At 40.8% G+C, this 60,948-nt stretch overlaps 1 protein-coding gene across 2 annotated transcripts; it reads left to right on the forward strand.

Annotated features, from left to right (window-relative positions):
- The first annotated feature begins 22,098 nt into the window (after positions 1–22,098).
- YWHAQ (tyrosine 3-monooxygenase/tryptophan 5-monooxygenase activation protein theta) lies at positions 22,099–59,548 on the forward strand. 2 transcript variants are annotated; one of them, XM_004436457.3, is made up of 6 exons: positions 22,099–22,211; positions 22,579–22,934; positions 53,133–53,256; positions 55,818–55,981; positions 56,628–56,723; positions 58,463–59,548. In XM_004436457.3, the coding sequence occupies exons 2-6, from the start codon at positions 22,641–22,643 to the stop codon at positions 58,520–58,522; spliced, it is 738 nt and encodes a 245-aa protein (XP_004436514.1). In that variant the 5' UTR covers positions 22,099–22,211; positions 22,579–22,640; the 3' UTR covers positions 58,523–59,548. The 2 variants fall into 2 exon arrangements, with proteins under 2 accessions (XP_004436514.1, XP_087293311.1); XM_087437185.1 differs by lacking the exon at positions 22,099–22,211 and adding an exon at positions 22,314–22,336.
- Positions 59,549–60,948: the final 1,400 nt, after the last annotated feature.

A 60,948-nucleotide genomic window follows, 5' to 3' on the forward strand; every position in this document is an offset into this window, starting at 1 on the left:
TCAGTTCAACCTTCTCGAGCCTTCTGTGTGTCAAGCCACATACTGGACCTGGGGATATGGAGAAGAGGGCACCATCTCTCTGTCAGGTCAGGGTTCTTTGATTGTAAGCAACAGAAGCGACCTCTGGCTGCAGGGTAACTCACAGCATTGATGGAAAAGCTGAAGAACCCAGCTTCAGAGAGGATAGAAACCCAAGGAGCCGTAGGACAGGCTGTTCAAAACCCCTGTGCTTCAGTCATTTTCAGTCTTTCAGTCACCTCACTCAAATCCAAACCTGGGGAAGGGGATTCTAACTGATTTGGCTTGAGAGGGCCAGGGCCCTTTGAGTCACAGTTCCACCAAACAAAACCAAGAGGCTGTCCCAGAAGAGAGACTGGAGGCAGAGCAGGTGAACAGCATCGTCTATTTTACATCCCAGTAAGTAGCACCTGCCTTCAAGGAGCTTGACCCAGTGGGAAAGCTAGACCTGCAGGTGTAAAATTGCACTAGAGTGTGAAAAGTGAAACTAACACACAGTGCGGGAACAAGGAGCACAGTGGCTTCACAACGGGGGCGTCAGTCAGAAGTGTGCTTAGTGGCACTTCAATAAAGAAGTTCTTAAGAGGGAAAGTCACTGAGCACCCGCTCTGGATCAGACGCAGGTTAGTCTCTCTGGGTTCTGTCCAGGTGAGGGGGCTGGGCTGAGCTCAGCGGCGGGGAAGGGCTCGGTGTCAGGTGTGAGGCTTGCTTCACACTCACACATCCCAGAGGCTTGTTTACAGTCAGCCTGGTAGGTGAACTGAGGTCAGCCCTGTGGTTCTCACTTCAGAGTCTGAGATAATCTGTAAATCGTTTTCTCCTGGTTTCCTTTCCCTGCAGAAGCAATTTATAAAAAAAGTTTATTTTTGCAAGAGAGGTGGCTCAAAACTTGATAATTGATTTTGTTTTGTTTAAAAGTTGTTTTGTTGTCAAACTTTTAGAACTGTGGAGGGGACCACGCCCCACCCCAGGGTTGCAGACTGTGGAGGAGACTGCATGCTGTATCAGTGGCGTTCGGTGGCAATAAGCATTGTGAAATAAAGGAGAAAAGTGGGGCAGAGGAGAGGAGAAGAGAAAGAAAGTGAAAGGGTAAGAAAAGGAAGGAGGGAGGGCAGATGACTCTCAATCCACACTTGCAGGGCGTTTCTCTCTGGCTGCTGACGCTACTCCCCAGCCTGGGCTGGCTGGGCTGTCCTCGGGTCCCCAGGACCCCCACTGTGTGCCCTCTCGCTGCTATTCAGAAGACTGGCTCTTGAAGGAGTCCTCAGCATCTCTGCTCAGGCTGGCAGGGAGCTGGGCCCTGGAGGGACAGCAGCACACAAAGATGGCTAGGAGAGCTGCAGCTCTGCACAGCACCCCAGGACTTGGAGCTGGTGCCCAGGAAAGGAGCCCAGGGAAGCTGCTGGCCCAATGCAGTTGGTGGCTGCTCTGCTTGCAGTTGTGGGACACACTTCAGAACTCACCCTCAAATTTACACCCCTCATACTAGGGCCGAGGGAAAAGAGACACAGGAAGATGGGTGGAATGAGGACTGGCTGGATGGACGATCATGTTTTAATTAACAAAGCCCTTTTGTCTTCATTATGTTGTTCAGTCTCATTGGGACTTTTGTTTCCCCATTTCACTTACGTACAAACGGAGGCTCAGAGAGGCTTGTTCAAGGTCAATCCCGGTATCACATGGGGAGCATCATACTACAGTTATACATGGTCACATACATGACCATACATACTGAGGGTCAAAGCCCAGTCTGTATCTCACGTGGTCCTCTCCCCAGCCCGATGAGATGGATGCTGTTGCCCTTACTTCACCAGAGAATTAGGTAAATGGCCCAAGGTCACACAGCTAGTGAGTGACAGGCCTGGGATTCCACTCGATTTATGTGGGAAGTTTCCTCCCACACAGATAGCACACCCCATTTAGATAACAATACAGATAATCTGTATGAAAAGTCTGTTCTGTTTTGTTCTTGTGCTCACTCCTTAGTCTGTAGGACTCTGAAAAACAAAGCATTTCACAGATACCCAACACAAGCAATGAAAACATCTCCCATTGTCTTTTCAGTGACGTGCTCCTAAGAGAAAAACTGAGATGCCAACAAAGATTGGCCCCAAGCACAGAATCTATATGAAGGAACAAATGCTTAAAAAAAAACAGGCTTCGTAAGCAGAATGCAAAATTACACGTTCACTGTGCTTACAACTGAGTATAAAATGTGCATGCATATAGACAAAGGCTGCAAGGGAAATGCAAGCATTAAATCAGTTCTATAGCAAAGGGATGGCTTATTTTTCTTTCTTAAAAATGTAATGTTTTTATCATATTTGTGTGATAACAAAAAGACTTTGACATTGTGTGTAGAGATTCATAATGTGAAATACAAAAGATCTTCACGCAGTAGGATAAACCCAAGACGCAGCTGCTGAAGTCCCTGGGAGTATTGCTGCTTGGTTGACCATGTTTGACCTTGACCAGTCCTCGTTATGGTCACCATAGAGATAGACAGGAAGAGAGAGGGAGGGAGCCCCCTTTCCACTGGGCAGTTTTACTGATTGCTTGTTACTGTAACATTTAGAATGCAGATTGTTCCCCACATCTCCATTTTTGTAGCGCCTTGTCATCATGTCAGAATCAATTAAATTCTGCAGGGTTCACTCAGCACCTACTATGTGCTGGGCCTGGAGGTACAAAGAAGAGAAGGACAGGGTTTCTGCCGTGTGAGAGCTCACACCCAGCTCAATTCTTGGCAGTTTTTGGAGCCTGTGGAGGGTGAAGCCATGTGGTCTTCATATACCCCTCCTCCCTCCCTCACCCCCAAAAGGAAAGGCCTCCAGAGTTAGAGGCCCTCTCCCTGCATCTCATCCATTGCGCCTAGCACCCAAACAACACCTGGCACTTGGTAGGCACTCAATATGTATTTATCGAACAAATCTCACCACTACCTTGAAATTAATGTGCGCTGACTGGCTGCATGACCTTGGGCAAGTCTCCTGGATGCCCCCTGTGCATCATTCTCAAGACGGCTAGGTTATGAGACTGCTGGGAACAGGCTAGTGTCTTAACCTTGTACTGCCAAGCCCAGCATGTGAATTGCTGTTCGGGGGGCTTGGCCGAGGCCTGTAGAGTTGACTCAACTTGACTCATCCCTGGAGGAGGCTCTTCTCCTTGGCAGGTTTCTGTGATACTGTCCTACCTGCTTAGCCCCTTACAAGTTACACAGTGAACTGTTCAGAGAAGCCATTGCAGGGGCTGCGCCATGAATCCAAATTGCCTCTGACTTGCCTCCATCCCCTGAACCCGTGTTTGATCTCAGAACTTGCATCCCTCCTGGATGGACCAAAGAGTGAAGAGAGGGCTGGCTCAGGGTCCCAGGGAAAGCCATCCTCCCAGGACGTTGTCAGGTGGCAGCTGGCCATCAGGAAGCCTCTTGCAGAAGGATATGTTGATTATTTATTCCGGTCTCTCTCTCTGTCTCTTAGAAGACAAATAGAAAATTTCAGACCCAAACTACTTCAAAATTTAAAAATAATAGAGCCCAGAACGCACCTTCTAAGTCCTCTCCAAATCTTGCTGAGTAATTCTCCAGGCTTTTTTTTTTTTTTTTTTGGCCACTAGATGCAGAGAACTATTAGGAAATGAGATGTGTATATTTTATTCTTATCCCTGGACTGCATCATCAGCTTCTGGAGAACAGAGACTGTGTTTTACTTACTACATTCCTGGCATAGGACCTAGCACTATCCATAGCATAGGTGCTCAGTGTTTGCTGAATGTATTGAGCACCCACAATGAATTCTACACTGTGCAGAATGGAAGAGCGGATAGATGGATGAGTGGATGGATGGATGGATGGATGAATGGGTGGATGGGTGGATGGATAGGTTGTTGAATAGGTGGATGGATGGGTAGGCGGGTGGATAGGTGGATAGATAGTAAGACACTGTCAGGAAACAGATGTACAAATTGGGAAATTGGACAAGAGTTTAATCAAGAACTATTTACAAAGCAGCGAGCAAGGCTGAGGGAAATCAACAAGATATGGATGCAGTTCCAGGGCAAAGGGAAAAAAGTGATTACCAGAACCCAGAGTGAGGAGCTAACAGGAGAGCAAGCTGTGGCTTCCAGTAGAGGGAAGCAGCCAAACCAGGGAGCAGGCAAGAGACCTTGACCTCAGCTCCTCCTGATGTGTTATGGATTGAATTATCTCCCCCAAAAAGATATGTTGAAATCTAACCTAAAGTAGCTCAGAATGTGATCTTATTTGGAAATAGGGTCGTTGCAGATATAATTAAGTAAAATGAGGTCATACTGGAGTAAGACAGGCCCTTAATCCAATATGACTGGTGTCCTTATAAGAGAGCAGAATGCCATGTGAAGACAAAAACACACGGGGAGAAGATGGCCATGTGTTGACAGAGGCAGAGATGAGAATGATGCATCTATAAGCCAAGGAGCATCTAGTGGCAAAAAAAGAAAAAAAAACCTGGAGAATTACTCAGCAGCAGCCCTGGGAGGTCAGTCCATTTGAGAGATAAGGAAGTTTAGGTTTGGAAGGAGTAGCTAAGTTCACCCAGGCAGTAGGTGGCAAAGCCAGAGCTAGAAATTCCTGTTGGCACAATCTACACCCCATTGCCCCCCAGCGTGGCACCCTGGGAACCAGGCCAGGTGTAGAAAGATGGAATCCTCTCTCCATGCCATGCCATGGGCATGCCAAGTACAGGGTGAGGCCTGGCACCAAGAGGCTGCCATCTGCAGCACCTGTCTGACCTCCTAGACATCTGGTGTCTCCATAAGTGTGACAGGTCAGGAGGGTCTTCCGTAAAGGCCACACCAATGCTGTGCAGGCCTCCAGCCCAGGCCTCCCAATGGTGTCTCCAGTCACTGTTGGACCTGGTGGGGGAGGAAATCCAGTGTGTATTTTACATTTACAGTGCATCTCAATTTGGACTAGCCACATCTCAAGTGTTCAGTAGCCACATGTGGTTAGCGGCTACCATATCAGACAGTGCTAGTCTACACCCATTTCAAAAACAGAGGTTCAGAAAAGGGAGGCAACCTTCTCAAAGTCACATAGCTAGTAACTGGTCGAGTTGAGATATGCATTTTGTCTGCCTGACACCAAACCTGGGCATTGCCCACTACCCCACACAACTAGGGCGCCTAAGAGTACACATCTGTGACCAATTCCAAGCATCCTACATAGGCTGGGCAGAGGCGCTTCCCACTGACTTCCAGTTAAGAAGATGGCACTTGAGTTGGAGTGGGAGTAGGGAGGAATGAACCACAGGCAGGAAGATGCAGTCACAATCTTGGGCTGCAAGGAGGACTTGTATTAAAGCAGTCAAGGAGGCTCTAAGGAATAAAGCTGTCACTTGGGACCACTCACCCAGGCAAGGCCTTCTCACAGACTCTGGCCAAGCATCAGCCACTGTCTGCCTCTTCCTTCTGTCTCTGCAAACCCACCCAGTTGCAGGGCCCTGTACTTTCCAGAAAAGCACATAGCTTCTAATCTCCCAATATTTGCTGTCTCTGCAAACCAATAAGGTTGAAGCCGGCAACAAATGCTGATAGGATCGATGGCATCTGAGGGTGACTTTGAAAAAGAACAGGAGTAGGCCTGAAAGAGCTCACTCAGTGACAATGAAGTCAGTGGGAGAATTGGGAAAGGGATCAATACTCTGCAGGTAGATCGTGTGCATACTGACACCATTATTGAGCAACTGACAGGCCAGCCTGAGAAGTGGGCTTCTAAGGGAGCCTGGAAGGGAACTCAGTGCTTTCAAGCACTTTTTTTTCAAACTAAGAATTATGCTTTTACTGTGGAAGTCTGTTCAACGAGTCATGTGTTCCACTGATTTTCTGAACTTCAGATGAGATTCTGGATTTCATTGCTCTGAGTGTCATCTCATAACCCATTTCAGCTCCTAAATGAATAAGAAGCCATTTCAGCTCCAAAGGGCTTGCTTTGCACACACACTGCAAGGGACTGGGACCAAGTACTGGGAAATTTGGAGATCTGGGTTCTAGTCTTGGTTCTGCCACTAACTAATTGGGAGCTCTCAGATATCACATTAACTAGTCTGAATCCAGTTTCCTCATCTATAAAATGGGTCTAGACTGTGTGGTGTCTAAGATGTCCCCGTTACTTAATGACAGATGTGAATGAGGATTGCCGAGATCAGAAGACAAGTATCTTGCACATAGAAAGAGCTCAATAAATGATCGTGAATTAAATGAACGTAACATGTAACTTATAGATCCCTCTGCAAATATGAAATCTGTTTATACCCTTTCATTTTCTCACCCCTGCCTCCCTCTTTGGCCCCGTCTCTCCTCTCCCTGCCCTGTACTTGAAGCTCCTGATGTTATCACCTGCATGTTACTTTTCCACTTATGACTCTGTGTCTTTGCATATGTTGTTCCCCCTGCCTGGATTCCCTTCCACCCTGCACCAGCTGGGCTGACGCTTATTCATTCTTTAAAACCCAGGTTAGATGTCATTTCCTCTGGGAAGTCCTCCCCTACCCCCGCTTCCTCCACATTACGTGGGAATTTCCTTTCCCAGAGAGCATTCACCTCTTCCTCTTTGGGGCTGCTGCAGCATCTTGCGCAAACTTTTTCCTCCTGTACTTACTGTATAGTACTGCAACAGGTTTTTGTCCTGTCCCCACAGACCTGGGAGCTCCCCAACGGCAGGGGCTCCTTGCTCCTCTCTGTGGCCTCAGCCAGGGACAGTGCTCAGGAAAGTGGGTGCAGTCCTGACAGGCCCTGCAGCATCTATTTTTCTGAGGAGGCCCAAGGACAAGGACGTGCCAGATACCCTCTCTGAGAAAATCCCTTCCTCCTCCCTTAATCTCTGAGGCTGGTCCCCTGAAGGGTCTGGGCTTTCCTGTGTCCAGGAAACCCTCCCTCCCCAAACACTGCCCCTGAGATGGGAGCCTGCACTTAGTTCTGTTCTCCCCGCCTCTAAACACTACCTGAGGCTATGGCTGGGCAAGGTGGAGCAGGTGAGGAGCCCTCTTAGCAGCCAGGAAGCACGGAGACCACCCTCCAGTCCCCGGCTGTGCCCACCGCTTCCCTTCTTCCTCCATTGCTGCCACCGTCCACTACAGGAGCAGAGCACCCAGGGCCCTGGGGGAACAGAATTGTAGATGGTTCCCTTCCACTCCTTCCTCTCTGTCCTTCTAGCTCTCTTTCTCCTTTAAGCAAACATTTGTGGACACACTACCATGTGGTCCAGTTATTCAGCTAGGTACTTGGGACTGAGAAACAAACACCACGGCCTACCTTTGGAGAGCTGGCAGGAAGGAAACCCACAATTGCAACGCAGGGCGAGACATGCAGTGCTGAGGTCCACCAAGATAGGAGCGTGTAATAGGGAGTGATCAGCAGGGTGGCTGTGCCTGGCCCAAGGCCGAGGCTGAGGAGGTGGGGGTCTCAGAGACAACCTGCTCTATCAGGGCTGCCTTGGCAGTGTCTCTTCTCGGGATGTCTCTTCCTGAACTTTGCAAAGGTGCCATGTGGACGAGTGGTGGCCCCAGGCTCTGGGCAGTTTGGAAAAGAATGGGGGCAAGTTTGAAAGAGAAGAGCCTTGTTCTTAGAGGATGAGTAGATCCTGGTCAGCAACGAAGGAAACAGGACATTCTGAGTGGAGGGAAGAGCAAGTATGTGGGGGATGAGGGGGCGCAGAGGAGGGAGGCTGGGAGCAGGAGGACAGCCAGAAGTGACGGTAGCAGTAGGCAAGGACAGGACTGGGGGCTCAATGCCAAACCTTGGGTTTGGGTTTATCCTAGTGTGATGGAAAGCCATCAGAGAGGTTTAAGTGAGGGAATGGCACCATCCTCTCCTCTCTCGGTTTCTCTTTCTAATCTTTTCTTAAATTTTTATTTATTTATTTATTTATTTCCCCCAAAGCCCCAGTAGATAGTTGTATGTCATAGCTGCACAGCCTTCTAGTTGCTGTATGTGGGACACGACCTCAGCATGGCTGGAGAAGCAGTGCGTCAGTGTGCGCCCGGGATCTGAACCCGGGCCGCCAGTAGCGGAGCGCGTGCACTTAACTGCTAAGCCATGGGGCCAGCCCTCTTTCTAATCTTTTCTGCCACAACCTCTCAGCTCTCTGCAGGTAGAGCCATTGCTTCTCATGGACACCACTCAAGTGCCATTGTATAAGTCCTCAACTTCCTTCTGTCACAGGAGCTAAGGATTAGCTCACAGCAGCAGCTGACCTTGCTCTCCTAAAGCAACTGTCACTCACAACTTCCGCTGATGTGCACCCATCAATGCAGCTCTCTAGTGCATTGGATCCAAAACCTACTGCCCAGGAGTGATATCCAAAATATTTAACCACTCAGCATGGCAGGGTCCCACCAGCTGCAGAGCTGGACCCCTTATCCCCACCCCCAGGGCTGGGCCAGGGGTACTAACTCTTTTGTTGCTAGAAAGGGGCGTGGGGAGTCTATGGGGTCCCAGAGAGGAGCTGGAGCAGTAGAGGCACATTCATGAGGCTTGGAGGCAGCAACTGTTTACTCATAGGAGCAGACACATTTCAATATGTTAATAACCCACACCATTGTCCTGGGGCACATATAGCCTGACATTGGCCCCATGTGCCTGCCCGTGACCTCACGGTTCCAAGGTGGAGACCTGGACTAGATGCTCGCTAATGCTCCTTCCAGCAATGGACAGTGAGGGCCCGTGTCTGAGTGAAGCAGAGCTCAAGTTAAACTCAGCAAAAGCAGAACTGGAAGGAACTTTTGTCAGAAATATTCTTCCTTGCTAACCAATAGAACAGCTCTCTGTACTCAAAATCCTGGCCAATGATGAAACTCTCCTTAAAAGAACTCTGGAAGGTATAATGGTTTTCCTGCCTGAACTTTTCATGAAAGCTGTCAGGGGCCTAGAATCTTGCACCAGAAACTATAGACACATACTTGCTGTCAGCAGAAACTAGGAAACCGGTTACAAAGTGAAGGTCATGTGTGAAAAGGGCCTCTGGTGAAGTGTCAGTTCCTCTGATGCCTGCTGATCCCACACACCCATCCATCAGTTGGCTACATTGGGATCAAGGAGGACACAATGAGCACGCACATGCCTGTTCACGGGCAGCCCCAAATGGGTTCTCGCTTGCTTAAAGCAAGGAATCAGATGTGGCCGTGACTAAGTTGAACGAGTTTCTGAGTTTAATTGTCTGGAATGAATAATTTTTGCTATAAAAGATTCCTGACAATCATGTTTATTAAATACCTACTATGTACTGGGACAGAGACAAACACAGCCCCTGTCCTCATGTTGGGGAAATACCACAGCACATATTTAATAAATCGCTTTTCAAAGACACTGAAAGATGTAAGGACCTGAAGAGGAAACTATATAGGGCGATATAGAACTTCAAGCCTCACTGTCAAAATACCATCAGAATCTATGATGCTTAATTTCATGAGCAATTTTTTAAAAGCACCTTAAAGATTTTCCATCAACAAATATTTGATTCTCTAATCAATGGGTCAATAGGTACATGCCTACCCTGTGAATTTTGCCTGCAAAATAAATGATTTAAAACTACACACCCTACACACCTTGAAGAAGAATGCGTGGGTTCTCCCTCAGCAGGGAGAGCCCAGCCCGGTGGGAACAGGCAAAGCTCGAGCCATTTCCTATTTGTGTGAGTTTCCAAGCTGCCTCCAACCCGCGCCCCATTCACTCTAGCACCTGCTGGTCTCTTCTCAATGAATAGAGTCCACACTGGTCCATGCTTTGTCCCGGATGCTGCCCTGCACCTACTCACACACCATCAGCCCACTCAGAGCTCAGGGTATCCCGCTGGTTGCTGCAGCCTGGCTGCCCACAGAGATATGCTATTATCCATAGCTCTAGACAAGATCCTATGCCCAGAACACTCCTTTCAAAAGCGTACCCAAGGAGAGCTCCAAGGGGCAAGGAAGGCAGAGAGAGGTGCTGGTGTGCAGGCTCTGAAGGAGAGCAGGCAGCAGAGCTGCACAGGTTGCTGGCTGTGGTCCAAGAGAGAGGAGAGAGCGGAGGGCCTCACTCCTCCACCTCCTGTGCTCCCAGACCCAGCAGGAGATTTGGGCATCATGGGGGCAGGAAAGGAAACATCTCAGCTGCTAAGGAAGACTTGGGCAGGGTGATTTGGGACCAGAGCAAGCTGAGAAAAGAAACAAGAAGGGGGAGAATGAGACTGGCAGAAACATCATGCTGCAGGAAAGCTGAGGCCAAGTCTTCAGGGAGGGAGGGAGACCCCGCAGAGAGAGGGTGACCCCTTCCTTCTTCAGAACAACAAGGAATGGACAATTCCATCTCCCTCCAAGAACAACTGCAAAGCACAGGGTTCCAGCACTAAATGGGTCCTTGTAGGTGATGATGATGATCATCATCATGACCACAACAATAGCCAGCATGAACTGAGCACTTACTGTGGGTCAGACACTCTTCTTGTGCTTTACACAAATCAGCTCATTTAATCCTCACAACAGTCACTTTACTAAACAGGACTCAGAGATGCAGAGAGGTTAAGTAACTTGCCCAGGGCCACAAGACTGGTGAATGGCAGAACTGGGCAGGTCTTCAGAGATCCACTGCAGACCCTATGTTTTGTCAGCTGTCTTTTGAACACAAGCTTCAGATAATTTTTCCTAGCACAGAAACTGTTCTGAATTGCCATTGTACATTTAATGACCATAAACTACTCTTGTAAATTATTTCTCCTTTATAAAATTGATCAAAGGGTGCCATGATCAAATCTGTCCCAAAGTCATCTTGCACATCCTACAGTAACGATGTGGGGATGTAATTCACCATCTAGATAGGTTGTGATCTTGACATATTTGTGAGCCAATAGGGTCAGAGGATTATTTAAAAATCAATTTTATAGGATCATAAATCTTCTCTCTTCCTCACACAAGAAGGGGCATGGGGATCACTATAGAGAAAATAGAAAAAGACACCTTGGAGTAATCTTGGGTGGTTCTCGACTGCTACATGTAATCAATATCTCTGAAAGGTCTCTCATGCCTTCCCCTCCCATCCACCACCATCACCATCACTTTGATTCATCTTTTTCTAGAGTTTTCTGCAACCGCTTCCTACCTCAAGTCTTCTAACCCATTCTTCATATCGTAGGCAGAGGGATTCTTCAAGAAAATCCCATCATGTCATTCTCTTTCTTAAAAGTATCTGATGAAAGAGACAGAAAGTACATGGTGGTTGCCAGAGCTGGGTGGCAGTGGGGAAGGGGGAGTTGTTGTTTAATGGGCACAGCGTTTGTTTCAGAAGATTAAAAAGTTCTGGAGATGGATGGTGGTGACCAGTGCATAACAATGTAAATGTACTTAGTGCCACCAAACTGTACACTTAAAAATGGTTGAAATGGTAAATTTTATGTTATGTATATTTTATCACAATAAGAAATAATAAATATAATAACCAATATTACTAATAATTTTATAAATAATTAATAATTATATTATTTTAATGTTAAAAATAATAAAGAGTATCTGATGGTTCCTAATCCTCTCAGGATACAATACTCATTCCTCAGAAAGACATTCAAGGCTCCTCAGAATGTGGTCCCAATCTTCGTTAGCAACCTTATCTCCCACTTTCTTGCCTGGGCTACACATGTACCATGTCCTGCCCCTTCTGTTAGGGGCACCTAACAAGCACACCACACTTTCTCATGACTCCTTGCCTCTGTCTATGCTGTTCCCTCTCTCTAGAGTGCACTTCTTCCCCTCCCCTCAACGGCCAAGAACATCTTAATCTTTAAGACCCATTTAAACCAGCTCACCTCCTCTGGGAAGCCTTCTCACCTCCACACACCTGGCACCAGATATGACCTTCTTCTCTAAGGCACAGGCCCTGTCTTTGTCCCCTCAGACTCCCCAAGGCCTCAATAAATGTTTGTTAACTGTTTAATGAATAAGATTTTTGTCTCCATCCTGGGGGAGCTTTACAAGACATACATAAATGAAGTAATTCATTTCTAAACAGGATGATGCAATCTAGAGGTGGAATAGCATTTTCAACGAGAGAGAGATCTTTGTGGGTCTGGGAGGTCAAGTTTGAGCGGGGGCAAGGCTTTCAGGTAGAGGTGTCAATGATAGCAAAGCCATCCCTCTCTTTTCCGGAAAAAGAAAAATGAGATCCAGGCTGAGGCTTTCTCCAGGCTCCAACTTTCACGTGCCCTCCACGGCCTTTGCTTTTCTCCATCATGCAGACCAGACGCCCAAGTATAACTGCAGGGAATGTGGGCTATTTGGGGGCTGCCCAGCATCTGAAGCCCCTTCCTTTTTGAGGAATTTCCCACTTTACGAGTCTTAGTGGGAGGCAGAGCCCATCTTCCTCTCTGGAAGGTGTATAATCCAGATACCTACTTCCCCAGCTTGTCTCGTAGGGCAATGTGGCACATGATTCAGGCTTGGCCAGACACCCCACTCAGGATTTTGAATCTAGAGTGAGGGAGCCAAAGAAGGAAGGATTATGGAGAATCCTTCTGCGGGCAGCTGCAAGGCTGCCTAGGATTTCAATAAGGATGGACCCAATGCAGGGACCATGGTCCAGTGTCTGGTGCCCATGGAGTCAGTGCAGTAGGGACTGATGTCTGGGGTCCAGTGGCAGAAGCAACAGGGATCTTTGTGGGGAGGTCTGCAGTGTGATTTTGGCCGTGGTTCTGGCCGCACAACTTGCCCAGTGCCCACCCATTTTAGGATCCTGGTCACCAGCCTTCCTCACAATCAGTAAGAAGTAATGGTCTTACACTCAAGTCAATTAGAGTCAGGACTCTTGCAACTAAGGACTCTGATGTAGTGATTAACCTTGACCAAGCTGGGTCCTTGGTCTTCAAGAAGGGGAAGAGAAACATGCATTTTATGAGCACCAACTAGCTAAGGTGGCTAAACGTAGTTTTTTCATGGAGGCTCTGAGGACCCTGGAGGCACAGTGATGATCTTGTCTGGGCTGGCCAGACCCTGTGAGAGGGTAGGGGCTGCCAAATCTCCGCCTCCTCTTCATCACGACCAAGCTGAGCTTCAGCATCAGTCCCCCAATCCCCAGCCCTTCAGGGGCTGCCTGTGTATGGCTGCAACTTTCCTTCAAAGACCCAAGACCGCCTACTTTGGCCTGGTGAGCTAAGTTCTCATTTCACCAACTTCCTGTATGTTTTGTTTTTTTTTTTTAATCTCTCTTATTTGGTCTCCTGTTCTAAATCCATTGGCTCAAGAAAGAACAAGTTGCTGCCGCCTTTTCTCCTTTATTTCGGGAAGCTTGTGCGACAGCTGTAGCAGCTGCTGCTACTGCATTCTGTTTGGAAACGTTTCAGCAATCTGCCCACCGCATGATCCTTCAAAGTGATGCTGGGTTCATCAGTCTGGCTGGCGGCATCTCTGAGTTTCAGAACCAGGAACGGGGAGAGTGTCTGGGAATCGCTTGCTCATTAACATTGATTAGAGCAATCGCTGTCTCCAGGCACCTCATGGCATATTAATAGCTGAGCAGAGTGGCACCATCTCCTTTCTTCCAGGGGTGGCTTTTGTTGGAACAAGCTTTCATGTATTTTGTTTAGATTTTTGATGCCTCCAAATTTCTTACCTGGGCTTTTCCTGGCTTTAAATCCAGAAGAGAAATTGTCCAAAGAAATCAGGGTGCTATTCATATTCCAAAGGGTTCTTTCCTCTGCAAAAGGTTGCTTCACTGGTTCTCTTAATTGCCAGACCTTCTGGTGGAGTTGGGAGTTTGTTTACAAAGCTGGACTGGACTGAGGGGAAGGAAGGCCATCAGGGGCTGCCTGGAGCTTCCAGCCTCTCCCAGCTAGAGTCACGGGTGCCTCCAGCTGGGGGCTGGACCCCAGCCAGAGCCTGAAGCCTTCCTGAGCAGCAGCCTCATTTCACCCTGTCCTGGGGCCACTGTGTGCTTGCCTGTGACTCCTCCTTCCACCCTTCATTAATTTGCTCATTCAGTCATCCATTTCTTAGCACCCAGTGTATCCTGCAAGTCCTCTGCTAGGCACTGGGACTACCCAAGCAAATCACAGAGACACAGCCCTGCCTTCCCACTGCCTTCAGCCCAGCGGGTAAGCAGACCCAGGAGAAGTGAGGTCGCATGCTTCCTGCTGGGGAGCACAGGACAAAGGGAACTCACCTTGCTGGGATGGGAGAGGAACCCAAGGACAGCCCCAAGAGGAAGTGTCATTTCTGCTGAGACTCAGGAGATGAGAAGTTAACCAGGTGAAGATGTAAGGAAAGAGGGGACAGTAGGAGCAAAGCTCAGAAGGGGCCGAAGCACAGGAGAGGGAGGGGAGAGCCAAGAGATAAGACAGGAGAGGAGTTGGGGTGAGATCACTGGGGGGCTGTGAGTGACCATAAGGATTTTGAGTTCATTCTATTTATCTAACCAACACATAAATAGCACTGTGCAAAGCACTGTACCAATATTAACTCATTGAATGCTCATAACAACCCTACGAGGTAGGTATTATTATCATCATCATCCCCATTTTACAAGTGGGGAAACTGAGAGACAGAAAAGTTAGGTAACCTGCCCAGGATCACATATCTGGTGAGTAGTGGATCCAGGATTCCACCCCATGTTATCTGGCTTCTGAGTCCAACCAATATGTTGAGCTGCAGCTAAATGAAGCGGAAGAGTTTTAAGCAGGAATGTAATGCAAAGGTGAGACTTGCATTTTTTACAAGATCATCCCTGCTGAAGGGCGGGGGTGGGGGGGGTGGGGTGTTAATGTAAACAATCCCCCCTCCCCCGGCGTGGCCTGCACTTGTGAAGCTCCATATGTCGCTGAGCTGGTTACGGCAGAAGGAGGCGAAGAGACAGAAGAGATTCCACCTGTGGACTAAGGATGCTAGCTCTCCTCGGGTGGTCTGCATTCATGTTCTGTCAACATGTTGTCCAGAGCTACCTTCTTGGGGTTCAGCCCTGTCCAAAGCTGACTCTCGCACAAGGAGAAGTAACTGCGGCCTTCCTGCCCTTCCAGAGGCTTCCACTGGGGCGGCGGAAAGGATGGAAATGCAGACCATCATCATCTTGGTAGCTCTCCCTCTTCCCTCTGGTGACCCCTTTTTCTCCGTAGCCTTCTGATGCCTGGCATCTTCTGCAGTCGCTCCAGCCCACACTCATGTCTCCCTTCCCTCAACTCCCATAGCACTTATTGTGAGGGCCACACAATCAATTCCTGTGTGCATTGTTCTCTCATTGCTCTGTGTTCAGTCATCCGTTCAACTATCCTGAATTGTCTGCAGATGAGTCATAATTTGGGAGATGGTTGAAGATTTGTTGCTTTATGTACAAAAACCTAAAAAAAACCCAACACTCTGTTAAAAAATACATATGTAAATATACGCGTGTGTGTATGTATGTGTATATATATATAACTGTATATAGCATATAACTGTGCATAGTATATAACTGACTTCTTCAACAACAACAACAAATGAGACCATAATGAACGTGTTTTGTGATGATTAAGGCTCATTGCTATGCGCCTAAGCCCTGCCTGAGACATAGCCACTAAATGGTGCTAACCTCTTGGGCTCCTTCATTAGGTTTTTGTAGGTTTGTTGTTTCCATCTATCAACCGATTGCCTTGCATTGACCTTAGAAATAGACCAGATCCCAGGTCAGCCCATGGGGACAGTCCTGAGGTGGCCCCAAAGCCCAGCTCCTCCTCTACTCTAAATCATCTTGTGAGAAGGTGGAGTGGATTTCAGAGGGACCCCATGAGTAATTCTACTCCTTCCTTCTAAACAGCCACTTCTAGACTGCTGTGGGTTTATCAGGCAGCTGAGCATCTAAGAACTTAAAAGAAGGGGAGACCTTCCTAGCTCTTCCCTGAGCTTGGAAATGGTTTGGTGCCCCACTCTCTGTCAGGCTCCTTGTAAGCACAGATTGTGTCTTAATCATTTTTGTAAGTCCAGCCCCTAGGACAGTGTCTGGCACACACAGACCCTTAAGTATCTTGTTGAATGAACTAACAGCCTGAGTTAGGGGTTGGGAGCGCTCCTTTGAGCATACTGTGTATGAACATTAGCACAGGAACTTGAGGACGTTTTTCTGAGTGTTCAGGGACCTTCCGTGCTAACTTCAAGGTTCTTTGCACGCTCTTCATAGCAGATGCAATCCTGTGTTTATGGAATACCTGCGGAACACATAGCTCTGCTTTGTGTGCTTTCCTTTGTGAATTTACTACAGTTCTCGTGATTTTGTATGTGGTTGAGCACAAAGTAAGCATGCAATGCAAACAATTGCTGGTACTGGAAATGTCCCCCTTGATGGCCTGGATTCACTCTCAAAACAAACCCTAATTGAATGCCTTCCATGAGCCAGTCAGAGTCACCAGGGACACAGAGAGCAGATGAAACTCTGCCCACTGAAAGGTCACAGTCTAACAGGGGAGCTGGGAGAGGAGGAGAGACACAGACGTAATTAATTAAAGGAAACAGACAAGGGATGAGGAGGTACTGTCTCTCTGCAGATATGGTGAGAGTAAGAACAGAGACTTCCATATGAATATAAAATCAGTAGCTGACTCACCAGTAGATACATACTTAGCCACCACCAGCCTCAAATAACTAAACACTGTTCCCAGGCCAGCAAGCATTGGAGCTTCCATCTTCCCTTGCAGGTAGCAGAGTCCTGTTTATTGTAGCAGAAGATTGAAATCAGACAGATCTGTTTTTGAATCTTAACTCTATAGCTTAACAGTTTAGACAAGTAATTTAACCTCCCTGAGCTTCAGTTTATTCAACTGTACAGTGGGGATCATAATACCTAACTTTAGTTGAGAAGGCGCTAGGGATACAAGATCAAAAAAAAGAAAAGCCCTTACCCTCAGGAAGTTCACAGTCTGGCAGGGGAGAGAGGAGAGACTATGTCACAGACATACACTTAAAGCTATTAAAAGATAACATGTCATTTGTTGAACGAAAATATTAGTCAAGGTTCTCCAGAGCAACAGAATAGGAGATATATATGTGTGTATATATTTATATATATATATATAAAGATATTTATTATAAGGAATTAGCAAGTCCAAAATTTGCAGGGTGGGCCTGAAGGCTAGAGACCCAGGAGAACCAATGTTTCCATTTGAGTCTGAAGGCTGTCTGTTGTAGATACAGGAAGAGCTGATGTTGCAGATGAAGTCCAAAGGCCTTCTGTTAGAGAATTCTCTCTTGCTCAGGGGAGACCAGTCTTTTTGTTCTTTTCAGGCCTTCAACTGATTGGATGTGGCCCATCCACATTATGGATGGCAATCTGCTTACTCAAAGTCCACCAATTTAAATATTAATCTCTCCCAAAAACACCCTCACAGAAACACCCAGAATAATGTTTGATCAAATACCTGTGCACCATGTGGCCCAGCCAAGCTGACACACAAAATCAACCATCACACTGAACAAAGAATGCAATCTCATGCATGTAAAACCACATACATATGTCCAAATGAAAAAAGATATATCTAGAAGGACCACTAAAATGCTAACAGAGGTCACCTCTTAGAGGCAGGCTCTCAGATTCTTTTTACTCTCCCTTGTATATTTATGTATTGTTTCATTTTTTTGTATAATGAGTGCTATTACATTTTTTATTAACATTATCATCATGACTATCATCATTACAAAAGCAAGCATTTTTTATTATTTTTTTTTATTTTATTTTTTATTTTTTTAAATTTTTTGTTTATTGCAATAACACTGGTTTATAATATTGTAAAAATTTCAGGTGTACATCATTGTACTTCTATTTCTGCATAGATTACATCATGTTCACCACCAAAATACTAATTACAACCCATCACCACACACATGTACCGAATTATCCCTTTCACCCTCCTCCCTCCCCCCTTCCCCTCTGGTAACCACCAATCCAATCTCTGTCCCTATGTGTTTGTTTATTGTTGTTATTATCTACTACTTAATGAAGGAAATCATACGGTATTTGACCTTCTCCCTTTGACTTATTTCACTTTGCATTATACCCTCAATGTCCATCCATGTTGTCACAAATGGCTGGATTTCATCGTTTCTTATGGCTGAGTAGTATTCCATTGTGTATATATACCACATCTTCTTTATCCATTCGTCCCTTGATGGGCACTTAGGTTGCTTCCAAGTCTTGTGTTGGAGAGGATGTGGAGAGAAGGGAACTCTCATACACTGCTGGTGGGAATGCAAACTGGTGTAGCCACTATGGAAAACAGTATGGAGATTTCTCAAAAAATCAAGGATAGAACTACCATATGATCCAGCTATTCCACTGTTGGGTATTTATCCGAAGAACTTGAAAACACCAATTTGCAAAGGTACATGCACCCCTGTGTTCATTGCAGCGTTATTCACAATAGCCAAGCATTTTTTAAAATACTCTATTGCCTGGCACATAGGAAATGCTGGAGAAATGTCGGAAAGCTGGAGCCCTTCCCCAAGAGGCCGGCTGACCAAAAGCTGGTTCAGAATGCCTGAAATCTAGTTTTATTCTTCAAATGTAAGAGCTTTCTTTTCTCTTAAATGCAAATCATGGCAGAAGAAATATTGCTTGAAGACTTTCTGGTGTTTTTCATGACAGAATGATTTGATTAGATTTTTCCCTGAGTGCACACAGTGAAAGCTGGAAAATGTGTGGCCAAGGGGTGTTCTGGAGATGCCAGAAATGGGGCAACCACGAGGAGAGAGAGATGCCTGCAGACGGCATGAATCAACCTTGCCTGCTGAGGCCTGATGAGAGGCTGAATGCTATAGGCCCGACCCCAGCCCTGAGCCAGGGAATGTGGAGGAGGACTTCCCTGACCAGGCGCCCTCAATTTCCCCCACCCGTCCTGGCTTTAGGTGAATCTCATTTAGCACCTCCGGGGGAGTGGATAGTGGGGGCAACTCTTCAACTACCCACGAAACAGAAGTATTGATAATGATTATATGGGAATTTACAGTGAAAAGTCCCACTCAAATGTTTGCATGTCAGTAAAATATTTGCCATATGGCTGGAGAGGAAGAAGTTCCTCTCAGAAGACCCACTGCTCTGGGCAAACAAACCATGGAAACAATTTGTGAGAGTAAACTCAACCAGGAAGACTCATTCATTCTGAAATGTACACTGAAAGTAGCCATTCTGCAGACCATTAACTCCACTAATTACAATGTGATTCAAGAGATAAGCCTTCACTAACAGTTTTACAAAGCTCAGCAGGCTCCCTGCAGCAGGTCAGGCATCTCCCTCCAGCCCCCTGCACCCCACCCCCAAACAGAGGGAAAGAAGGAGAAAAACTAACATTTACTGAACACTTGCTACCAGCCCAGTATTTTCTTATGTGACAGCTCCACAACAACCCTTTCAGGTAGGGATTATTTTTACTGGTTAGGAAACTGAGGTCCAGAGAGGATCACAGTGTCCAACGTCAAACCTCAAACAAATGGCAGGGCTGGGATTTAGGATCTTCTGGCTTCAAGTTCAGTGTGCTCCCTCCTGCTGCAGCAGCTTCTTCTCAGCAAGCAATTTAGAAAAAATAACAAGAACATCAAACAAATAAAGTAATAAATTCTCAGTACTTTCTTTGTTAGCTGTCTGCTCCCTAGAGTTCTTCTCAGCACGTTGGATGTGGATGTTTAACACGTTTCGTGTTTACTAGGAGGGAACTCCTAGAGGACGAGACTAGCCTGATTTTTCCTAGAATCCCTACAGCACAGAGCAAAGCTCTGGCAGAATGCTTACGAGGATGGGCTTCAGCACACACATGGTGTGCATGGGTCCATATCCAGGCTCTGCCACTCACAAGCTGTGTGACCCTGCGCATAATACTTAACTTCCCTGTGCCTCAAAGTTCTTACTTCATGGTGGCATTAAGCACATTGAGTTAATACTTGCAAGACTTAAAAAAGTGTTTGACACACGTAATCACTCAATAAATGTCAGGGCTTTACGTGTCCAGGGACTTCAAGTTCCCAGAGCTTTAATTTTCTCCAACCTTACTTCTTTCAGGTGCAGAAGCCTTTACATATGCACGTATCCCTTTGGTCTCTCATAAAATACTTTATGATTTCATAGTGTGCCATTGTTTCGAAGCAGTTCTTACCCATGATCCCATATGATCCTAACTATATGAATTGCTGCTCAATAAATCTTTGATGATTGAACGAAAGCAGGAATTTTAGAGACTGAGTTACAGAGAGCAGCAAAAACTTGCCCAAGGTCACCAGGGGAGATGGCAGTCTGGCCCAGACTTTCTGACAAACAGTTAGTGTGCTTGCCCCTTCCCTCCCTCCTTACCACAGAGCTCAGGTCCCCTGGCAATTCCCCTCAAGGGTCTCCGGCCCCCATCCACCTCCCCTGATTCCTCTCCTTGCCTCGGCTGTATCTAATTTCAGTAAGCTTGAAATTTTGTCATACAGAAAGCATTTTATCTGACCTTCCACATGCAAATACTTTCCATTGGGATTTCTTGGTGTCCGGCTCCACCCCAGCCCACATGGCCATAAACACTCGTGTGTCTGCAGCCTGGCCCCAGGGATTCCAGAAATAACAGCAGGGCCCTCCATTAGAACACTGGAACATAGTAAGGCATTTCTGCATCAAGAGACAGGCCCTTTCCAACCCAGGCCTCTCCTGTCTGTCAAAGCACAAAGCAACCTTTACAAGTCAGGACAGGGAGGGATAGCTGGGAGGGAGTTTAGATTTCTGGAAAGTCTGCACCTTCTCCTGCCATCTGTCTGCACTCTTCCATTCTAGAGATTCTCCAGATCTGCTCCAGTCTCCACTTGGAAGTTGAAATTCTTTCTCGGCTGTGGCATTCTTTGTCTTTCAATGATCCATTCTCCCTTGGACGTGCTGAAACTGGAATCATGGTAACATGAACCCAGATGGCAATTTTCATCTTAAGATGGCACAAAGGCCACTTTCCAGACACCCAGGACCTTATTTGGAGTAGGGCACCGGGGAAGTGCCAGAAGAGAAGGGAGTGGCAGGAAGGGAGTGCCTAGTTTCAAGAGAAAGGAAAGTCTGTCAATGACCCTGAATAAGACATAAAAGACGTCTGAGGCCATCTGCCTAACTTCAGAAGGGTGTTCGTTCGCTAGGAGGAGAATGTCAGAAGTCAACATCTAGGGAGAGAAGTTTAGCTTTTCAAGTGACCTTTCAAAAACAATACCAGAAATTAAAAAGCATGTACACATACGACAACGATGTGAAAAAATACATATTTAGATGCATAACCTGGAAAGGCTGGAAAGAAATATAAAAACAGTTGCTTTTTGGGGGGATGGAGTTAATGGTAGTTTTTTCACCAAATTATCCCTAATGTCATTTCTCATTTTAAAGAAAATCATAATAACTGGCATTGCCGGAGAGACCTGCCTGGACTTCCTTGGGAATTCTACAAGGGAATTTCAGGTTTTAGGTGCCCATCTGAAAACTTGAATTTATCATGTAAAAGCCATATTTAAGCCACTTTCTCCAGGAACTAATTCCTCTTTAATGGGGATGAGATTATTTCTAATTCGCAGCCGCAATCGCAACGTCATTAAAGGCTGGGTTCAAGGTACTGAGCTCCAAACCTTTGTCACGAATAGGAAGGTGGAGGAAAGAAAGGCCCTTGTGCAACAAAACAACCGATTGTGTCACCCTCCCAGGCCCGGCCTCACCGGGCCGACTAGAGCCGCAGCTGCATTGACCCAAAGATGCAATGCACCATCTGCAGCGGTGCTGCAGCAAGAGACGCAGCCGCCGCAGGAGAGGTGGTGCGAGCCTCCCGCTCCGGTGCCGCACCCACAAGTGCTGGGGGTGGCGGGAGGATGAGGGGAGTTGGTAACAGCATCGCCATGGCAACAGTGACGTCCTTTTACCCTGGATCTAATTGGAGGAAACCCCGTGGCCGAAGCCGCAGCCTGCTGGCCAACCGAACTTGCCCGAGCCGACCCACCCTCCTAGCCTCCGCTTCCCCTCCCGCCCCGCCTCCCTGGCCCCCTTCCGCGCGCTCAGTTATCATTGGCCAGCGGCGGGGCGGGAGGCGGGACTCTAGGGGGAAGCTCGGCGTGTCATTGGGCGGCGGGAGCGAGTGCAGCTGTGCGGAGGCCCGCCCCTCGGCTCCGGGGTAGGCTGAGACGGGAGGGTCCTCCGCTAAAGCCAAAAGCGGATCAAAGTGGTGGGACTCGCGCCGCGGCCGCGGAGACGTGAAGGTGAGCGCCAGGGCCGCCTCCGGCCCTCCTCCGGTCTGGCCAGGCCTGAGGGCCGGGCGGGAGGCCAGCCCCCGGGAGCGGCCGGCCTCGACGCCGCTCTCCTCAGGGACGGCTCCGGCGGGAAGGTGCGGGCCAACGGCCGCTTCCATCTTGGGCGGGCGGGCGCGGGAGCGGCTCTTCCTCCTCCCCCTCCTCCTTCGCCCGCCGCGGGCCGCCTCCGCGGGCGCCCCTCGGCCTCCTGGGCGCCGGGCGGGAGCGTGGGCGGGGGAGGGAAATTCAACTGGGCCGCGCGTGCGGGGACAGACAAAAGGGGCGGCGGGCGCATTGTCTGACGGCGCCGCCCCCGCCCTGTGTCCGCTGCCCGCAGGCCCTCCGCACGCCTCCTCCGATCCGGGTCGGTGCTCGCCCTCGCTCTCCTCTCCCGTCCCCATGGAGAAGACCGAGCTGATCCAGAAGGCGAAGCTGGCCGAGCAGGCCGAGCGCTACGACGACATGGCCACCTGCATGAAGGCCGTGACGGAGCAGGGCGCCGAGCTGTCCAACGAGGAGCGCAACCTGCTCTCGGTGGCCTACAAGAACGTGGTCGGGGGCCGCCGGTCCGCCTGGAGGGTCATCTCGAGCATCGAGCAGAAGACTGACACCTCCGACAAGAAGTTGCAGCTGATTAAGGACTATCGGGAGAAAGTGGAGTCCGAGCTGAGGTCCATCTGCACCACGGTCCTGGTGAGTCCGCTCTCGCCGGGCGGCGGGAGCCGGGGAAGTGCCTCGGCGCGCGGAGGCCCTTTTGTGTGAGACTTTCGTGGAGAATTTCGTGGGAGCAGGGAAGAAATGTGGGCCGGGGCTTGCCTAATCGTCTGCCGACGGAAAGGGTCTGGGAAGGTTCGCCTTGGCCTCCTTAATGAGTTATTTCAGTTCTTGAGACCTAAGAAGCTGCATTTTCAGGGGTGAATAGATCTTTCCCCAGATGCTGCGTTGCTGCCACACAATATAACTTTGAAATATCCAAGTAGATTTGTGCAAGACTGAAAATCGTTTTTAGGCTTACCGAGGAGATCTGGGGACCCCTTAAATGTATTTCATCAGTTCATAGGCTTGAGTTGAAAAAAAGTGCAGGCAGGCACCTTTTCCACAGAGACAATATATGCCGTAGATTTTCCTCCCAAACTAATGGAAATTTACTTCGAAAATAGAACAGATCCTGCATTTTTCAAGTAAGAGTATTTGTTGAGTTTTTTCCCTGTTAATAACGGGGGAGAGTTTGGTAAATGTGGAAAAGGCGCAGCTAAGTCTGAAGAACAAAGTGTCCTGGTAAATTTCAGTATTTATTAACATTTCCTTGCTATTACATAGCTATACGTAAACTCTAATGTGTTGAATTCATTTCTCGTGTGGAGCAGGCAAGGAAAGCTTTCCAGGTTTTGAACTGTCCAGTCTTAGCAAGGGTGGCTGCTGGGTGGAGTAGGTGCCTGCTGTGATTCACCCTTATTAGTGAGAGAGAACATTTTTAGCTTTGTCATTGCATGGATCTTTTGATCAGTAAAATAAGTTTTTAAAATTTAAATACCAGCGTTATGTCCTGGAGTGTTTTGAAGTGTTTTAATACTGCAAAGAGTCTTTTCTAGCAATAAAATAGGAAATATCTGATGCAGTTGCCTTTTTTAAGTGCCAGTTTTACAAGAGGCCTACTGATGTTTGACGTGTTCCTTGTCGTATTTTAGGGGGGCTTTGAAGGACAAGCATGCTCGATTGGTGATTTTTCACGAGGGAATAGAAGGGAAAATGCCTCTTTTTCTTCCAACTGTCTCTTCCTTGCCCCATGAGATTCATGGGGCAGGAAATTTTTTTTTAAACTTCTTTAACCTGTTTTTCCAATACAAATAACAGGTGATCTGCACAAAATCATGGCTGATGGAGATATCAGGTAAAGGGGCAAAGAAAGTAATGCAGAGAGTGTGTACTAAGTGGAGAAAACTCTATTGAGATTATTTGCTTTATGAAGGCAAGACTGTATGGTGTATTCATCTACATCTTAGCTTCCACTCCCTGCCTGGCATAGAGGAGGCACTTATAAAAGCTTTTGAACTGAATTGCTTGTATTCAAGAAATTTGCCAACTTGAAAGTGACAGTAGCCTTCGATAGCATATGGTAATGGTTGTTGACAACATAGACTCTATTATCAAGGGAAGACTTATAAGAATTCCGTACATTAATGAGAAGCTTTTCTGTATATGTATTGCTTTTGGGGGCTGTCATCACATATTTCAGTCTCTTTTTGTGTTGTTATTATTTTAAAGTTTCTTAGTTACCCTGCAGCAATTAGGAATTACCATAAAATTTTTCCTGTTCTCTAGCAAGTTAACTCTGAGCCAAAGGACTATTTGTTTTATTTTGTGGCTCTTATAAATTTTAGTTTTTATGATGGCGTAAGTGGAAGAGAGTTTTGCTTAGTTGATAAATGACTTGGAAGAGAGACCAGGTATATTGGGGTAGACCTTTCATATACGGCATTTCGATAGGAGAGAACCCTTAAAATTAGCATAATTTTTTTACACCAAGTGAGATAGAAGAGTTTAACTTGACTAATCTGAGACACTGAGGCATAAATAAAATATTTATATTAGTAAAATGGCTTGAGAGACTAGTTGTGACTTAATGCCCAACCTATAAAAAAACCTGGGAAAGCCCATCTTCAAGTTGGTGGCTGTATTTGAGAGCTTAGTATGTGCAAGGCACTGTGCTAAGCAGTATGGGGAAGAACAAAGCTGAGAACCGTAGATTTTGTCCTCCAGTAATTTGTGAGTGCACATGAGAAATACACAAACAAATAATATATAATTCTCAAAGGATGGTTATGAACAAAATGCTATGTAGTTTAAAGGAAGCAGAGTGGCTCATTGAGGGAGGAGAGTCTGAGGGGGGTCAATATTCCAGGCAGAAGGAATGTACCGGATAGGCTTTTTTTTTTTTTTTTCCCTGAGGAAGATCGGCCTGGGCTAACATTGGTGCCCATCTTCCTCTACTTTATATGTGGGACACCTGCCACAGCATGGCTTGATAAGCGGTGAGTAGGTCCACGCCCAGAATCCAAACTGGTGAACCCTGGGCCTCTGACGTGGAGCGTGCGAACTCGGCCACTATGCCACTGGGCCAGCCCCAGGATAGGCCTTTTTCAGGGAAGAAAGTTTCTATGTGACTGGAGCAGAATATGTGTAGAGCTGCTGGAAGAGAAAAGCCTGGAAAGGAAGGAACTATAATTTATAAGAGAATGTCAGAGGGAGTTTTCCTCATTAGGTTGACCTTGGGGAGACATTGAAGATTTTGGATGTTCTGCATGTGACAGCATCTAGAATTCATGGTTTGAGTGTTAATAATTACCAGCTTGTAATCTGAACTGATAGACAAGGAAGTATAGACTCGTGAACAAGAGTCTGATAATTGATAATTAGTAATTTCATGAGGAGTCTGTCAAAATAATGAGGAAAGAAGAGTGAAATCTAAAGTTTCTGGATGATGAGTGGTAAAATGAAATTTTCTTTTTTTTTTCCTTTGGTGCACAGAAAGGAGAATTTGGTGTGGAGGATGTAGGTAGAACTGACTTGTTATAGAAGACTGGTAAAAGAGTAACAGGGAGGACAGGCAAAATTTTAGTCCTAAATAGCAGAGATTCTCAGCCTGCCCTTTTCATAGAGTAGGTTGGAGGTGGAATTATTTACTGTTTACTCAAAATGAACATGGTGGACAACTTTCAACTCTTTTGATAATCACTGTATTGAGAGAAGTTACTGAACTGTGGAGGCTAAAAAAAAATGTTAAAATCCAAATGAGTGCTCTAAAGAACAAAGGAGATTAAGAGGGCCCAAATGGCCAAGTCCCAACTCTAAACAGAATCTAAGAAGTTAGAGAAGAAGATTTCACCAAGTTATCTCTGTCTCTCAGTATGATTTGTGAAACCAGAGGGATGGGCTAAAATTTCTAGGTCTCTTCTAATTCTGGTTTTTTGGGACTATAAAGTTAAATGGTTGTAGCCATTTTAACTCTGCTCTGACTTCCTCCCAACTCTAAAATGAGTAGTTTTTACAGTCCACGTTGAAGAACATGTTAAAGGTATATGCAGTGTTGACAGAGTATATGAAATGTTGACAAAGTAACAACTTCAGTGAAATGGCTTCAGGAAGAGGTGATGCAGAAGTCATTGGTGATCCTAATAAGGATTGTTGGGAATAGCAAAGTTTAAGTGAAAAAGGTTAACAAGTTGTATCACAGCTGGGCAGTGGTCAGATAACATGTGTAAGATGTTCGGGAGTCCATAAGAACTTGGGTGTGAGATAACGGCAAATTGAAAAAATCACAGGGGTCCACAAAGCCCTTCTGGGACTTGGGAACAAAATCTAGCATTTAAAAAGTCAGTGACTTGGAGTAAGAACAAGACATTTAGAGAATATATACCAGATAACCTCTGTCTCAGACAACCCCATTTTATCCTTTGGTGTTGATGGTCTTTTAGCAGACTAATTTCAACAGCCTGCTTCCATATAATGTATAAACAGTTTTGAGAACTATAGTTTATGTTCTGATTTTTCAAATAAGAACCATTTAAAATAGTATATAAGAAACTGAAAGTTGTCTGTGTTGGTGTGTTAAAGCTCTGTAACCTTAATTCAGTAATACGCTTCAATTTAGTTGTGTTCTAAATTAATCTTGTAATGAAAATGTGTCTGGTGCTGGTTATTATTTTGAAGACTGATACGTTATTGTTGATAGTTAATGAACCTTAATATAATTTTATTGACAAAATTGAAAAATTATGGGCTCTGGAACCAACACAGACTGTTTTTGAATTATTGCTCCATAACCTTCTAGTTTTGTGACCATGGGCAAGTTTGTTAATCTCTCAGCCTCTGTTTCTTTATCTGTAAATTGGTGATGATGGTGCCTACTGTCATAGGCCTGTAGTTAAAATAATAGCTAATAACTGACGTTTATTGGGCGTTTACTATACGCCAAGCATTTTAAGCACTTTATATACTCACTTTGTTCCCGTAAGTTAGATTGATAGTATTATTTCTGTTTTAAAGTTGAGAGAACTGAGGCATAAGGAAGTTAAGTAACTTGGTTAGCATCACAAAGCTAGTGAGTAGTACAGCAAGGATTTGAATCCAGGTGGTGTGGCTGCAGATGAAATTAAATGAAACATAGTTGTCCTTAAATACATGGTAGCGGACTAAAGATCACAGTGTGAATCTCTGTTTTGAGGAATTTGTACAGTTTAATAAATATAAGACATTATGTTTGTAAGTTAGGAGGTAGGGAAGATAGGTTGTGGTGGACAAAACTCCCAAAGTCGATAATTTTGAAGCCCTCCTTATATATAGGATATTGCAATAAAATTTAAAAATTCTTTGGCTTTTGGATTTTTTGCCTTTGGATTGTAAGCTCCTTGAAGCCAAGAGGTGTTTTTTTGAAGAGTGAAATGGAATGGAATATTATACATATAATATTCCAGGCATATAAGTGTAAGGTTAGATCAGTGGTTCTCAACCAGGGTGAATTTACCCCCTGGATGTTAGGCCAGTTCTGGAGATAGTTTTTGGTTGCCAAGACTTGGAGTGGAGGAGGGATGCTACTAACGTGGTGAGTAGAGGCCTGAATGCTGCTAAGCATCATATAATGCATAGATAATCCCCTACAACAAAGAATTACCCAGCCCAAAATGTCAGTAATGCCAAGGCTGAGAAACTCTGGGTGAGACCATAAATAAAAGAAATAGTATTAAGTTGTACTGAATTGTATCATATTTGTCCTTTGGGTTCTTATTAACATGTTGGCCTCTTGTCAGAACCTTTGTCTAGACTTCAGTCATTTTTTTTCCTTGTCACTATTGTGTGTATGCTGTTTGACTCCACAGTTCACCTTTCTGGAACTTGCTCAGTGGGTCCTGTATTTTCAAAGTTCTACCTCATGGTTGCCTCCAAAACCCTGAGCTTTGCTCTTTTAAAAACTTGGCACAGAGAAAAAAGATCCAAATGAAATTATAGTGAAGTCTGTTTGGAAGAGGCAGTTAAAATTGATGAACAGTGAATATTCCCCTCTCCTTCATAACTGCCATTAATAGTTTGGCGTATGTGGTTCCAGACTTTTAACCCTGTAGTGTGTATTTATTTGTATGTTGCAAAAATTATACTAATGCCCCACTGAACATTTAGGTTGTAAACGGTTTTACCCATTATAAACAACACTGGAAAGAACTTCCTTGTTGCATGCTTTATGCTAGAATTACTTAGGTTAAGTTTTTGGAACTAAAATTTCCAAATCAAGAGAAATGCTTTTTTTCCCCCAGATAGCCCTCTGAAAAGATTGTATGCATTTACACTGTCATCAGCAGTTGTTGAGAAAGGCCATTTCCCCTTACCCTCTCCAGCACAGACAGGTTTTTGAGGATAACAAAACTAGTGACTGGAAGGGTTGGAATTTTACCTACTTATTCAGTATTGGATGTAATGAGGGCTACGTTTGTTCTCACAAAGAGCTAGTTAACCAGACTTTTTTTTTTTTTAGGTCTCATATACAGTTTCACTTATAAAATGATATCGCAGCGTGAGATCAGTTAATTCAGGGTGCTTGACAGTTGAGAAATCTCCTTGATCATAGTGATGTTCCTTTATGATATTTATCAATACCGGGTTTTGTATTGAGCGCTAGTTCTTTCATAGTAACAATGGGAAATATCTTTGTACCATTCACTTTCTAGGTATCAAGGAGGGGTGGTGGAGAGGCATCATTTAAAATACGTGAGGAGGGACTGGCCCAGTGGTGCAGCGGTTAAGTGTGTGCATCCTGCTTCCGTGGCCCGGGGTTCGCAGGTTCAGACCCCGGGCATGCACCGATGCACCGCGTGTTAAGCCATGCTGTGGCGGTGTCCCATGTAAAGTAGAGGAGGCTGGGCACAGATGTTAGCCCAAGGCCAATCTTCCTCAGCCAAAAAAAAAAAAAAAAAAAGAGGATTGGCATCGGATGTTAGCTCAGGGCTGATCTTCCTCACACAAAAAATAAATAAATAAATAAATAAAATTTGTGAGAATAAAAATTATAGTTTATCCTTTGTTGCTACTTTAATTACTTGTAATTTGTAGGTAAATCAGGGATGACATTTTCTTGAATATTTCATGATAAATAATTTGACAACATGGTTTGCATATTAACGTATTTAAAGACAAGATGATGATAATATCTAGGACTTCAAAATAATAGGTGGGGGTATAGATGAAACGAGCATCTATAAATTACTGCAGTTGCTGGGAATTACTATAGTTAATAGGAATTCGTTATACTATTCTCTCCTCTTTTTTTTAAATAATTTTATTTATTTATTTATTTATTTTCCCCCCAAAGCCCCAGTAGATAGTTGTATGTCGTAGTTGCACATCCTTCTAGTTGCTGTATGTGGGACGCGGCCTCAGCATGGCTGGAGAAGCGGTGTGTCGGTGTGCGCCCAGGATGTGAACCCCGGGCCGCCAGCAGCAGAGCGCGTGCATTTAACTGCTAAGCCGCAGGGCCGGCCCTACTATCCTCTCCTCTTATGTATGTTTGAAATTTTCTATAATTAAAAGGTGGTTTTTTCCTCCAGAAATTCCATTCCTAGATACTTACACAAGAGGAATGAAAATGTCGGTCCAGAAAAAGACTTGTACAAGAATGCACATAGCAGCTTTATTCTAAGAGCTGAAAACTTGAAATGGTCTATTAATAGGAAAATGGATAAACACACTGTGGTATATTCATACAGTGGAATACTACTCGGCAATGAGAGCAAATGAACTACTGATACACATTACAATATAGATAAATTTCAGAAACGTGCTAAGTGAAAGAGACTTGCACAAAAAAGAACATAGTGTGATTCCATTTATATGAAATTCTAGAAAAAGCAAAAGTAGTCTATGGGTGAAAAATCACAGGAATAGTGGCCTCTGTGGGAATGGAGGCAGAGATTGAGTGGGAAGGGACAGAAGGGAACTTTCTGTGGTGATTATAATGTTCTTTGTGTTGATATGGGTTTGAGTTTCACAGATATGCATTTGTCAAAACTTAGCAAATGTGCACCTAACATTTGTGCATTTCATTGTGTGTAAGTTTTGCTTCTAAAGAAAGAAAAGTCTAGTTAGTGATATGCATGTACTGGTGTCTTCAGTTTACATAAAAACTAATAGTAGTGGATGGATATGTGATAAAGCAAGTATGGAGAAGGTTAATGGTAGGATCTGGGTGGCAGGTATATGGGTGGCACTGTAATTGTTGATTGCCGTGTATTAGGGGTATGATACTCTTCATTGCTGTGGTTGAATGCCTTTAATACCTATAGCAAGAAAATTAGTGAAACCTATGTCTTGTTGACCTCAAGATATGAGAGTGTATGGAAAGGTATTGATATCCATCTAGGACATAGGACTGATGGATTTGGCACCATAGCTTTTGTTTTTATTTGATTATGAGTGCTAATTAGATTATTTTGAAGAGTCACAGGGTACAGTGGAAGACTTACATAATTGACCATACTCTAGGGCAGTGCTTCTCAAACTTCTTGGTCTCAGGACCCCTTTTCCCACTTAAAAGTATTGTGGAACCCAAAAGCTTTTGTTTGTGTAGATTATACCTATAAATATTTACATTATTAGAAATTAAAACTGAGAATTTTGTAATCCATTTAGAATAATTACTAATTCATTTAGAATAATAAACCCATTAGAAGTTAACATAATGTGTGATTTTCTTTTTAATTGTGGTAAATTATATGTAATGTAAAATTTACCATTTTAGGTGTATAGTTCTGTGGCATTAGGTACACTCACATTGTTGTGCAACCATCACTAGAACTTTTTTGTCTTCCCCAACTGAAACTCTGTACCCATTAAACACTTAACTCCTCATTCTCCCGTCCCAGCAACCATCATTCTACTTTCTGTCTCTGAATTTGACTACACTAGATACCTCATATAAATGGAATAATAACATTTAAGAAAAAAATAGCTTTAAACAAAATTGCATGAGAATAGTGGCAGCGCTTTACATTTAATCTATTGCAATATTACATCTCATGTAGCTTCTGGAAAACTACTCATGAGAGAATGATAGTGAAAAAGCAAATAGCATCTTAGTATTATGAAAATGGTTTGACTTTGTGCCGCCCACCCACCCAGAAGGGTGTGTGAGAGGCCCCTAGAAGTCCCCAGAACACGCTTTGAAAACTGCTGCTCTAGGGGAATTCTGCTTTGAGGCTTGCTAATCATCACTGTGGTGGGTGATGAGCAGTTTTCTGAGTAGTTGTCATTATGTGGTGATAATGACATTTGTAAAACCTTCCCCTTCCTTCTCATTGCCCTGTCTCTTTACCCTACAACTTATTCTAGGAATATAAGTTTGGAGACCAGAAAAATCACAGACTTGATAATAAAGAAGAGAGAAAAGTTGATTTTAGATATTGGGTAATAAAGAGTCCCTGTTAATTCCTGAATAACTAAAGAACTGGTTTGTTGGAATGGCTTCTTCTTTGTATTGAGAATGGTAATGTAAGGTTAATATGATCTCTCTCTTCATTCCCCAATATCCAACCCAAAAGCAGAGTTGGCATGAATGAAATATGTAAATAATGGTCTTTTGGGGCTGGTTGCATTTAGATTTGAAAGTTCTACAGCTTTTGGAGACAGTAGGTCAGGTGAGCTGTTAGCCAGTATTGGTTGAAGCATTTCAATGAAACTTGTCTTTCCCACAGATCTTGACTATCCATTTACATTTTTTCTGTTCACATGAGCAGTATTCCATGATCTCTGTCATCTGGACCTTTTGCTCCAGTTGGATTTGGCATAGTATGGTACTAAATATGTGTTGTATAATATCCTTAGTTTACTAACTTTGACTTGGACCATTCTGTCTCCTGTATGTTTGCTGCATGTTTGTTACTTAGAGAAATGGAGAAACTATGGTGCAGGTGGCGGGACCATGGCTATAAGGACTTCTGTAAATTTAATGTAAATGCTTTCTTAAGGAACAGTCTTAGATTGCTGTTTGTAAATGTCAGGATGATTGTGGGAAAGTACATAAAAATGCTTTAAAATCATAATGATACTGATTTTCAGATCAGACTTTTTACTCCCTAACTCTTATTGATGTTACTCATCTAGAATTAGTACTCTCATTTTCCCTCTTGTTTTGCTTATTTTACCAAACAGACGTTATATAACATGGCTCAGAAAGTTTTGCTCTCTTAAAAAGTATAGTATTAGACATCTGCAGTTAAACATGTATATATTAGGTGTTCTGATCTTTCTCCCTGGTACTATTTCCAAGTGCCTTCAATGCTTGTGTTGCCCTCGGGATTCTGATGGACTAGTGAAGAGGTTAGAAAGATTACAGTAAGAGTTTACATATCCTTTACTCAGAAAATACTCTAGATTATTTGGGGACTGGTTGCAGAAATCAGGTGGTTGGTTCTTAGTGATGTCAGATACTTAAAGGAGTTTGGAAAGACTGACTATCCCATTAATATAGTTTTTAAATTTTTATGTAATATTTAAACATCCAAGGACTAACATAACATTTGAGATGGGAAATGGTATATATTGAAGTGACTATGTTCTTGAACAAATTGAGGTGGGAGTCTTTATTAAACTACTCATGGTCCCCTAGAAATTTTCATTTCCTCCTCTCCTTTCCCACACCTGCCAAAGTATTAAGGGTAGGAAAAAACTTAAGAACCATCTAATTAGAGAAAGGATCAAGAGTAATAACTTCAGTAGATTAGGGAAGGAGGTGGAGGAGCATGCATTGCCCCGATTCAATGGCTAAGTTTAAGATTAAAGGAAATATTTAAATGGCAGTGTTTATTTGTTCAGCAAATTTCTTTTACTGTTCATCTACTTTTGCAAATGATTTATTTTGCACAGAGGTGAAGCTGTATCAGGAAAACAGCATTTTTGTATTATATGATTTCTTGTTAGGCTTTTCAATCTTTAATTACTGCTGTATTAAATAGAGTACAGAGTATAACCTGATGCAGTGTGAATAACTCATTAGGTAGAACTGAAGGCTATACCTCTATTTTATTGTTTATGACCAGCTGTATATCTTTGGGAAGAAAAAGACATAGATGATCATCTTTATACAGATCAAAAAATACTTAGTGATTCATTTTTGTCCCATACAGATTTCTGAAAATTTCTGCTTTTAATCTAAAAGGCCTGGCAGATGTTTATAAAGCTTACTTTAGCTATTGATAGAACTAGTTTCCTTTAATTTTCTGTCACGATATCAAAGCGGCATATCCAGCCTCCAAATCTGTTGAATCTTTGAAGGACCTATTAAGACTGTTAGTATAGGTTCTCAAATAGTTTTCCATAGGATAGTCTTTCCTGTAGTAGTAAAATTTACAATTAGCAAGTTTATGGGGAAAATAGGATTAAAGGGATGGATGGAGGTCACAAATTAAACAATAAAAGCCCTCAACTGCTTTTCATTTAACAAATATTCTCTGATCATCTTATGTGCTGTTTTTGTCCTGTTTTTAAAACATTTTCTAAAATAAAAGAAAGATAACACACTAAAACTTTTAGCTATATTTTACATGTATTCTAAAGTCATAGTGATGAGGACTATGCAGATAATTTCCTTTTTGTCTGTTCTTCCTCTAAAGAGACTTAATGATCTCCTTCCCCTAAAGTTTCTGAGAAATGCTTGTAAAATAATTTGGCTTAGTTGCTTATATTATCCATATTAGAGGAGCTTTCTATCTTGTTTTTCATTGTCTTTATTTAATGACGAGGATTGTCAGTTCATATTTATTTTCTAATTAAATTTAATTCAAATACCATAAAATTCACCTTTTTAAAGTATATGATTCATAAGTTTTTAGTATATTCACAGAGTTGTGCAGTGCCATTAACCAGAACATTTTCATCACCTCAAAAAGAAACATTGTACCCTTTAACAGTCACTCCTCATCTTCCCTTGGCCCAGCCCTGACAACCACTAATCTACTTTTCTATCTCTGTAGATTTGCCTGTTCTGGACATTTCACATAAATGGAATCATACAGTATGTGGCTTTTTTTGTCTGGCTTCTTCCACTTAGCATAATGTTTTCAAGGTTCATCTGTCTTGTAGCATGTATCGGTACTTCATTTCTTTTTCTTTCTTTCTTTCTTTTTTTTTTTTTTTTTGGTGAGGAAGATTATCCCTGAGCTAACATCCATTACCAATCCTCCTCTTTTTGCGGAGCAGGATTGGCCCTGGGCTAACATCCGTGCCCATCTTCCTCTACTCTATGTGTGGGACGCCTGCCACAGCATGCCTTGATAAGCAGTGCGTAGATCTGTGCCCAGGATCCAAACCTGCAAACCTTGGGCTGCTGAAGTGGAGCGCTCAAACTTAACCACTACACCACCAGGCCAGCCTCTCTTTTTTCTTTTTTTTTAATAAAACAGTTTTAAATACACACAACATAAAATTTACCATTTTAACCATTTGTAATTGTAGAGTTCAGTGATGTTAAGTACATTCATTTGTTGTGTAACCATCACCACCATCCATCTATGATCGTGGATCATTGTGTAAAACTGAAACTTTGTACCTGTTAAATAATAAATCCCAATTTCCCCTTCCCTCCAGCCCCTGCAACCACCGTTATGCTTTCTGTCTCTGAATTTAACTACTCTGGGTACCTTGTATAAGTGGAATCATACAATAGTTGTCCTTTTTTGTCTGGCTTATTTCACTTAGCATAATGTTTTCAAGGTTTATTATGTTGTAGCATGTATCAGATTTCATGTCCATTTATGGCTGAATAATATTCCATTGTATGGATATACCACATTTTTTTATCTGGTTATCTGTTGACGGACATTTGAGTTGTTTCCACCTTTTGGCTATTACAGATAATGCTGCTGTGAGCATTCGTGTACAGGTTTTTGTACGGACATGTTTTTATTTCTCTTGGGTATATACCTGGGTCATGTGGTAACTCTGTTTTACCATTTGAGGAACCACCAGACTGTTTTCCAAAGTGGCTGCACTGTTTTAAATTCCCACCAGCAGTGTATTAGAGTTCTGATGTCTCTGCATCCTCCCCGACAATCCTGGTGGGTGGGAAGTAGTATCTTACTTTGCTTTTGATTTGCATTTTCCAGATTAATGGATGTTGAATATTTTCATGTGCTTATTGGCCATTTGTATATCTGGAGAATTGTTGATTCAAATCCTTTGCTCATTTTTTGATTGGGTTATCTTGTTATTATTGAATTATAATAGTTATATATTCTGGATACTAAAACTTTAATCAGATATATGATTTACAGATATTTTATCCCGTTCTGTAGGTTGTCTTTTACTTTCTTTGTAGTGTCCTTTGCAACACAAAATTTGTTAATTTTGATGAAGTCAATTTAATTTTTCTTAGGTTGCTTGTGCTTTTGTCGTAATATATAAGAAACCATTGCCTAATCCAAGGTCGTGAAGATTTACACCTGTGTTTTCATCTAAGTGTTTTATCATCTGAGCTCTTACATTTAGGTTTTTGGTCCATTATGAGTTAATTTTTGCATAAGGTGTGAGGAAGGGGTCCAACCTTTATTCTTTTTATGTGGCTATCCAGTTGTCCCAGCACCGTTTGTTGAAATACTAGTTCATATATCTTTGATCTGAAGTTCTCAACTTATGGAAAAAATAATCACATGTGGTTTGGTGTAAAAGTTCATTTAAGGAAAACTTGTGATTACTCCATTCTTCATACTCCAGCCAAATTGTTTATCCAAAGCACTCCATATTTTATTTCCATCCCTCTACTCACTGCTATTCTCACTTGTAAAACCTTCTCTCTCCCATTTCTGTATGTTGAAATCTCACCTGTCCTACAAGATACAGTTTAGGTGCCACTGCACTCATTCCCTGGTCAATTACAAATTATAGCTTATTAGTACTTTCAGGTCTGTTTTCCTTGCATTATGTGTAATTATGAGTAGAGGAGACATGTGTTTTACCTGTAAGGAAACTGAGGCATATTGATTTACTTAGTTACACAGCCAGTTAGCCGTGAACTAAAATTCAGCTTTTCTACAATAGTGCTCCTTCTGTTCCCACTGCCTTTCATTGTAAAACCTTTCTTTACAGACCCCATTCTTATGAGAATTCTCTCTTGTGTGGAAGTGGGGGAGAATGGGTGCTTTATACATCTGTGCTTTTCAGCTAGAGTGGCTTCCTTTTATCTCTTTTACTGTATACTGGTATTGCTTAAAAAGACTTGAGGGAAGGAAATAATTACTGCTTTTTAAAATTTCACAACTGTTACCATATTAGATGGAGTCCAGTTTCCTTAACAGGACTTGATTGAGACCTTCCAGCCTTTCTCCTCTACCTCCTTTCTCTGGGTATGTGGAACTACCTACTACGAGTCTTTCCTTTTTGGTAAGGAAGATCAGCCCTGAGCTAACATCTGCCAATCCTCCTCTTTTTGCTGAGGAAGACTGGCCCTGGGCTAACATCCATGTCCATCTTCCTCCACTTTATATGGGACGCTGCCACAGCATGGCTTGCAGAGCGGTGCGTCAGTGCGCGCCCAGGATCCGAACCAGCGAACCCCGGGCCGCCGCAGCGGAGCGCGCGCACTTAACCTCTTGCACCACCCAGCCGGCCCCTACGAGTCTCTCCTGTATTGTGTGCTTTCTTACCTTTGCTCTAGTTCTCTTCCCTGTGTAAAAATGTGTTATTATATTAATGTAGTATTTTCTTTCTCACTGAGTCTCGTAATTGGACCCAATTCTGTATTGTCTGGAGTTTACCAGTGTTCTGAGTTCCTCTTGTGGCTGTCCCCAAAATAAATTGCACCCAATTCGGATCAATATTGATGAGCTGTGAGAGTATGTAAGAATAAGGACTTCATCTTTATTTTTTCCTCTATATACTGTTAAGTACTACTTTATTTTTCAAGGTTATTTTTTGTGCTATACCCAGTAGTTCAGTTGAATGTAATCAGTAACCCACATAAGTTTAGTTGCAAATGCAGGATAATTTTCTTACCATAGCCTCTTAAATTGCAGTTGACCCTATTCTTCCCTTTGTGTCCCGTAACAGCTGGTAGACTAGAGGGTTGTGTATAATATAGCTGCAGAGATAAATGTATGTGGCATGGGTTAGCCATAGATTGAAAAATTAGTCTGCAAATAATTGTATAATTTCTATAACGTAGAAATGGCTTAGTTCATTTTGTCATAGACTTACAAAAGACAAAGCTCATATGAAAGTCCAGTGGTGTCTTTGCTAGTATAAGCTATTATCTATTTTTAGTAGTTTTCCTAGGATATAGCAAAACTTGACCTATCTACTAAGCCGGCAAGGCAATTTTGACCTATTTTTAATTACTGGAGCATCCTTTCTATTAGGTTATCAGGATATCTGTCTAGTTGACTTACTTGTGACCAAACTAAGATTCGACTTACTGTTCTGTTTGGTTTTTGTCCTTTTAAGGAAAACTTGGAAGGGAAGGAAGTACAGACATAGGTGGTATTCGCCTTGGTTCTTTTGGTAGCACTGATCTGTCAATGTTGGTAAATTGTGGTTGTGTAATTGTTTTTGATGCAGATTGACAAATTTGGAAAGTAGTATTAGTGTCACCAGTGGATGTATTGTTAAACTGTCCTTCCGAAGTTGTATATCTTGACCAGAGAGTTGGAAATCTTTGAGCGGAAGGTATAATATATTCTGATATTGCTGTTATGGCCACTCAGTATTCAGCTGCTAAAATGTGAGGATGTAGCAGACAGAGGTCAAAGATGAAGGACTGGGCATTCCATTTGTTTCTTATAATATCTGAAATGGGCTTGGCTGCTTTGAAGTGAAGTGAGGGGGCAAAAACTGATTTTCTTTAATATTGGTACATCACAGTTCACACACACCCCATTATTTTTCAGAGTCTAAAACTCTTTCTGTTATGTGTCTTCACCACTGCAGTCATAACAGCTCTGTAGCTGAGTTGGAAGACGGGATGAACATTCCTATCCAAGAGCATTTTTATTGTTTTTGGATTTAAGTGCTAATTGTTTATGGGAGGAGAGGGGTTGCATTATGCTCACAAAAGGGCTATCCCAGCCCCTAAAAAGCACCACTGTGCTATAGCAGATATTGATAGCAATACTGCTGTCATTGGTGATCATTTTGTCTGGGTCATGGGATGGTGGTGGCTAGAGAGCTTATGGACCAGGAAAAAGAGTTTAGAATGTTAGTGCCGTCAGGTTTATTCCAACTCCAGAGTAGAAACCTGTCAGGTCTTTTTGCATCATCCTCTCCTCTTACTGCACTATATTAAAACAATGCTCTGCTGTTATTCACGGGGTTTTCATGGCCAATTTTTTCGGAAGTGGGTGCCCAGGTCCTTCTTCCTAGACTGCCTTAGTCTGGAAGCTCCGTGGAAACCTGTCCACCATGGATGACCTTGCTAGAATTGGAAATACCGGTGGCATAGCTTTCAGCATCATAACAACATGCGGCGCCACAGTATGACAACTGACAGTCAGTTGGTGTGGTTACCTGACCGAGAAACAAACCTGGGCTGAGGTGGTGAGAACACCAGATCTTAACCACTAGACCACCAGGACTGACATAGATAAAACTTTTTCTCTTTTTATTGAGAGCCTTGGATTCTCTTCATCTGTTTCCTCCCCTTCCCCTTTGCTTGTTTATCCTCTGGGTTTTAGCTCCTTATTTTTCTTTTGCCCACAAAAATAATTAACCACTTGTTTGCCTGAACTACTCTGGCTTATTTTTACTTTCACTGTAACTACAGTGGCACATACCCCTTTGGGTCTGAGGAGTCCATATTAATTCTCTGACCATAGTGACAATTCATCATGACACCATTATTCATATTAATTTTGATTTATTAATTTGACAAATATTCTAGCCAGTGTTAGGTTTTAGGTCTTGTTACTTTTAGAATGGTATCTCAAAAGTTTGAACACTTTATACAAAGTGATTTTTAGTCTACACAAATACTGTTGTTAGAAGGCATTTTCACAATGCTCCAGAATTGTATGAATTTTAATAAATAGAAGTTGGAGATATGAAGGCCCATTAACACTTTTTCAGGGATTCTCCCCTCCGCCCCCCTAAATCAAGATAAGGAGGAATTGTTTGGCAGGAGTGCCAAATGAGTAAAACAGTAGTGTACACTTATGGTCTAGGGTTTGTCCCCTTGGCCTTATGGGCTCCAAATCGAATTTGTTGGCATACTGAGAGAAAAGCTGCAAGAATTATAAATTGGGCAGAGAGTCATGGTCTAGCCATGTTTATTGCTTGCAGGCAGATTTACAGGAGGAACCAAATTAGCATTAGGAGATTGCTTGGTGAGCACTGAAATCAACAAGAAGCAGTAGTTGGATGATCTTAATGATTAGCTACTCCAACACTGCTCTGTCCAGCATCAGTATAGGTGCATCCTTGTTGGAAGACAGTATTCATAGACCCAAGTACCCTCTTCTCTTAATAGTGCTGGAGATAACTATCAGTGTTGGCTTTTTCACTCTCCCCCTATACCTGCTGCATTCCCAACTGCATTCCCAACATCTAACTCGATGAATGCCTGTATGTTTTACTTCTTAGAGTGCCACTTTTAAGTATGTGGGGGGCACCTCATTGTTGCTCCATGCTCTTCCTGCTAGTGCAGGAATGATAATAGAAATAAGGTTGGATGTCAGTCAGTTAGGACAGGGCTTCCCAACTCTGTGTTAATGGCACACACAGAATAACTGTATTTGTATGGCATACTGGAGAAAATGGATTGCTCCCCCAGCTTCACCCTGCTGCTCTTATGGCTAGGGGATCAGTATCTTCTTCACTACCTCTCTAGGTTAGAGTCTGATCCTGGAGGACCGTGAGTGCTAGGCTTTAAGTTTATTCTTTAACAGGCCATTGGGATTTTTGAGCAGGGGATTAACATGCCCAGAATGGACTTTAAGGTTAATCTGGGAGCAGGATATAAAATGGATTAGAGAAGGAAGAACCCTAAAACCTGGTAGATCAGTTAGGTTATTGGATTAGTTGAGGTGAAATGATATGATTAATTTGGGTAATAGAAATAAGAATGAGCCTGAGAAGGTATCTCAAAATTCTGTTACAGAGGTGAAATCAGTAGGGCTTGACAGCTGGTGGTAGGATGGGAAATGGAGTGAAAAGTCAAAGGTAGTGCTGATGGGCCTGGGTGGCTAGGAGGTGGGAGGATGGTGGAAGAATTGGTAGAAGTAAGGAATGTAAGTATAGAAACAGGTTTGGAAATAAATTTATTTTTGTTTGGGGCATATTAAGGTCTAGTAGATAGTCGTATTTCAGAATGTATAAGGATACTCAGCCATGTAACACTACAGAGTTGTTGGCAGTGTGGGTGGGGTGGTGGGAAGGGTTGCGTTACCTGTGAGTTTACTGCAGTTTATAGTATGGCCTTTGGCCTCGTGGACTCACACACACCAGGGTGGAGCCATCTTTCAGGGATAGATCCACCATAATCAAGCTCATGTGACTGGTGTATAAAACCAGGAACGTTAGTTTATTCATTTACAGTGAGGAATAACTAGCACAAAGATTGAAATACTTGTGTTGGCATGACCAGTATGTTCTTATTCAGGAGGCAAATAGACTCACATAGGAATCAAGGCATAAGCAGGAAGTTGCTTAGTAAATGCGGCATCATGACGAGAAATTGGATGGCTGCTCAAATGCTTAATGGCCATCATCTCCATAGTAGGGCTTTGTCACGGTAGGGATTTGTCAGTGGGTTGCTTGACTATGATTCACACTCTCCTAGACTATATATTAGATCCTTTTCCTTCAATGTCTGTTGCTTTTCTGTTTCCATGCCTCTCTCTGTTTTTTCTGATGGACTCACCCTTATTTTTAAGGTATATTTATTTTATATGCTCTCAGATTGTAGTCAAGTTTTGCATTCTTGTTAATTTGCTATACAAATATATATATATGTATATCAAATTTAGACAAGATAAAGTCTTTTCCCTCAGTGGTTTATAGTTAAGAGCAGGGAGATGTATATTCCCAAAGTATACTGTGCTTATTTGTCTGAGGTTTTCAAACAAAGTCTTGACTTGGGGAAAATTACATCCAGGGGTTTGGGGAACTAAATGTGGGAGGCCAGGGGAGTAAGGCCAAAGAAGCATTAGGATGATGCCCAGGTTTCTAACTAGGACAACTGAGTGCTTTTCTTAAGCCAGAAAATTGAGTAGGGGAGGAGAATCAGCAGTAGATTGTGTTAGGAAGGCAAATTTAATATTTTTTAAATGAGTAAAGTTTAAAGTCACACTGGCCCATCCAGATGTCTATATATACACGTGTACACACACACATATACAGCTATACATGTATACAGATACACATACATATAGGAGCACTTGATCTGACACTTAAGAGGAAGATTTGTGTGGAGGTGCGGGTGATTGAGGTTTATGGACCAAGCAGTATTCTAAGCAATCTTCATTAACTCAATCTTCACAACAACCTCGTGAAGTAGGGATTGCCATTAACTCTATTTTACAGATGAAACTAAGGTACAGAGCTGTAAAAGTTAATTGCCCTACTGGAAAGGGGCAGATTTGTGAGTTATTAGCATGTAGTTATTAGTTAAAGTCGTGCCATTATATATCTCAAATGAACCCACGTCTTGTCAGTTACCTTAAAATGGATAGTGGGCTATTGAAATATTTGAGATCCTTGATTATTTTAGTGAAACACTTCCTCCTGATAACAGATTATCGTAGTTAGTTGTCAGATTTTAGAAAATGTAGTCTTAAAGGCAGACATCTGTTGGATTAAAGAAAAAAACATGTAACTATCCCTAATTTCGACAGGCTTCTAAAAGAGGTTGGGAAACACATGTGCTTTAATAGCCAACTCAATCCTTTGCACATACTTAATATGAAAGAACTTTTGTACTAAATAATCTGAAATACTATCCTCTGCAAACATGTATTGTTACTCTGTGTCTTGTAATAATTCTGCATTGTTATAGTTTTCGGAGAGTGAAAACTTCACAGAATTTTTCAGTTACTCGATATTTTAGTTGCTGTAATTATTCTAATTAATGACTTCTCTTTTATTCCATTACGTCTTCCTTCCCACTCTAAAAAGGTTCTTTCAGTAAAGGTCTGAGTAGGAACTTCTGTTTTTGGAAATGTCTTTATTTTCCACCTGCTTTTATATGGTACTTTTAATTGGTTATGGAATTCTAGCTGACAGTTGTTTTTCCGGCACTTTGAAGATACTTGATTGTTTGCTGATGAAAAATCAACTGTCAGTCATATTGTTGTTTCTTCCTTTATAGGTAACGTGTTATTTCTCTGGTTGCTTTTAAGAATTTTCTTGTCTTTGGCATTCTGCAGTTTTGCCATGATGGTCTAGGTATGAATTTATTTTTATTTTATCTTGTTTGAGATTTAGTGTGCCTTTCCACTCTGAAGATTATTATCTTTATACTATTACTGGGAGAGTCTCAGCTATTATCTCTTATAACATCTCTGCCTCATTCTTTTTATTCTCTTCCTCTGAAATTCCTATTGCATATTATCTTACACATCATATCTTAGACATCTCTATTTGCATCTTTTGATTTATCCACAATTTTTTCATCTTGTTAGTTCTTTGTTCTGTGTTCTGAGCAGTTTCTTCAAATCTGCCTTCCATTTTACTAATTTTCTCTCTTTTTTTTAATTTTAAAAGCCCTTCACCCTCTCCCTCCACCTCCAAGCTTCATTTTCTTAATGCATTGTATCCTGTTCTTGTCTCCTAGCTTCTGTCCCTTGCTTTTTTTTTTTTTTAATCTCTTTGGTTATTTTAATCAAGAAAAATTTCAAACTTACACAGAAATAAAGAGAATGTTACAGTAAAATCCCCCGTGTACCCCTTACCCAGCTTCAGCAATTATGAATTCTGTTTTGTTTATATCCCTACCACACATACACCCATTTATTTGAAGCCAGTCCTGGGCATCATCTATTTAATCCATAAGTATTAAAATATATATCTTTAAAAGACTCTGTAATCGTTTTCAACATACTTATTTTATGTTTTATAGCACAGTTTTATTTTTTAAATTCTTGGATACTAACCATCCTGTTCTGCTGATCCCTCATTATAATGGATCTGTCCCTTGAGTTAGTTTTGTTAGTTTTAACAAAAATGTAGCTTTTTCTAGGGGATTTGTGTGTGCCTTGGATTGTAGAAGTGTCTTTACACAGTGGTTTTGATGATTTGTTTCTGCTGGGCAAACTAAGTTTTGGCACATTTTTATGCACATTTTTAGCTTTTGGATTCACACATCATTTATGAAATAAAAATTTGAATAGCACCTGCACAGAACACGGGTTTGAGTTTTAGTTTTTCATGGGAGACTACCCCGTCCCCCCCCTCCCGCCGCCAAAGCCCAGGAAATAGCTTTCTTGCTACTTCTCAGTGATGGTAGACAAAGTTTTTCTAGGGCCCTTGCCCCCTGAACACCACTGTCATTGTATTGTAAACTTTCACTTTTTGCTCTTTGTTTCATCTTCCTGTGTATATCTAGCACCTGGATATCTCCCTTCCTTCCTTTGGAGCTCTGCTGTATTTTTCCTTCTATTTTATCTAATTCTATTTAGCATTTTAATTATTTTTAGGAGAGAGGAAAGTCTGCTCAGTCTTACTGTATTGCCGGAACCAGATAGTCATGTTTCTACCCATCTATTTTAAGATGATGAGTCATGAATTTCTTAAGTACTTCATACTAAGTGAGTGAGGTGTGTGCGTGTGTGTGTATGTGCACAGGTGTGTGCGTGTGTGTATTCGCGTGGATGTGTATTTGCTCACGCATGTCTGTTTTGCGTGGATGTGTATTTGCTCACGCATGTGTATTTTAATCTGAGAAACTGCTATTCAGGTAACATTTAAAATGTGTTACCATTTCATATGGTCAGGTAATACACTAAACACACATTCAGGCATGTATTTCAATTACAAGTCTTCTGTTCACGTATTTCATTTGTGCTAAAATCGAATTTGTGCTTCTCATGTTGGTCAGAAGTGTTGGTAATCTTACATCTGATTTAACATACTAGAGAAATATTAGTAATTACAATTTTATTGCCAGACAATCTTTAAATACATGAAGTTCATATGAGATATATCTGGAAAATGAACTAATATCATTAACATATAAAGAGTTTCTACAAATCAGTAGGAAAAAACTCATTAGGAAAATAGCAAAGGATATAAACACTTAATAGAAAAGGACATATAAGTGTTCAACTTCATTTATAATATGCAAATTAGAAAATTGCAAATAAAATTATAGTGAGATATTTTTCACTTATTAGATTGGAAGAGTTTTTTAAAAAATATTTGATAATACCCTGGGTTCAGAAGGATGTTGAGAAATAGGAACAGTCATACATTGCTAATGAGAATGTAAATTGAAATTGCCTCTAGGGAAGACAGTTGTTTTTTTTTTTTTATTTAAATATGAGTCAGTTTATTCAAGTAGTTTTATATACAGCATTTTATTTTATTTTTTCCCCCCAAAGGCCTGGTAGATAGTTGTATGTCATAGCTGCACATCCTTCTAGTTGCTGTATGTGGGGTGCGGCCTGAGCATGGCCAGAGAAGCGGTGCGTTGGTGTGCGTCCGGGATCCGAACCCGGGCCGCCAGCAGTGGAGCGCGTGCACTTAACTGCTAAGCCACGGGGCCGGCCCCAGGGAGGACAGTTTAACGATTTATCCTAAGGATCAAGTGTACATTTGGTATATTGTTGGAAATATCAAAAGATTTGAAGCAACTTAAATGTTCATCAGAAGAGACTTTAAATAATTGTAGTATTCCCATACAGTGGAATATTGTGCAGTGTTACATATAGAATGAGGCAGTTAGTTATACATATATGGATATAGAATGATCTCAGAGGGATTGTTACATGGAAAAGGCAAGGTGTGGAACAAAATGTGTAGTAAATATCTGGAAGAATGTACAAGAAACTAGTAATGGTGATTGCCTTGGGGGAGGGGAAGAATGGATGTCTCAGCACCCAGGAAAGGGAGAGAAACTTCTTCACAAATTTTGAATTTTATGTGATGTACATGTATTACCTAGTATTTTAATGGAAACCAGAGTCTTATTGTATGTGAAGAGAACATACAAGTAAGGGAGGAAGAATCCTGTGCTGTTGAATTTGAATTGGAGCTATCAGTATGAGGTAATGATTTTTCAAAAAAAAATTTTTGCTTGAAGGAGTGAAATAGTGAGAGAACAAAATGGGGAAATGATTATTTTTCTTTAGAAATTTTAGAGTGATAGTTAACTATTGCATGTTATTACTTTGATAAAAAATAAAAGAATTATAAAAATAATTGAAGAAAAGCACTGTAACATTTTAAGGTAGTCAGATAAGTGAAATTCTATTGCTGTTGTGTCCATTTTGGCATGTTGCTATGCCATGGCTGATGTTCATTTGACAAATAATGTTTTACTATGTAATAGGCACTGTGCTAAATGCTTAACATGCCATATGCAGAATTTTGTGAATGAAAAATATTAAGGAAACATTTTTATCTAGAAGTTGATCTGCTTAACAGGTTGCCCTTTTGATTTAGTACCTTAGAATTAGCATAGGTTATTAAAACTGGAGAGTATTTTGATTATTTTATAGAAGAGGAAATTAAGGAACTTGCTCTAGACAGAGACTCTAGAACCACATTATTGGCCTAGGACTCATTCCACTGAGGTGTTCAAATGTAATTCATGATGAATATTGTGAAATTTGGTGCCTTTCTAAAATGTACTCTTGGTGATTGGAAAATTTTTTGCATTTCTTTCTTTTCCTTTTAAAAAAACTACCATCTTCAGTGACTTTCCACCTATTTGTGCAATTGTGCCTTTTCGTGTGCCATTGGCTCTCTGCCTTGGAATGTTTTCTTCCCTCCTGTTTTCTGCCTATTTGTGAAATCCTATTTACCCTTTAGGGCACAGCTCACTTGATACCTTCTTAAGAAAAACTCTTCCAATTCCTTAACAAAATTATTTCGTTTGCACTCCCATAAGACTTTGGTATATGTTTTTAACCCACCCAGTGTTTCTGAACAGGTGTGGAGAGGGCAATGCTGACATGGAGTGGGTGCAGATCAGTGATGCTAGACATCCCTCAATGTGTGGACCTATAGTCCTGTATAAGGAATTGTCCAGCTGCTCATTTATTTAGGTAGAAAATTATTTGCAATTATCTGAGGCCCAAACCTAATTTTATTTTACATTTAAACACAAAGTTTTATTTTTTTCATGGTTTTAATGCACACAAAATTAACCAGGAACACAGTTACCATGTACTTTGTTTTGTGGTAGCTTGACTGGTCAGGCATTCATGATATTGGAACAGACTGTGCAAGTCTGTATTCGAAGGTTCTTGCATTCATTGTGATTCTTAGAGGCGAACATCTGACTACATTATGTTTTACACTTTAGACATGTGAACATGTACATATTAAAATACATACTATTATACTACAAATTTTATTTCTCCCTTATATCTTAATTAGGACATTATATTTTAAAATTGTGTATAGATGTATTATTACCTACTAATTTCATTTTAGGATAGTTAAGGAGGCGTAAAATATTAGTTGTAAAGGAGGTAATTATCTTAAAGGACAATTGAGGAGAGGAGGGGCAGCAAAGGTATTTAAAAAGTAAAAGTTCAGCATGGTTGCTAAAGTTGCTTTGATTTCTTTCTTTTGGCATTAATGAAGTTAATATTTACAACTGGTTGTCTGAATTAATATCTGTTCTTTTGACACATAGGTGACTTTTTCTTAAAAAAAAAAAGTTTCAAAGAAAGAACTGCTCTTAGGAATATACGGCATCACCTTTAGTTCTCAGAGCGTGCCTAAAAGTTCTAGTACCTTTTATATGAACATTAAATGGTATGGCAAGAAGTTTAATTCCTTACCTTTTAAATATTGAAATAATACTCTGAATTATGATTAGTACCTTACCGGCAGGATGATTATATATCTTCCAAAGGGGGATACTTCTAAGAATGAAGGAGATAGCATTAGTAATTATACTGGGACTGCGGGCTTAAACTGGGAACTGTCCTGCGTAAACCAGGACATATAGTCACTCTACTCCTCTGGTACACTTCATTATTAAACATTTTTTTATTTATTTATAGAGGTTTGGAATTTGGTATAGGCTTAAGTACGAAGTTTTAGCCTTGAGGATAAAAAAGGAAGTAAGATCTGAATAGGCTTTGAGACTTGAGTTTGAGCTCTGATTTCATCTGTCATGTGATGTCAGCTGAATCACACAGCCTCTGGGATCAGTCACATTGGTCATTGGCCACCATCTCTATGAAAATTTTTATTTTATTCCTTAGTTCATTGTTTAAATTGGGCACCAGAGTAGGGGTTCAGGAATCACCGTTCTTGGATTCTGCCTTAATATTCTAAATCAGTAATATTTTAAAATAATGCAAGGACAATTAACTATGCAACGTATTCATTTTATTAATGGTAGAAAATATTTCCATAGATGAATTGATGATGTCTGATATATGATCAACTTGGATCACATCATAGGTGATTCGTTGATTGCCTCCTTGATTAAGGCAACCAGTCCTTTATGAGATTTAACCTCAGTTGGTATACTCATAATAGAATGGTAATTTCTGAGAATAAAAGTCCTTTGGATCATAATACTCTCATTATATAGCTACGGAAACAGATTTGAGAAGCTGTGACTCGCCACAAACAAGATCAATAGCTAATCACAAAAGTCAGTTTCATAAATAATAATCTAAAGTCATACATTCTGAAATAACCCAAAGTTACTTCGTCCATTATCTTCCTCTGTCTTGGACCTGTTCTATAATTCCAACCTATCATATACAGCCTCTGAAAAGTCCTCTCAGCCCACCCGTCAGCTCACATGAATTAGGACTTTCTTCTTGAGTCTTGAATTTTACTTTGATTTCAATCTCTTGGGGTAACCAGCCTAATTAAGAGATGGGTATTTTCTGGAGGCTTTATTCTTCTTACATATTATGTCAGTGGTTCTTTGTACTATATATAATACTTGAAGTTGGGATGTTAGCTCTTACTGTTAGATAAATGTTCCAGTTGTTAAACAATAATATTGCCCTGTATAATATTAATTCTTTTGTTTTGTTTTTTTTTTTTTACTAAAGTAAATGGCTAACTTAAGGCCAAAGCCTTCTCTCTCTTAGGTGTGCTCCGTTTTAAGATATGTATTAACGTTTTTTTTCATAGGGTAGTACTTAGAAATGCTAACTCTAGTTTAAAATTCTGGCTCTGTTTAATTAACTGTATGACTTTGGGCAAGTTTTTGACTCCAGTGTGATTTTATTCATTTGTAAAATTGTCATAATGGGTTTTTTGTGTATGTGTGAGGAAGATCAGCCCTGAGCTAACATCTGATGCCAATCCTGCTTTTTTTTTTTTTTTTTTGCTGAGGAAGATTGGCCCTGGGCTAACATCCATGCCCATCTTCCTCTACTTTACATGGGACACCACCACAGCATGGCTTGACAAGCGGTGCGTCGGTGTGCGCCCGGGATCCGAACCTGGGAATCCCAGGCCACTGAAGCGGAGCGCACGCACTGAACCGCTGCGCCACCAGGCCAGCCCCTCATAATGGGTTTTTTGTGTGTAAATAATACATATTAAGTCCTTAGAATGGGGCTTGGCACATATTGAACACTTGAATATTTGTTGAGGAATGAATATAGTGTAATCTTTTTGGGTAATATGTGCTGATTAAACTGATAAAAATAAATGGATAGTGACTGATATATGTACCCTAAAGTTAGAGATTGAACATGTTAATGTTTTATTAATGAGTTTCAATAAGCTGGTAGAGAGGAAATTGAAAATCCTTAGAACATTTTTTATTTCTTGTTGATTATTTTCCTTATATTTTAAGGTTCTTCATCAGTTACCTACTCTCTTAAATAAATCAGTTTTGTATATAAAGAATAAGCTAAATCAGTTTTGTATATAAAGAATAAGCTATATAATGAAGGATAAGAACAGCTCATTTTGTCTGTAAAACAGAAATCACTTTTAAATAAATTTAAGACAAAAATATTGTTTTAGTTTGTTGAATGCCATGAAATATTACCACTGAAGCCAAATGAATTGTTTTAGAAAAGCTGTTGAAGTGATAGTAGAATTATTATAAGCAAAAATAATTTACTCCTAGAGATAGAATTAGTATTGGGGTTTTGTTATTCTTCCTAGCTTTTCTCTAAGACATGGGGTTGAAGAAAAATAGTTAACTATACTAAATTTGCATCAATATTATTTCTTGACAATTTCATTTCTTATATAGTTCTATACAGCTTTTGTGATATAATCCTCTTTGTTATTCCCATCCTATTTTTCTGAGATTAAGCTTATTCTAAGGTCCTGTAGCATCTCCTAATGTGACCTGTATAATAACTTTATTCTTTCCTCTGGTTTTGCTCATATTTGAGTTTCTGTGGTCTAGAACGTCCTCAATTACTAGTCCATCTTATAATTTTGGGTAGTAAGTACACTGACTTCTTTACAGATCTCTCAGATTCTCAAAAAGGAATGCACCTACTTGGATTCTACCCCTCAGCCAAGTAACACGGTCAGTGCTGGAGGGAGCCCCAATCTTAACTCTCCAAGCCTCCCAGGATCATAAAACTTGCTGGTTAAAGAGTTAAAAAGGGGATCTCCTGCTTAATTGACAAGAATAACGTACAGGAGAAATTAGCGGGGGAGCTTTTAACTCTGTATAAATGTTAAAATTGATTCCCTTCCTCTCTCCAGTGACTTTATTTGGAAAGATTTTCTTATTAAGGGAGCCACTTGTCATTTTGGTTTTTTGTTTCTGATCTGTATTGATTTTTTTGTATATATAATTTAAAATTTTTTTACAAAAACATTGTGCACCTAGGCTATATACTTTAAATCCATTGTCTTTTAATTGGGCTAAAATATACATCTCTACTACTGATAGCGTATAGAAAGACAGAATTATTCTGTACCTGTTGTTTCCTTCACAGAGAGCTAGTGGCATCTGACAAAGAACCATGATACCTGGCTGAAACTCCAGGATGGAAGTAATGCACAAGTCACTTTATTAAAGCCAACACTGTAAATCGTACGTAATGGCTATATGCAAACTAGTAATCAAAGTTAATAATTTTGGAAAAGAAAAGTTTACAGTTAGCTCATAAGTGGCTGTGTAGTTACTAATGCAGTATCTGGTGAGCAACTTTCGGAATCCTTGGAAGGCCAGTGTGCCAGTGAGTAGTAGGACAGTCCTCGTGAGCACTCCCACATCTGGCTCCAGTGACTAAGGAGGGATTAGTGCTAGAATCACATTTCTTACCTCACCCTACGACCTCATTCTAGTCACTTTTCTCAGCCTCTGCTGCCACACTTCTACCACATTTAATCACAAAGTACTAGGTTTTAAAGGTACTGACTATTTTTTTTTTTTTTTTTTGAGACTGTAAATAATGTCTTTAACAGAGCTGGCACCTTTTTGGAGATCTTCTGTGGGATCTCATCTTAATTGACTGACTCACTGGGAGAACAAGAAAAGTCAGAGGCACTTTATTTGACATTCTATTATAGTTCCTTAGTATGGTACAAGCAGAGGTGATGGTTCCTGTAGTGTAAATACTGTGTTTGCATTGTTTGATCCCACTTCTCAGAATCCACTCTTAATTTTTTAAAAAATAGATAGCAATGACTGTGAGTCAGCTTGAGATTCAGAAGCAAGTGAAATTTTTTGTGGCCGTCTCACTGTTGCCCCCTGCCCCCCAAAAAAACCTTAAATTCAGGTGTTCCCTAGAAAAATAGTTTTTAAATTGAAAGTCATCCATGATATATAAAAATGGTATTAGAGGAAAAAAATTAAAGTAGTACGATTGTCTAAGATTCTGGGAAAGAGTTTCTCAGATTTGTTTTAATAACTTAAAATTGTATTGGTGATGTTAAACAGAAGAAATTATTACAATCTGATCCTTCGATTATTTTTCCACTTAAGAGCATGGTGATGAGGAAGCAGCATTTGTTTTTACACTTACTTTTAGCATTTGGGTGTCGCCCTTAATGACACCTATTCCTGCATTTCTGGCCCAGCAACTTTCCAAATTTAAGCCTCAATTTTGATACTTGCCGCTTTTATAATGTGTAAACTTCTGGGGCTTAGTTATGTCATTTTACTGTAATATTAAGTTTAACTTGCCCTGCGCTTCAGACCCTTAAAAATTTTTTTTTAACCTAAACATTTTGTGAAAATTAAATTTAAGGATTTAAAATATTTTAAATGGTTTTCTGTTTATTTCCTTTAAAATAATTTATGGATGTAATCATTGCATTTTGTTTGGGCCATTTTAAATCAGATAAATAACAAGAAAGTTCTTGAGTTAGAACTGCATTTTCTAAGCTTTTTCTTATCCATAAACCTTCTTTTATTTCTTCAGTAGTATATTTATGTGAATTTAAAACAGTTTTACTGGGTTATTCTCCAAACTTACCAATTTTATGTCATAGTTTGTATTTTTATATAACATTAACTGGTAATATCTGTGGCTATTTTTCCAAAATGTAAGCATAATCATGTCTGTTCCCTGTTTACATTTTTTCACTAGTTTCATTTTGCTTGTATCAGTCATTCTCAAACTTTGCACCTAGATGGAGGAGTGGGAACACCTGGCTGGCTGATTATCTCTAACATTTACTCAGCACTTAATATATGACACTGTCCTATGCTTTTACATCTATTTATTGTTTTTACTCCCAAATCAAGCCTATGAGAGATGTAGGTATTAGTATCTTAAAATTTTATGAGAATTTTTTTCTACTCTGTAATATTTTTTAATTCAAAAAGATTTTTAAATTACTTAGCATTGAGTAAAATTGATAGTCCAAGAAGATACCATATTTGTCTTTTGTGACTTTTTATACTGTCAGCACACCTTGTATAAATATCTCAGTTTGAGAAGCACCAGCTCACTGGATCAAGTGCCCATTTCTTTGTATGAAATGGGGGATAAAAGACATACTTAAATACTAACCCAGTTTTTTAAAATGGTAGTATACAGTAGACCTGACTGTCAAATTGCTATATGAGTTTCTAGACCTCTTACTCTCCATCCCTGGACTTAACCTTGTTTTCGAAGGGCATTGATCTGCAGAGGATGCCGAGTTAGCCTTGCTCTGGGCCATAATGACTTACTTGTTCTGTAATTATTCTCTTCTTGATATCTTAAACATTTTGTTTCCTCTCCCTAAGTGATTGCACATCCTCATTTTCTAACTGCTGCATGTCTATTGTTCCTTCTTGACAAGTCAAATATCCCTTTCCCAGGGAAGCCTCTCTAACTAGCGGCCATCTCCAGCAGAGCCAGATACTCCCTCTCTATGCTTCCGTAGCCCCTTATTCACGATCTCTTAATGCCTAGTGTACAATTAATGGTGTACTTACCCCTTTCTTATTAGACTGTGAGCTCTTTGAGGGCAAGGATCTTATCTTGTGTTGTCTTATATCCCCTGTGGTCAAATACGGTGCCTGGCATCTAGCAAGTATCAGGAAATGCTTGCTGAGTGAATGGATGAGTGCACAGACAGGCTGCTTCTAATTAGTGTTTGGTGTAATCTGGCTTTATCATTAGAAATTATAACTTGCTATGAGCCAAAGCATTCAACTAATGGCAATCACCTGAACCCTGTGCTTCAAGTCCAGGGTGGTATGGTGTAGAGTTACTGTGGTAGTTAATGATTCAAATGCATGTTATTGTGAATTCTTGTCTGTAATGAAATAGCTTTTTATTAGTGCCTACTGTTTTATCTTATTTCTTTCAGGAATTGTTGGATAAATATTTAATAGCCAATGCAACTAATCCAGAGAGTAAGGTCTTCTATCTGAAAATGAAGGGAGATTACTTCCGGTACCTTGCTGAAGTTGCATGTGGTGATGATCGAAAACGTAAGTATATTTGGTTTATGAGTTAAATTTAGAAGATAAAAAAGGAAGGGAGGATAAATGGGACACTATGACAATAGTCTATGTAGTCTTCAGGCCCTTTGTAACTTTACAAAACATCTTGGAATCTATGTATAAAGAAAATTAATAGTGTTACCTTATGTTCTCTAAAATGAAAAAACAGTCATGAATTTATGTTATGTACCCTTTAAAAAATTTAAACTCATAAATTCTCTGATTATATTCTGATAAGATGATATTAAAAAACAGGCTTCATCTTTTATGCTTTAGAATTTGGTTCACCATATTTTTAGCCCCAGAGTTCTTTACATATTTTTTGAGTGATTCTGTTGTGTCCCATGGCCTTTAGTGTCATTATACCTTGAAACTTAAGATAACTGGAAATTACGTATAGAATATAGAAACAGGATGTTGTACTTTTTCTATTTGACATATTAACTACTACCTATTTTGAAGGATCATAACGTTAACTACTAATTATATATAACCAAATTTCTGAGGAGGAGAAGTGAGATGAGAGTATATAATTTGTCATAGAAAACATAGCTATGGGAAAAGAGTAGCTAAATTGCTGAAACTTGATTGTTAAAAAATCAAAAAGTAAATATATTAGCAGTGAGTTATCTCCTGGAGCATTAGTAGCTGAGTATAATATAGGTCCTATCCAATTCTGTGTATGTGCCTGCTACCAAATTTATCAAGCAAGTCCTAGGTAGAGGTATCACTTAACTCCTTATTTTTTTCGAATAAGTTTATTATTTTGTTTTTAATTTTGCCCCATCCAAAAAGAGCGTACTCCCACGAATAGTTACCATGATCTCCTACCCCCACAGAGTTATTAACTGAAAGTGAGACAGTTTTACCATTCCAAATATCAGTGTAATTGAAGATATAAAGAGAAGACTGTTGGGGCCCGCCCCGTGGCATAGCGGTTAAGTGCGCACACTCTGCTGCTGTCGGCTCGGGTTCAGATCCCGGGCACGCACCAACGCACCGCTTGTCAGGCCATGCTGTGGTGGCGTCCCACATAAAGTGGAGGAAGATGGGCACGGATGTTAGCTCAGGGCCAGTCTTCCTCAGCAAAAAGAGGAGGACTGGCATGGATGTTGGCTCAGGGCTGATCTTCCTCAAAACAAAAAAGAGAAGACTCTTGTGCCCTTCTGGAACAAAATCTGTATACTAAACTTACTATGTTATTGATGTATAATTTCTGTTGCCATACAAATAAGCAAAATTGAACAGGACAGATATTTGCATAGAACTGAACATTTAAACGTCATCAAGTCAAAGGGATGTCTTTGGGAGATTGGGACATAGCTCCACCATTAATCTGATTAACCTTTTTGGCTCATTGGCATTTTCTAGTCCTATGCATAGAATACTCTAGGAGTCTGGAATTTGTAGATAGTCTGTATTTACAGCCTAGCAGCTGAGACACTTTACTACTACTCATTGAAGTGCTTCCATATGTGCCAGACAGCCAGAGCTCCTTAGTATGTGAGGGCTAAACCAGCCACGTTTAGATCAATAAGTGTGCCATTTCAGAGGAAGGAAAATGCACACATTCAGGCCGTAAAGGGATAACTTAGTTTCTGTTGTCAGTATTTCTATGGCTGTAATGAATGGGCCAGTGGCCTCACTTAGAAAACATCAGAGCATGGATATAATCAGATTAGTGTTGGCAATACTTCCTGAACATTTTTTTCAGGAAGATGACACTTTTATCAGGCCAGTAATCAAACTCTGGGCAGAGCAGATTTTGTTCTATATATGACACTTTTATATTGCCTTTCACAAATACGTCTTAATACCAAGGATCAGTATTGTTTCTACAAATGCATCACAAAAACAGAGGTTTTGGTGGTGATGATCTTTGTAAAGTGTTTTCATTATTTTGGGAATGGGTATTACAGCCAATTTTTTTTTCCAGCTTTATTAAGATATTATTGACAAATATCAGCCAAATTATTTATTTTTTGTGTGTGAGGAAGATCAGCCCTGAGCTAACATCCATGCCAGTCCTCCTCTTTTTTGCTGAGGAAGACTGGCCCTGGACTAACATGCGTGCCCATCTTCCTCTACTTTGTATGGGATGCTGCCACAGCATGGCCTGACAAGCAGTGCATCAGTGTGCACCCGGGATCCGAACCCGGGATGCCAGCAGCAGAGCGCGCGCACTTAACCGCTGTGCCACGGGGCCAGCCCCATCAGCCAAATTATGTTTAATTGCTGCGTTTCCAAGTAATAAAATTAAAGTACGTGAAAGAAGAAAATTGCTTTAGCCCCAGAGGTGGGAAAGTCTTATATACCATCTCATGGTTTTTTTATTAAGCTGATTATAAGCAAGCAACGTTGTAAACTAGTTTTTAAATACCCAGTACAAGAAAATGTTTTTGGTTTGCTACCGTGGTTTTAAAAGAAGGCTATAGAGAAAACTCTGTTCTACCAAGAGCTAGTATCATATGTTAAAGGTATTAATGTGCTGTATACTTGATGGATATTTTCAGTACCATGCTTTTTTATTTCATTTTTTCCCTTCACAGAAACAATAGATAATTCCCAAGGAGCTTACCAAGAGGCTTTTGATATAAGCAAGAAAGAGATGCAACCCACACACCCAATCCGCCTGGGGCTGGCTCTTAACTTTTCTGTATTTTACTATGAGATCCTTAATAACCCAGAGCTTGCCTGCACGCTGGCTAAAACGGTAAGATGTGTGTCCAGAAACACCTTCTTTAGCTAAGGTTTTTTGAGATAACAAGTATGTTAATTTCTAGGTATTTTACTTGGATATCCAGGAATGATTTCTACTATATTTATTTGGATATTTCCTTCTTTTTCTTATCATTATGACAACCTACCATTACCCCTCAACACCTTCCTCTCTCCCAACTATGGTTATAACAGTAATATCTGTCTAAAGAGCATAATGGTCAGAGTAATAAAAAAGTTAGATAGAAATGTGGAGGATTGGACACTAATGCCTGCTGGGTTTGGTTGCTAGAGTAGCTGCATTCCTCAAAGTGTTTTAAAAAGGGAGAGTACAGAGAGGTTTTTGCAAATAAATACTGGTTCTTGCCTGCAAGAAGTGTATTAGGTATAGCTTCTGTGCTGTGTGTCCTGTGAAAGAACTAAGAAATGTTTGTTTACTGATTAAGTACATATAAGTTTATAAGTTTCAGATCATAATCATAAGTTCTTAAACTGAGAATCTGAGGAAATGATTCCATTGAGTTTTGTTTTTAATTGATGGTAGAACATAAAGTGGATGTTCACCCATGGTTTGTAATTGTAAACTAACCAGTTTTATGTCGATGCAAATATTGTTTACCATGGATATTATTATTTATTAGGCTTTTGATGAGGCCATTGCAGAACTTGATACACTGAATGAAGATTCATACAAAGACAGCACCCTCATCATGCAGTTGCTTAGAGACAACCTAACAGTGAGTTGTTCGTTCTTTTACTTCCTTTTCAGGAACAGCAGTACTTATATTTTATTTTGGGCTCCGTATCTTTTGGGGCAGTTATATAAGAGCTACACTTTCTCTTAGAAAATGAATATATAGACACATAAATAAAAGTATTAAGTGCTCGTTAGTATTTTGTATAGGACAACTGTTCCTTTGTAGGCAGGTGTTCAAGTTGAATAGGCATTTTTTTTCAGACCTTCCTGAGAAAGTACTAAGATCGTAGGAACTCTTAATAGTAACATCATTGACTAATTCATTGGGATGAAGATGTTGATAAATTATGTTAATGCAATTTATGTGGTTTCAGTATTTTCTTCCTTTGGGCAAATCAGCTATAGCAAGTTAGGGACTATGTAGGTATCTAAACTTTCCTAAAATCGTGTGAAGTGCCCTATGCCAATAAAATTTTACTTTGTGAACTGTACATGATATTCTACAGGCATTTATTTGATAGGGAGAAAACTTGCACCTCAGTTTAGTCCCCCTCTGCCTCTAGGCCAAAACCTTTGTTTTGCTTGTTTGTCTTTTTAAATATGTTTTTTCTTTTTTTTTCTCCCTACTTGGATAGGCAGATGTTGAGGGGAAATGTAATGGAGAAAAAATACAGGTTGAGCTTTATTGAGATTCTTTTATAGGTTCAAGTAAATTGGATGTGTCAAAACCTTCGACAAAATGTGGGAGAAGAGAATACACCTTTTAATATAAGTGTAGTTTTCCCGGCCCTCCAGTTTGATGCTTTATCTTTTGCTAAATAGGATTTTTTTATATGTATATTAGCGCCATATCTGTTCAACTTTGCTGAACAGGGAAATTATGAAGACACTTCATTCCCAGCCATTAGAAATCCTTGCAGTTGTGTGGTAACAATAGAAGAATGATCAGCATAAATAGCTTCTATAGAAGAAAAGCAAACTGAGCAATTATACCTCTTCCCAGGTATACCATGGAGCTATATTATATAAGATTCTAGCTTTTCTAAAATTGCAAGTAGCGTCTTGGTGTTGGTCTAATAGAAATCCATTTTGTGAGCTATTGATTATAGTCAATATATATTGACTATTTCCTTCTTCACTTCATCATTCCATCCTAAAATTAGAGAGATGCTTGGAGATCAGTTTTATTTAACATCCTATTTAATTCAAGAACCCTCTCTATATACCTTCATACACACATGCTGCTTCCCTATAACTGACATCACCCACTCCTCCATTTAACTCTGTAGCAACACAAAGTAAGCCTGCTTCTTTTTCTACATGATAGCCCTTCAGATACTTGGACACCGTTACTATGACCATGGTTCCCCCTGCTGATAAAAATTTTTTTGCCTCATTACTCTCATAAATTATCTTTTATTAGTGCTTTTAAGAAGAGCCTTGGGCTGCTGAGAATGGAGAGGACATTAAATTCTAAGGATATTACCTTGTTTTTTCTGAAATTATAGTACTTTTAAGTTAAAGAATAAGCTTTAAACATACTCAAATAGTGTATATGTGTGTGTCATTTTGTATATGCATAGTGAAAGGTCTACAGAATACACTTTGGGAGGAGTTGATGGTATTTGGGGTTTTGAGAAATATAACTTCGTCTTAGTCATAGTCTCTATTGTTTGAATAATTTACCACTCTCAAAATTACATTTTGATATAACAATAGGACTTGATATAATTCTCAAGTCTAGAAATAGTAACTTAATATGATTCTTTTTTTTTCTAGTTATGGACATCAGACAGTGCAGGAGAAGAATGTGATGCAGCAGAAGGGGCAGAAAACTAACTGCATACAGGGTATCGTCCTTCTTCCCCTCAAGAAACCTTTTTACACATCTCCATTCCTTATTCCATTTGGATTTCCTATAGCAAAGAAGCCCATTCATGTGTATGGAATCAACTGTTTATAGTCTTTTCACACTGCAGCTTTGGGAAAACTCCATTCCTTGATTTGTGTTTGTCTTGGCCTTCCTGGTGTGCAGTTACTGCTGTAGAAAAGTATTAATAGCTTCATTTCATGTAAACATAAGTAACTTCCAAACACTTATGTAGAGGACTAAAAATATATCTGGTATTTAAGTAATCTGAACCAGTTCTGCAAGTGACTGTGTTTTGTATTACTGTGAAGATATGAAAATGTAGTTAATTACAATTTAAAGAGTGTTCTACATAACTTCTTAATTTCTACATTCCCTCTCTTACTCTTCTTCAGGGGTTTCCTTTCAGTAAGCAACTTTTCCATGCTCTTAATGTATTCCTTTTCCGTAGGAATCCAGAAGTATTAGATTGAATGGAAAAGCATTTGACATTTCTGTGCTGGGGGTCGAAAATTGAAATGCCTCCTGTATCATATCTGATGGAGGTCTTGTGTATCTGTGACAACAGGGAGTTTCCTATTCACTCTTCATTTGCTGCTGTTTAAGTTGACAACTTCCCTTCCCAATAAAAATTCACTTACACCTCCTGCCTTTGTAGTTCTGGTATTCACTTTACTATGTAGTAGAAGTAGCATGTTGCTGCCAGAATACAAGCATTGCTTTTGGCAAATTAAAGTGCATGTCGTTTCTTAATACACTAGAAAGGGGAAATAAATTGAAGTACACAAGTCCAAGTCTAAAACTTTAGTACTTTTCCATGCAGATTTGTGCACATGTGAGAGGGTGTCCAGTTTGTCTAGTGATTGTTATTTAGAGAGTTGGACCACTATTGTGTGTTGCTAATCATTGATTGTAGTCCCAGAAAAGCCTTGTGAAAATGTTATGCCCTATGTAACAGCAGAGTAACATAAAATAAAAGTACATTTTATAAACCATTTACTATGGCTTTGTAACAGTTGCATACTCATATTTTAAGAGACAGGTGAATTTACTACTTTCTGAAGTTTAATGATACTTCCCTTTTACCTTATGTAAAATGTAGTAGTGATACCCATATTTCTGCATTGTGATACACTTGTCTAGGGATGCCTGGAAATGTATAAAATTGGACGACATTTCTTAGAGTTAGTGTTTTACCATAGATCAGTTTTGTGAGCCATCTCTTCCTTAGATGTAAATGATATCTAGTTAAGTGTTATATGGAATAAAGTGGACATTTTAAAACCAGAGGAGTTAATTATGTGATTGTGAGTGCTTTGGCTGGTGTTAGACTTATGCTTCATTGGATATTCAAACAGAATGTCAGAGTTCAAGAGTACCTTACTTGTTTAGTTTTCAAATCTTTTTCTAAACATTTCAGTTGTACCATTAGTTAGCTCCAGATAATTTTGATTTTTTGTGATCACAATGGCTGTTATACTTGTCTTATAACTTGACAAGTATATAACAAGACAAATATATAACTTGTCTTAAGTGTTGACTTGAGACTTTTTTTCAAGTCAGAAGATAATCTGAAAAATTAAGCTGTGTAGGATTATCCTTTATCTCCAAAAATGTGACTATAAAACAAGATTTTATTTGCACTTGGTTTGTTTTCTGAGGGGAAATAAAAGACAGAATTGCATGGGACTTGGGGAAATATCCATTTAAATAAGATTAAAAAAATTTTTTTTTACTCAAGGATTTGTTTTATAAATAAATAAGATTAATAGAACTTTGGTCTCCCAAAATCTAAATGATTACTTTTTAAATAAAAATTTCAATAAGTATGGGAAAGAACATTATGAATTAGGAGAAAAAATTTTCACATCTTAACAATGCAGTGGTAGATACTGAGTCAAGTAATTGTCAGTTACTAAACTAGTCTTCCTTGTTAAAGAGCAGATTATTCTCAGCATTTAGTCAGAAATTTAAATATCTTCTTGCTTTAGGAGAGAGAGGCATCTTTAAAGGGGGGCCGGCCTTTGGTGTCTCCTTTTGACCCTCTGATTTTGGGCCCTTCTTGCACTAGATGTAGAGAATATTTATACAACACTGCTGAGAACTCAGTAGGAGAAAGGACACCTTTCCTCAGGGGAAAGGGGGTAAGTAAATAAAGGTTTGGGGTGGAAGGAGGGTTTAAAGCCATGTTTGAGCTTTCTGTTTAACTTTTTAAATTATTTTCTGAGATAGTTGAGAAATTTTAAATGTTACACGTATTTTGTAGTTAGAACTTATTTGGCAGTTTTTCCTTCAAAATGTCATTTAGGTTTTAATAACTTAAAATAATTAGGAAGAGGATTGCATTCTTTTTTTGTGTGTGTGAGGAAGATCAGCCCTGAGCTAACATCTGCCA

Source organism: Ceratotherium simum, chromosome 11 (assembly GCF_057802395.1).
Source record: "Ceratotherium simum simum isolate JZ-2026a chromosome 11, ASM5780239v1, whole genome shotgun sequence".
Classification (NCBI taxonomy): domain Eukaryota; kingdom Metazoa; phylum Chordata; class Mammalia; order Perissodactyla; family Rhinocerotidae; genus Ceratotherium; species Ceratotherium simum.

Excerpts from the sequence above, each read along its gene's own strand:
- YWHAQ (XM_004436457.3), top strand. The coding sequence starts at position 22,641 with ATGGAGAAGACCGAGCTGATCCAGAAGGCGAAGCTGGCCGAGCAGGCC. Across the intron at positions 53,257-55,817 it reads ATGTGGTGATGATCGAAAAC|AAACAATAGATAATTCCCAA; the intron begins GTAAGTATATTT and ends TTCCCTTCACAG. Across the intron at positions 55,982-56,627 it reads CCTGCACGCTGGCTAAAACG|GCTTTTGATGAGGCCATTGC; the intron begins GTAAGATGTGTG and ends ATTATTTATTAG.